Source organism: Echinococcus granulosus (genome assembly GCF_000524195.1).
Source record: "Echinococcus granulosus chromosome Unknown EG_S00114, whole genome shotgun sequence".
Classification (NCBI taxonomy): Eukaryota; Metazoa; Platyhelminthes; class Cestoda; order Cyclophyllidea; family Taeniidae; genus Echinococcus; species Echinococcus granulosus.
In genome coordinates, this window is record NW_020170494.1 from 186,760 (window position 1) to 248,651 (window position 61,892).

General features: G+C 40.4%; 4 protein-coding genes across 4 annotated transcripts; 2 read left to right on the top strand and 2 right to left on the bottom strand. All coding sequences in view use genetic code 11, as the record gives it.

Annotated features, from left to right (window-relative positions):
- Positions 1-434: 434 nt before the first annotated feature.
- On the top strand, positions 435-810 carry EGR_08669 (hypothetical protein; the record flags this gene model as incomplete). The annotated part of the gene is made up of 2 exons (XM_024497918.1): positions 435-530; positions 697-810. 2 exons carry the CDS (start codon positions 435-437, stop codon positions 808-810), a joined length of 210 nt encoding a protein of 69 aa, XP_024347688.1.
- A 14,592-nt stretch (positions 811-15,402) lies between these two features.
- Positions 15,403-27,832, bottom strand: EGR_08670 (Large subunit GTPase; the record flags this gene model as incomplete). The annotated part of the gene is made up of 16 exons (XM_024497919.1): positions 15,403-15,601; positions 17,290-17,441; positions 18,533-18,617; positions 21,308-21,370; positions 21,765-21,790; positions 23,091-23,177; positions 23,366-23,544; positions 25,418-25,541; positions 25,923-26,066; positions 26,140-26,374; positions 26,600-26,893; positions 26,965-27,195; positions 27,261-27,347; positions 27,392-27,512; positions 27,545-27,668; positions 27,707-27,832. The coding sequence occupies 16 exons, from the start codon at positions 27,830-27,832 to the stop codon at positions 15,403-15,405; spliced, it is 2,277 nt and encodes a 758-aa protein (XP_024347689.1).
- Positions 27,833-30,649: 2,817 nt separating this feature from the next.
- EGR_08671 (hypothetical protein) lies at positions 30,650-50,967 on the top strand (the record flags this gene model as incomplete). The annotated part of the gene is made up of 7 exons (XM_024497920.1): positions 30,650-30,669; positions 33,415-33,589; positions 35,612-35,804; positions 36,186-36,422; positions 36,495-36,617; positions 36,889-36,970; positions 50,673-50,967. The coding sequence occupies 7 exons, from the start codon at positions 30,650-30,652 to the stop codon at positions 50,965-50,967; spliced, it is 1,125 nt and encodes a 374-aa protein (XP_024347690.1).
- Positions 50,968-51,980: 1,013 nt separating this feature from the next.
- Positions 51,981-55,227, bottom strand: EGR_08672 (Smoothelin-like protein; the record flags this gene model as incomplete). The annotated part of the gene is made up of 3 exons (XM_024497921.1): positions 51,981-52,179; positions 53,868-54,019; positions 55,111-55,227. 3 exons carry the CDS (start codon positions 55,225-55,227, stop codon positions 51,981-51,983), a joined length of 468 nt encoding a protein of 155 aa, XP_024347691.1.
- Positions 55,228-61,892: the final 6,665 nt, after the last annotated feature.

The following is a 61,892-nucleotide window of genomic DNA, read 5'->3' on the forward strand; positions in this document are numbered from 1 at the left end:
GGGACTCTCAAATGCTGTTTTCCAGAATGAACTTAGCCGGTGAGATGAAAAATATATTCTACTTATTTGGGTTAGTAAATAAGTATCGATGCTATACCAATTCCTTGCGCTTTCTTCCCGTGCTCCTAATTCTGTCTTGAAGACGCAGAATGACGACACCCGCATGGAAATTTTGGTCTGTGAATTAGTACACGAATTGACTTATGTCTTGGAATCCTATCACGATCCCAAAAGGTAGACATAATTTAGATCAGCTGGAGGTGTGACCTGAAGGTCATTCCGTCAGTAATCATTTTATTTCCTTCAATAGGTGAATCTCCAATAGACTTTTACCGTGAAGTTTCCAGTCAAGCCGCTGCAGCACGTGTTCATTTTCAGTCTGCAGGTTTGAAGTGAGTTTAATTTGCGATATTTAAATTACACGCTTCTACGAAATGCGGAACTTGGAAAATGCTTTAATAAAAGTTGATTTATTGCAGAGTGGAAATGGTTTTATTTTCCCTATTTACGCTCAGGCCACTGAAATTGAAGTATACACAGCACGCGGTGATTAGCAATGGAATCGTTTTGTAATTTTCTTTTTATCAAAACGTTTTCTAGTGTTAGATTTTGATAGACTCATATTTATTGTCCACATTTATTAAAGCAGTGCTAAGTCAACCTTTTAGGCTTTACTGTGATTTGTGATATTATCAGATTGAAAGGGATGAAGATTTAAGGCATTATTTGAGCGTGTGGGTTATTGCGTTCTCTCTCCGTAAAACATCGACCTCTACATGTTTTATTCCTGCTCTTTCATATTTTCTCTAAGTTAAATAGTCGTTCACTGTTTACGGCACTTCGTATTTTATGGCCACCCGCATGATGGACCTTTCAAATTGCTTGTTTTTCCACATCTCCATAGGAGGACAAGCAAAATTTAGTTGGAAGAAAGTATATTTCTACTACGATCAATTTTCTGAAAAAAAGTATTTCCAATTGGAGAAACATCTGCCAAGTTTTAGATGATCTATCATCTCTATCCGGGCTATTTCTTCTAGATAAGAACCACGTTTCTCTTCTTTACTCCAAAATTTGTATGGAATGATGGATGCTTGTTAATGCTATCCCTTTAAGTTCTTGGAATATTCTTTCCCATTTAACAAAAGGGAATTTAGTTTCTTCAAGATTCGCAAAATTTATTTTCCCCTTTCTTTGGTCATAACGTCCTGATTCCATTCATTAAATTCTTCAAAACAGTTGGTATTGTGGCCCCAGAGGACGTGATAAGGCCTACCCGTGTAAAAGAACGGATTATTAGCAGATTTGGAGTGCAAAAGGGGCCCGGAAATGAAAGGTGGGGTCGAGAGTCTGCGCCACCAAGATGGTGGTGCAATCTGTGGCGATTGAAGACCCCGCTTGGCTAGATAGCCATCCCAATACATATCGTTTCACCATCATTTCATCTGTAATTTGATGTGATTGCCAGCGTACTGCCGTGAGTTTGTTGTTGCCGTACCGCCTTATTCTCACCTCTTCATTGATGAAGTCTCTTCAGGTAGATGAAGCAGGATATTTGAGTTTTTCTGATTTCGCTTAACACATACGCAATTGCAGGTGTCAATTGACAGTACCCTCTCAATGAAGTGACAAGCTGAATGCGACCTCTGTAGAAGTCTTGCCTTGTCCTCTCACTCGTCATGGGCCCATGCACTTCGCAAAAACTGACACAACCAAACACAACCTCTAACTTCGTGGAAAGCTTTGAGTAAACAGTCTGGTCACATGGAAGAAGTTATAGTTATGGTGAGCCAAGGCCTCCCAAAGTGCGTTGTCTTGCGCAGTTCTGCTTATGTCTTAAAGAATACAAACATCTACTATGGAGATTTTTAACTCCTTTCAAAGTATGTATCCGCTGTACTTCGTGCAGATGGCGTTTTAGCAGGAACACCTTGTGCACGTAAAAATGTCAGGCATTCCTCCTAGTTATGACATTTGCTTCTAATCAAGAGTTGAATTGTACTTTTACAGCAAAGTACGTCAGTGTGTGCGAGTGCCTTGACGATACCTTACTTCCACTGTCGTTTGGTACATACCACCCACATATTTCGTTCACTAATGCAGTGCCTTTAATCCATCAATAGTTAAAAAGAGAATGGAGTTCGTGTGGATCCACTTAGTTGAAAGGTAAATGCAATGTGCTGCATTTAAAGTCAATCTTGTAGCAGGCAATAAGGTCCTTCTCCGCCTTCTCGACTAGGATCAGCGTCTTAGGGGAACGCCAAGCACCAAATTTAGGATACTTTGGTGGTCTAACGTGACACTGCCCTTAATTTCTGCAGAGTTTATTTATAACATACGGTAAACGTATGCGACATTGAGTTCAAAGGAAATGAAATGGGGCGGATTGGAGAAACGGTATAATGCACGCTTCTATTTTTACAATGGACCTTGAAACATCCATCCGCACATGTGGGCTACAATACACTGCGACTGTACTGAGAAACCGGCCAATTCGGCTGCTGCTCAAACCTAGAAGAATGTGATTGTTCTCTGACTGAGAGCATCCTGCATTTATTTTCTTGTTAGGAAATCAACTACCATCTCCAAGACACAGTGGGCGCAGTAGCTTTTTGTGAGTTTTTAAATAATACCCCACATATTTGTGACGCTGGGCTCAGATAAGAAAATGAAGGCGTCGTATGTATGACACCGATAGCGAGTACCTTAAGTGTGGCTACAATGTATAACTGTAAGTTAACTGTGCGCTGAACTACTCGAGACCACCAAAAAGTGGAATGGGAGAATCAACATTCTGCTGCCGTGGTCTACGATTCTCCTTGAAATTACACCGATTCTCGCCTGTCGTCGAAACCTCCATGGAACCAGTGTCTCTTCAAGTAATACCTCGGGGTTTCGGCAAGTAAATGAACTGGACTTGTCATTTAAAATCCACAATTTTGGGTTGCAGCTAATTTGTTTCGCAGTAGTTTGTAATCATGATCGCCACTTTGCAATGTAGTCCCTTCCCTCTACTCATAGTTTGCGTCCACTTTCTGGTAATATTGGATTCCCCTGGAAGAAATGACGGCGATGTTAACCAACCGTTATTAATCTTTTGACCTAATGAGGGTTTGGTGAAGTGTCAAGTAAATTTCTAAAGTCCTACGAATAGTGGTGTATAAATTGGGAACTCTGTTCCTGCTCATTGTTTTGGGATCTCATTACAAGTGATCCAAAATACGACATTTTTGAAGTCGTGCAATTTGTGTGTTAATTTGTCACAGTGACGTGTGTAAACTAAAATGAACACCCTTTTCGAGCATTACTTTGATGATGGCCGCCAGTTTGTCCACTACGTTTAGGCTTGTATCTCATACGATGACTGCTTTTTTGAAGTGCGTGTCAAGCATTACCAAAGGTCTATTACTTTTCTATGGCTTACTTCGGTTTTATGTAAACACAGTCTTACATTCCTTCTTATTTGTGATTTTCGTCCATACCTTGATTCAATTCAAACTGCTTCTAACCCTGGAAATTGTCCTAGTCCCACGTACAGATTGATTTCGAAAAATGAGGTGGATAAGGACTCAGTCATTTTGACCAAGATATACTTTCTATGAAACCTTCTGCATGCCTGTTACATGCAATTTGGTTTTGCATTGAGCTAAATTGAATCGCACTGCACGCTAAAAGTATGCTGTGATTTTCTGTGGGCATTCTTGTTCCTGAGATAGACCAATGATGGTATCTGGACTTCAAGTCTTATCATTGCTTAATTAAATGGCCTTTTTTCGTGCTAATGGCAAGTCATCATCAGGGGCCTAAGCTATTAGTGTGTCTTAGATTCTTCATTAAATTTATCAGCACAGCTTACATGTTAGTCTAATTGCTTTTTTCAAAACCCTTCACTGATATCAGAGGCTTGTTTTGCCTCCATTTTGGATCTCTAAGGTTTTATATTGCTGAACTGCGTTCTGTTCCAAAAAGTCCTTTCTCTAAATTCAATCACTAGTCTTTTCTCCGCTAAATTTATCTCGATTTAAACGTACTACAACGGCTTTTAAACCCTAAATTGCTATCTCTTGCCTCATGCTTATTTCGCACAGTATCGTGCTTTACAATTTCATTCAGAGCAAAAATTGTTGTCCGTCTTGCTACATTTCTTTCCTGTCTGGTGTTTTGTCCCCGTGCACCGTTAGGCTGCATTGACGGATTTACTTTTTAAACGAATATACCCGTTTTCACTTTTCATTTGCCAAAAATGGGCTAATGAACTCATTCCTCTACATCCGGCACAGTTCCCACGTTTTTGCCACGTATAACAACCACTTTTACCCATAAACAACTGCATTTCTTTGGGGCGACTCTCTTTTTAAAAGCGTTTGATTACTCTTTCTTGGAATTTTTTGCGGTGGTCCTTTGCAATTTGATTAAGTTCTTCAAATTTTTATTTTTAAACCCTAAGTACCTCCCCTTATTCGCAACGTCCTTCTTGCTGACAAGACTTCCATTTTTTTACTTGGATCACAAATTAATTCCACTCCTGTTGCCGAACAATGACTAGGGTATTTCCTTGAATAATTTCTAGTGGAAGATATTTAATTGTTGCGTTTGTAATGATTTGCGCCCTTTGCATCATATTTCGGTACATGATATTTGTTGTAACCTGTAGGGACCTATAATTTGCGATTGCCCATTTGCGTCACAGGGCATAGGTATGCCTCCTACTATTTTGGAACCTTGTGTAATTAAATGTCGGTTGAATCTGATGTAACTCGAGTTTGTCTGCTCAATGAAGCATAAGTCTCTAGTAAAACTTGAAGAAGGAACGATATGTGGTAGTAGGACGTTTAGGCCTGAAATTACTGAATTACTAGTCAAAAATGCATCAAGCTGATGATGACTCACTAAAATATTCCTGATAATGAAGGCTTTTTTCTCCGCTGAGCTTTTGCTGCGGTTTGACGTGCGTGATTAAACAATTCGTTTGCACGCGTAGATGTCTTATGGGTCAGCAAACGGCAATAACTCTAAAAAGCTACCAACTTTTCATTATTTCGGTCACATACTTCATAGAAATGCGCCGTTTTTAGAATGTTTACTGCATGAATTGGGATGAAGCCTATCATTTTTACCGAAATGTTAAGCAAACGAACAAATCATTGGTTGCCTCCAACAGATCCACTGTCTAACGCCTTCAAAACATCAATTCATCTGTAGTAGGCTACGCCTACTTTGTATGCGATGAGCTATAAACAAGGTTGTTCATTGTGAGTTTTTTCTGAGAAATATGCAACTCGGAGGTGTGTATGAAAACTTCTTCTTGCGAAACAGCCGTGATTGGTCCGACTGTGTGAAGGGAGGCCTATCCTTACAAGATAACATAAAACTCTATATCGCGAAACTTACCTGTCAGAAGATTTGCACTTTAGGGTAGGACAGATGGAGAAGCTACCTGGTCATCTTTTTTATACCCTCGATATCTCCTACTGATGGCTATCGCCTTGGCATTTGGCTGTCGCATACGAAATGGGCATTTGGCTAGGCTTGCAAGCTTGTGCCTCCTCGGGAAAGAATTATACCTTGTAGTGATGATTACTTCAATGAATGAGATTCTAAAGTTTTTTAGCTACTTATTTCCTATTATAAGAGGCCGCATGAGTTTATTTGGTTAAGCTGTATCAACCATATTCTTACAACATGATTATCTGACATTCTTAGGAGTGCAAAATGATGTCAATCGCCTCTTCAGGAGCACAATCTGTCAACTTGCACGTCAATAAGCTTTTTGTAACTTGTCGTTTTTTCCAAAATGCTTATCCAACGAAGCCTTTGCTACATCGCCGACGTATGTAATTTTCATAACGGCGACTGGTTTTTCGCAAGCGTGGGCTCTTGAACGCTTTTAAATGCTGTTTTGTGGGTTTTTCCTTCATCCTCTAGTTTTACAAATCAGTCCCAGTTCGTACAGTTTCAGCAGTTTTCTCCTAACTGCACAATTTTGTTTTTCGCTCTGGATTGAAAATGCACCGATTAAGTGACTAACTGTTTGTACAATGAATTAGTATGGGAGAATCTCGGCGATCTCGCACTTTCAATTAAAATTCAAAATCTCATTCGCGACTAAGTGAATCTAACCGCCGAGTTGAAGCCGAATTAAGCTGATCACGTTAAACTCGGTCAAATGAGTTGTTTTCTTTGGTTTTCATGTTTCTATCAATCAACCAATTCCTCTGGTTTACTAGAGTATTGCCAGAAAATTCAATTGAATTGTTTTTTTTTTTGCTTACTTGAAGTAGTGCTTCTAATATCATCTGATATATCAATCCTTATGTTGGTTAACCTCCAAAATCCTGTGCTTCCTTGATTCGAAACTACATGAATTTTGCTTGTTTTATTGACCAGAAGGTTTGCTTTCTGACCCCAATCTCGGGTTTTTGGTAATAAAAAAGTTGGTCATCTTTAGCTTTACTCCATAAAACCTCGAACTTGGCGACATTGTTGTCAAATGAGTTGCGATATTATTCCTGCTTCTCGAAGTTGATTCTACTAAAAGGAGACTTATTTGATGGTGTTTGCACAAGCATGCCATGCGTTGTGCCTGGAGAATGAAGAGTGCGATATGGGTTCACACTTTTGTGACCTTTATGGCCAGTTAAGTACGATGACCTCTGCAGAACAACAAATTGCCACTGTATTTTAGTAAAAATATGATTCACAGTAACTCCGTTGTGAGGGCCTGTCTCAAAGAAAAGTCGCCAATTCCGACTCATTGAAGATTTGTTCTACTTAGAATTATTCTGCTTATAAACCAAAAAGCACAATTATCCTCAGAAAATGTCTGTGTCCCGTCTACTTTGGTGTTTTAAACTCAATCAATCCAGTGGCGACGCTATTTGGTAAAATTCACCATCATTAGGCAGATGTTCACGAACGTGGTAAATTGAAGACACGGTGTTGACTAATCCATTGTTTATGACCTTATTTAACATGCTTACACCATCCAATTTTCAGCTTTACACTATTGCCTAGCACACAATAGTGTTGCCAGATATCTAATTTCACCAGGTAGACTAGAAGAACCGGGTGTGCAGGGGTTACGTTATTCCCCTAGTCAGGCGTTTTGCGCAACCAATTTCTCTATTTATCCAAAACTGTGGCCCCTAATGTGACACCATTGGCAACACGTATTACCTTCACCTTTGTTCCTTCATCCCATTTCTCAATTCCGTTTAGTGTCTGCGCTCAAATAAGTGTTTCGGCTACAAATATGCGTTTGGTTTTGATTCTAGTCACCTCATAACGGCAACTCCTCTCATCACAAATTCACCGGGTGTACGCCTTCATTTAGTGGAATGAATTCGGGACTATGCTGCTTCTGCTGGGTGAATAATTTGGCAAAGTGGGCGAATTCATGTGGGAGTAAAATTTCCACGTGAAAATAGCTTTGTCTTCCAGGAATGCTCACTGAGATGGACTCTAGGTCTTTTTCAAGCGTCCAGCACTTTCATTTCGAAACGAACATCATTATCGCTATCACCCAGGTGGAGTGATTTATTATGTTTGTCAAAAAATTGTATCATCCCAATCTCATTATGTTTCACTTTCCTTTTCAAATAAACCGCGTTTGGTAAGGCGCGTGTGCGATGTTTTATTTCATCCGAGATCTTACTGTTGTTTCCCACTCTTACACGAATTTCACAATTAAAACTGTAGAGAATGTGAATATAAATGGGATTTCATCGATATATAATCCCGACAAATCGTTTTAAAATGCCACCTTAGGAAATCCCTGTGCATGCAGTGAAAGTCCTTAAACCTTCCCATTTTGTATCTGTTCAATCCGCACCTCGATCTCCAGGCATGATTGTCCAGAAGCGTCGCAATTTTCCGTTTGTTTAAACAAAAAGTTTTATTTTAAGCATAGCCTGTGGGATGAATTTGGACTATCGGAACTAATAGGTCAATAGGTTTACCAAAAACATCGAAAACACGTCCTTTGCACTGAAGAAGTGATCAGTACACTTTGAATTGACGAAATAAGAAACAGCGTGGAGTCAGCTCGCAGCTGTACCTATTTTGAAGGAGTGACACAACAGTTGTCATTGTCGGCTAAAAAAATAACAGTTTTGAAACACGCCATTTTCTAAAGAATTGTTGTCTAATGACTCCCTTTAGTACAACGCCCTTCATCTTTTTACATTATTCGCTTTAAGTGTGACTATTTGCGTCTTCGTGCTTCACTGTCTAGTGAAATTTAAACATTTTACTTCAACTTAATAGGTTTTATATCTTTTGAAGCTTTCTTCCGACAAGTGTATTTTATATGGTGATATGTGGTTGGAATACTGGCATTACCTTTTGAACAAGCAGGGTAGATGATGTCAGTGCTAGAGACCCCAGTCAGATTCGGTGGTGGAGTGTTTTTTGATGGCAGTTGTTACCTTTAAAACAAAGGTCATTTTTTGTAACCGCCAATCTATTTTAAGTAAGCGCCGTCGGATTGGGGAACGTGCTGCATTTTTGTCCTTGTTATGCCACAAAGAGGTTACCACTGCTAATCTAAGCCCATATCCAAAAATAGTAACTGTTTACCGTTTGCCAATTTGATTGAAGAGACTATCTAGTGCAATTTCTGAAAGACTTCGCATAAACCCATTCCTAAGTACGCGCAAATAAGGATTCACCTAACATTACAGTGCCATCCAGTCAACTCATGACCATATAATATTGCTGGCAAAATGTGAATGCATAAGTGGAGCATAGGTCTTCCGAAAAAAAACCGCTTAGCATTTCGGTCATGCAGAAGTCCCACACAATGCTAAGAGGAAAAATAATCCTGTGAACACAAGCATTACAATCTATTAGATGAAAAGGGTTTAATCTTACTGTTGCCTGAACGATTAAAAATACAGATGTTGAGATCATAAAGTACTTTTCATCGAATCACATATTACGAAACCCGAAATTCAAGTGGAGGGATTCTCTCAAAATATGCCTGGCTCTCACTAATTTTTAATACACTCTCGAGTTCTTTCCATCACAACAGTTTTTTATTGCCATCGGTTCAGATTTGTGCATTTAACACCAAAGTTGACCTAGATCCTGGTATCATCAATCTGTCCAGAACTTTTAAAAGTTGTTAATGATGCCTATAAGCTTTTAAATTTAGGGAAACGTATTAGTCAGGGATTCAATTGGGAGATGAGTCCGTTTTGTCGGCTTGTTGGCCTTTCTTGTTATGTGGACACAAATTATTAATTACGTGTGCTTATGGATTGGTTTTACCCCATTTGTTCATTCACTAGATGGAAAATTGGGGACACTGCAGCAAACACGCGAAGCGAATTCGTTTATCCAACTGAGGTGTGGAAAATCAGGATAGGATTAATGCTTTCTGAGTTGCTAAGTGTACCAGCTTATTTACGTGAATTCCTCACCGAATCATTTTAAAGATGTTAATTATTCACTGCTTTTCTTGATTTTACGTGTTTCTGTTTATAAAGCTAAGTCCTGTGGCGCGACAAGTTGGGATGGGATCGGCTGCTGTCACCTAGCCCATGGTGCCATCATTTTGACATACTCCAATGGGTCCGAACACGTGAAATTGACCGAAAAATTAATAGGAGTAATCTCAAAAAGTAGTAGCCGTTTTTGCGGGTAAAAACCCATAAAATTAACTTCTGTAAATTGGAACAATTCTCCAAAATTCTACAAGAACTTTGGATTTTGGTGCTACGATGACCCAGATTGCAAGTAGTGGCAACTGCATTTGTTGTTTGTTGTATTCTGTAGAACCCGACTACGGTAGGGGTAGGCTATAGCTATCAACGAAAACGGTAGTCCATTTGTCTGCCAAAAAACCGCGAAAAAGTTGTTTTACGTGTGTCTGAGACATGGGCAATCTTGACGGCACTACCAGGTATGCTCAACCACTGGTTGGAGATCAGTTAGATTGCTGGTCACATGCACAGCTGTTATTGAACGTTCAGCCACTTGTGGCCGATTTGCTTGCCCTTAACATCCCGGCCAGTTTTATTGAGAGAGGACACAGCCAACCCACGGGTGTGATCGAGGCCCTGCTGCTTCATGGGCACGATTAGTCCTCTTGAAAAGGATATCGTATATTTGGCGATTCATTGATCTGGAGAGGCCATCCGGTGTTACGTTTCTTCCTCTCCCTACCCAAATCAGGAAGTCGATGTTGGTGACTTAAGACGTTCTTGTAATACCATATTCCTTTGCGGTAAGTTGAAAGCCTTGAACGATATACCTAACTACAGGATCTCAAATTTTCCTTCGTGATTCCATGATTTGTTGTTCCATCCCATTTGATTGTCGTGCCGATATTGAACAGTCCCACTCTTTCCCCTGGGCTTAAAGGTCTACATCCAACTATCCATTTTGTAAGTGTTAATCTGTTGTTGCGGCTCTCATCACCAGTCCTCTAAGACAGGAGTGAGTTCCGATATTGTTAACTTTGCGATTAAATATTTCATCAACAGGAGACTTTCCTTCTATATTTGTCAAGCAGGTGTCGTCCGCTAGTTCATTAGAAATATATCAATGACCTCTTGGGTTTACCTCCCCTACTCCTGTTTTTTTTCGTTAAGACTTGCTCGGAAGCGTCGACAAATCTTTCAGCCCGATCGTTTGACTAAGGATGGTAGGGGGATGATCGACGCTCAAAAGTTACCTGGTCGTAGATTGCTTGCTGCTTCCTGAGTATGTCACTGTGGGGTTCGCACTCACATTCTACAACGAAGTAGACTAAGTGGGCTGTTAAAGACAATTCCAGCAAATTCAAGTCTTGGCGCTTTGGCATGTGACAGGTTTTGGTGACCAACACAATCCAGATCAACGGTATGGTCGAATTCATCGACGATTCTCGGTAATCCACCGAAAGTGCTACAGTTTGCCTGCTTCCTTTCACTCAGCGCTAGCCTAACTGAAGGCGAACTGACTTCTTGATAGTGCCCACCGACGCATACTTTCTGTATGTGGATTTTTCGCTCCTTTCAGTCATCTACGTTTTGCTGCTTTTACTAGAGTACCATTTTTTGTTACCGAAATGAGAGCATCTTACACAACAATGTCTTTTGAAGGGACAAAATCCTACGAAGTTTCAACCGACGCACTGCCAGTGTGTTGAGAGTGGTTTCTGCAGCCGGATTCCGTGGGGCCTTCGGAGATATACCATCAGTCGTTAGATTAAGACTGTCTCATGCCTCAAATTTTCCAAGTCCTAGCATTCTGCTTTTGCGGTTTATATTTGTGGTTTCTGAGCCCAGTTTAATCCTGTTCAAAATCCGAGTCATGATCCCAGTATCTCGAGGGTTCTAAAGCCATGCGCAAAAATCAGGCACTCGAATCGGCTCTCTGTTGTATTTCAGCGTTTGAAGCGTTATATTCCTTGTTAATCTTGCTAGCCTACGTCATCCAGTCATCTTGAGAATTTTGGTCAGGCTCTAGCAGTGGCACCATGTGCTAAACCTTGGGACTTAATCACCAAGCTCTTGTCCTTGAGATGTTCTATCTCCTGGTTTTTCGGCGAGAACACATTTGGTATATCCTTTGTGCTCCACTACATCAAGCTTGCACAAAAATTAAAACACTCCATGTCTTTTTTGGGCATGTTATCTCGGAGGATGTCATCGGGTTTTTTGAGTCAGATTTCAAACGTGACACCCGACATTGGATTAACTACGAATTTTGGAGTGCTATCAATCAGTGTGCTTGCCATTGGAGTACTGGTTTATCTCATTTAGAATGGCGACTTTCAGACGGATAGCTCATCGGTCTGGATTTTAGTGGGCTTTTTTTAGCCATCTCAAGTGGTTACCGCTGCCATCACTGAAGGTTCGCTTGAGTTTTCTCATCGAAATCGACGTCATTAATTTTATGTTACCATGATCGTATCACCTTAGAGCCCGTCAGATAAGAGAGCACCGTTTGCGTTGGCAATCCCGATCTCCTCTATCATGGTCGGGCTTCATGGGATAAGCTTTTTTCATACAGTCCCTTGCTACATCTACACACGTTTTGGTGTTCAACTTATACCTAGAAAAATTTAGCTTCGAATGACTTGTTGGTGAGGTATGAACCATCCTGAGTCAGTTTAGGAAACAATGTCTTGGTACTCAGCGTCTGCTGACTTCCCGGAAATTCAAATATTTCTGATTCGTACTGTCTACCGTTTCCATAACATCGTTTGTCTCCTGTTAAAATTCACCTTGTGCGTCCATTAGATGTTCCGCATGCTAAGTGTCCACAGAAGTGATTGATGAGTGGTCTGGGAACCATAACGGCCGGATCATAACTGGCTGATAGGTGCACGACCGCCTTTGAAGCGTTTTTGCCAATCGTAATGGGTTTGATATATTTTATGGGAATAGGCATCAGTGGGTTCGAATTTTACACCTTTGTTGGGGAGAAACTGCATCACCACGCCTTGTTTCATTCTCGCAGAACCACTGTCATCATGATTAACGATGTCTGACTTAGCGTTAATTGCTTCTACTTTGTAAGCAACCCTTACAAGCCACATGAATATTTCGTGGGCTCATGCAATTTACAGGTGCTTTTACTGCCCATAAAATTGTTTTATGCCGAAAACTCCTTTCTGACAATCTTTGCTATTCCGGTTTGCAGGATTATTTCAGTCTATTAATCAATCTCACTAAACAAGATTTCAACACCATAGAATAGGAGCACACTTTTTTACTACGGGCGACATTTTTGGCATGGAAGTACAAGGAATAGATCAACAATGTTAAGTAAATTTTCAGGAAGCACACAGTCCTCACGTAATGTCCCATATTTGTGTTTCAAATGGCATTAATGTTCTTCTGACTCCTATCTACTTTCAGATTACTGAGCCTAGTAGTTCGCTTTTCCCACTGCTACAACTTGAATGCACTCCCCACATTTTGCATGTACCTCGTTCGGCTTACGTGTGGCTGGAGTCATTTGCTTTCTCTGTTTCTAGACGCGCTTCGTACACCACTTCCGATGCACTTTTATCAAGGCAGAAAAATGATTTATCTTAGGAACCAGTCATTTGTTTAAAGTCAGTTTCTTCGTCATTCCCCTATTACAATTCAATGTCCTTCTCCTTACCTTGATCGTCAATGCGACCGAGGGTAATATTTCCTCGAAGTGAGGTCACTTTGCCTTTGCTTATTTATTTTAGGGGAATCGTTTCTTCTCTTACTCCAAGGTTTGCATCTTGTACGCCCATTTCCCCCAAATGCCCTCATTTTTACAGCTTATGGGTTTTACTTTTCCGTTCCGGGTCGTTTCACAACTTCCATTCATGTTGACCTTAAATGCAATATTACTTAAAAAATAGGTGCTGAATTTATTACATCGTAAGTTTGGTAATAAAAGCTCTTAAAAATGGGGTGCCTCACTACTTTGCACGTGTGTATAGTCAAAAGTCTTTTGCATTAAAGATCTCGTCAGTTACTTTGCTAAATCTGTCAAGTTTTCCCGTTATTTTCGTTTCAAAATTTCCGTTATTGTCTTTACTAATTCAATTGAACATTCTTTTTAGTTCAGTGCTCAAGACAATCCTATTAGTTGCCCTACCTAAATTTACAAGCATTATTTTTGGTTATGGCGAAGAAGGAGTTGCATTTGTATGATCTGATTCGTGGCAAGGTTTAGTTTTTCAATGTTGGGTAGAATTTTCTTTCCAATGAGTAATCGTAAATGAAATATAACTGTCAGAATTTACATATTTAGTGACCTTTTTACCGACTTGAACTTCTGGCACGTTGGTTATATCAGTGATTTATCTACCTGTCACATCTGTTAGCTCAGCTGAGAACTAAGATGTGGAGATGATCCTCGAGTAGGAGTGAAATGAAAAGTATTTTAAACATTTCAGATCGTCATCTGCGCTCACTTACCAAGCCATGCGACATTCTGAGAATGGCCAGATTAACTTAACTTATCTGGTATTGTCCTCATTACCCTGTCATTAAGTTAGCAGATTAATGTGCTTGCGTCGGTGACATTTATCTAGAATGTAATCCTCTAGTGCACATTGCGCATACTCAATGCAGTTGAATCGTAAAGGTAATATTTTACCCTATTCTTCAATTTTAGATCCACTGATGCGTTTATAGGGATGCTAACTATGGGTCAAAATATGACTATTGATAATCTCCAAGCCTGCTTTTCCGTTATTGACCGTCCTGCAACTGTCGAGTTGATGACCCATCCTGGGTATCCCCTCTCGGGCTCGGATTGGGCGACTCAAGGCTGCAGTGCTCGCATTGGCCCAGATGAATTTTCGCGCTCAACTGACAGGAGTCACGAAATGACTTTGCTGCGGAGTCAGGAATTTAGGAATCTTTTGAAGCATAACAACATCAGATTGAACACATTTTCAACTTTTTAATTTGTATGCAGCTTTCTATTCTGCACGATTTGCCCGAACAGAATTCTTAAGCTCTGTGAAAATTTTTGCTTTTATCGAAAAGTGTATTTGAAGTTCTGGACTTGTAAAGAATTAGATGCTTGAGGTATATATAACGATATGGAACCCGCTTTTTATTGTGCTGTCTGGTTGGTTCTGCACCTGCTGTGATCGTAAGAGGCAAGAAGCAATCAGTTTTCAAAAGCTAACCATCTCGTCAATTATGCGGTTTTTTCTAATTTATGCATTTTTTATTTCCTACTGAAATGGTTCACGGGATTATGCTCACCTTTTTAAAGCTTTTATATCGTAAAATTTCCTTTCTTTGCACTTAAAAGTCCATGCAGAAGCCAATGTCCTCGACCAGTTGTAAGTTGAAGCAGCACAATCCATGAGGTAAAGCATCTTTACTCCAGATACGCTTAATACTCCTTCACATGGCACTCCGTTTGCAAAAATTAATGCAAACTTATTTAGGAGTCATAAGCGATTTGGTAGTTATAGTATTTACAGTACTTCGTCTTCAGCACAAGTATTTTGATACCTTTATCTTGCTTTGAAAAAAATTTATTAATGATTAGGTTGTCTTTTGAGGACTAGCCATGTAGATGTGGTTTGTATGCGTGCAGGATATCCGAAATACTTCCTTATTCCCATTGACAGGTCTCACTTTCATTCACTCATCCCATTTAGTTCATTCAGACCTTCTTTGAAGTGAATAAGAGACCAACGTTCTTTTGGAGAAAAGCTGACTGTTCATGATCTCCGCCCCTTCACCACCTTACCTGTATCGCTGTAGAGACGTTGTTTTTTTCCTCCGCTTTCCCGAAAAAGGAAGCTTGTAGTGAAGGCAAATTCTGACATTCTTTCATGGAAGTGAAGGACCTTTAGTGAAGATGGGTTGGGATCAAAAGGGGGAGGGACAGGTAAAAGCAGCGAGCAGTGGGGCTGTTGACGGTAGGCAAGCAGCGAGAGGGGGGAGGCAACGGAGGCGATCAAGCGGAGCTGCCCTCAGGGTTGGGCGGGGGAGCGGAAGGATGGAGTCCCACTGGAGGCTTATTGGCGTTGGCGCCCTGTTCCAGTTGGAATCGACGGTAGTAAAGCTGGATTTGCGTGAAGATACACTTCCAATCAGGTACCTTAGTTCTCAGCAAATCCTCCATTTCTAAAAGTGGCGCCACGTTGCCCAGCTCCCTGAATGGTCAACAAAGTAGCGTCACAATTAAGTTCATTTTAATTTACCGTGGCAGTTCAAGCCCCGATGTCCATATTCACAGTTTACCTATTAGTGGTCGTTATGGCTGGTTATCAACTCTTTAGTATCCATGCTTAAAGAAATACCTCGAATTCTCTAATGCAGCATATCTTCTACTGTGAATGCACAATAAAGCGGTTTTATCAACGCTTGCAGTTTTTTGCAATGAGGCATTTTATCTTCCGAAGTAACTCTAAATTCCCCGTAATTGGTAGAGGAGGGTGAATGAACTTGGTGAAATCCTTCGTTGAAAAACCGCAAAAAACAACATATTTCAAAGTGCACATCTGGTGTAAATTTCGACCTGTGTATTCTGTTAAATGCTTAAAAAAATTCATGAGAAATGGATCCCTCTTTTTACTCTTTGTATTTGCCCCTTTTAATAATAAAGCAGTCACTGGTAAAGTAGGTGGGTCGTCACATTTGCCTTTGTAAATGCTTTGCAATTCCTGTTTCCAAGCTCAATGATGAAAGTGTCATTCATCTGATTTTTCGTATGTTAATAGGATTATTTTCTATCTTCAGAATAAACCATGATTACTGATAAGCGAAATGTTGCACTTTGTACCGCAATTAGAGAAACCGACTTGTATCCACCTTACGTCAGCACATCCACACCATGTACTAGAAATTCGTTAGAGTACCTACGAATGGTTGTAGTATTTACCTTGTTGAGGAGGCACGGACAATCTTTCTGTAGCAAACTATTTCAAGCAAAACTATCCTAAACTGCTTATTGAAAGAATATTTTCCTCAAAATCTTCAAAAAACAAAGCATCTTTTCTTCCCTAAGCGCTTTACAACAGTTAAAGGTAGTATTCTACGATGGATGTTAGTTTTGGAGCAGGTTGTGGAACAGTTTAGTGCCAACTCCATCGTTGGCATAAGCTTTTCGTCAACGCTAAACGACTTTTACAATAAGCTAGACAAATTCTGCCCATGGAAAGATGTTCTACGAGAATGATGAGGGCTAAAAAGCCCTTGATGAATGATAAGTAAACAATTCAGCTCTATCTCATAAATATCCGGTTGTTTCAGTAGTGATAGCATCATAAATATTTCAATAAATATAAATTTAAATGAAAAATTCATTTGTCTGAGTTTTAAAAACTGTAATATTTATCTATATTTTCCGCATTTAACAATTAATTTTAAGTGTCATCAACTTCAGTTATGGAGTTATGGGTGGGGTCTTTTGCAAACGCAAAGGTCAAGTTTGAAGCACTGACTCATCATCCATCCATAAAATTGAGGTCAAGTTCTTTCACAACGCTGATCTTCCATATCTACGCAAGTTTTTAACTAGGCTTTTTAGTGTACAAACCATAGCATTTTGTCAAAATAAATGAAAATTCTGTAAATCAAGGTAATGAAATCGAAATCTTAAGTGGCATTTTTCCAATGAATTTCGACCACCTTACCTCATCGACGCTCATTGTGGTGCTTTTTGGTGGTATGGATCTTCACTGTGTTATTATTTCAAGGAATTATTACATTTGACTCAAGTTTTAGGAATTCGCGTAAAATTGATCCCCAAAGATCATGTTTTGACGCTCGATTCTAAGAAGATAAGCAGGTGTGCATTTTGGTAACAATGATGAGTTAAATGCAAGAGATGTAGACCTACTCGGCAGTTTTAAATGCAAGTTCAAAGTTGGCCCTCCGGTTCTCCGGTTTCAGAGTGGAGAAGTCAAAAGCGTCAGGGTAGAAGTGATGAATGAGTGCGCAGAAAGCCATTCCGTCTGCCCAGCTACTGCCAAAGTTTTTCACCTCCACGTGCTGCATCAGAAAGTCAAATAAAACATGCCTTGTCACTTTGCCATTCAACAACAAGCAGTCTCAAAGATAGCTTACTTAAAAATACCGAATTTGAACAAAGCAACTTATTTAAATGTTTTTGATTTTATAATTAAGTATAGCTGAATATGCTAAAATTTCTACTAATATCTGTCCTAATTCTGATCCCATAAGGGACGAGTGAACCACCCTAATGTCCAATTTTAACCTAGCCTTATCGCAAATATAAACAAAATCGTATGCACTCAAATAAAGTACACTTCAGCGCGTTAAAACTTATTCTATTATGCATCCAGACCTGCGAACATGCCTGCAATATACGGGCGAGGTTTTCTGTACGACGCAAAATGTCGTGGCCTTAAGGAAGGCGTAATTAAAAAACCAGCAATGCGGAAAATTTTCTCTTCAAGGCCTCCCTTATTTCTATCACATTTCAGTCACCACTTTTGTATCATATAAAGTTCATCCAACATACTGCTCGTGTAACATAGATGTTTTTGGGTAGGAAAAATATTATTTTTGTAATTTAGGGCTTTGGAAAGAAGCACCATGTTCACAATCTGCAGCTGCCTTTTTGAGTGACGTAAATTTGAAAATACGCACTTAAACAGAAGGACGGTGGAGGAACGCCTCTACTTGACTTGTATTAGAAATCGTGCTTGATTGCGTGTTTACTAGTTAAGAAATTTTCACTCTCACGGCAGTGCATCCACTTGTATTCACATCGTTCATAAAAACTCGATCAAAGTGTCAGTAAATAAAATGTCAAATTCATGCCACATTTTCCTTCTTAATTTATGTCTAAAACTACCTTGGTTCCACATTCCTAAATTAAGTGAATGTAGTACAAAATAAAAACTTGGCCATAAGTCGTGGTGGCAGGTCCATTCAACTTCTGAAAATGTTCCGAGGATTTGAAATTTTGTGCATAGAAGTACAGAGGGGAGTAGTTTGGACTTCTGGTTTCGTTGAATTATCTAATCATATTAGCTTAAGTTCTACGGCCTGAGATCGTAATTAGCACACAAAGAAGTTGAAGGGGAGGATGTAGGGATGGGTTGTAGGACACTCACCGGGTATCCCTTGGTCATGACCTGGCACCAGTGCAGCATAATCTCCTTGGCCGAGGCCGCACCCGACCGTTTGGACGCCAAAAAGCTACAGCAAAAAAGAACCGTGTCAGAGTTCATTATCCTACTTTAATTTCAAACCATCTTCTAACTCATTTGCCCTCAATCCTCTGTGAGGTTCCTTCGAGGAGATTGCGTATTCAGATATCCTTTTCATTGAGCCCACCTCCCTTTTAAACAGATGAATACAGAAGTATCACTCTTCTACTGTCGTATAAGCATGTACCTCGGACTCCGGCATTTGAAGTATTTATCCGTTACTAAGACATTTTTAAAGTGTTTCCGAGCCCCATGCCTATGTGTAGAAGGTTTAGGTCTACTTTGATGAGAAGTCGCTTTTCTTAGAAAAGGATGGAGTTTTTTGATATCAACTTGTTTCACAGAGGCAGGTGGGATTATAGTCAAATTGATTAACAAAGTATTTTTTTAAACTGCTAGGATTTGGGAGATTTCCTCACATCCAGGCAGCCATAGAGCCTGTAAATTTAAGACTGTACTGCTTCAAATTAGTTTGGATTTGCAGAGATTATAATCTTGGTAGGGGATCATGATGCCACGATATTGTTGTGAATTTCATGCTCATCCATTTCTCTACTTAATGGAATGGATGTATACTTAGCAGTATACATTTAAACAAATATTCTTCGTTTAAGTCATTCTCCTCACTTTCAAGTTTTTACACTTCATCGTTGGCATCACAAATGCGTTTTAGCTATCACTTGTCGACTGTGGATGGCTAAAGCGAAGGATGAAACTCCGTATGACAGATCAGTCAGAACTGAATGCGTAGTAAATCTGGTCACGCCACATGTACATAAAACCTACCGAATGCGTTAGACAATGCTTCTTGAGCTACTCTAAGTTTGTCATTTTATTATGCTTGAAAGTGGTTTTAGGAAAATAAATAATCATATAATAGTGGCCACTACACCTACAATTCATAAATAAATAGGCCTTACTTCTGCAATAAAAATAAGAAGGCTACCCATCCAAGCAACAGGCATGGTCGCCATCAGTACTTCTTATACAAAACACCTTTTAAGTAATTTATTGCTAATGGTTCATTGGAATGGATGCTCCGCTTCACTTACGTATGACTCCTTGCTGCCGGTCGATAGGAAGGTGTGTACGAATTTGCCGAAGACGAAACACTGCGACGAAGCATTTTCCTCTTTTGGCCTATTCACACGTATCAACAAGACCTCTGCCTCCAAATTCACCTCATGACTTGTACTTCCACGACTAGACCAATCAAACTGTGTGTGTTACGCCATTCACCAAGCCGACTTCTCACTGGTCACTCATGTGAGCGATCAGGCATTCTCCATTTCTACTGGAATATCCTGGTTGGTTAGCAGCATTGCGCAGATCGGATGTATCCATTTTGGAATTTGTAGCGTGACATAGACTCATATGTTTAGCGTAATTGCTTCCTGTCATCTTCCAATCACTGGATCTCATTAATAAAGTTTTAAAGCATGATCGAGAGAAGGAACGAATCTAATCAAACCCTTGGCATGCAAGGCTCTAATTCAAGTGTAACTTGGCCCACAGCTGTCCCTCCTACATTGTACACTTGTGACATCGTTTGGCATTTTCCTCCTTCACGCCAGTAAATCACTGAGCGCTGCATTTAGCAGCTTAGTTCAATTGTCTGACTTTGTCTAGCCTTGCATCACAGAACATAACTGGCAATATGAAGGCTCAATAATCATTTTACTGCAGTGAAATCAGATTTTCTTGGAGTAAGACTTTGTACTCCATAATTGAACCAACTTCAGGAACTACAACCAAGGAGCTGGGAGTGGAACCTTGAGGTATGTATGCACAAAGGAACACCAGCTGCAATAACCCATTCAGCGGCAAAGACTTTCTCACGGCAAGAACGAATTAATGGTGATGTCAGAAAGGAAGAAAGGTGCGGATTGTTTCCATAACATTCCTCTTTGGAAACATAAGTCCATGGGTATGTATTGGAGGGAATGTAATATGTGAAGTGTTGTGGTTCGCCTACGTCCCCAACCAGATTCAATTCATGTGCTAGTAGAATGCTCTGTTAATGCATGAAGCTGGCGTCAATCTCATGTAAATAATTCCCCAGTCAATTAGTAAGTAAATTGTGCTTCACGGTAATCATTCGAGTGCCATGGTGATATGGGTGATAAAGTGAGCTCGGTGGCCATTTCAGTTTAAGCCTCGGAGACCACCGGCACTGGTCACCGAAACTTAAAAATTTGCAACTTCTAGCTTAAAGCTAAAGTGATCTGTCACTTTTCAGAAGAAACACAATGATATATCAACGACTCCTACCAATGCCATAAAAGGCTAATTCTCCTTCATTTTAACTCTTGCTCTCATTACATTTATATCTCTAAGATACGCTTGTAAATGGTAGATAACTTATAGGAGAAATTATTCTGATAGTGACTCCCTTAGAGACGCCAAGGGATAGCGTCTTGGTGATAGTATTACGATTTCTTTGGGTTTTCCTAATTGAACACGCTTGCCTAGAAAAGTGTAACAATTGCATGCTTCTCACATTCCGCAAATTTTTTTTTTATATTCATCGGCGGGAATAATTACCGGCTGGTTAGTTTGGATTTTAGGAATTTGTACTCTGTGTTACTTTCTTGATTGTTCATTCGTATTTTCGAGTCCACAGCTTCTAATGCAATGTGGGACATCATCGTAAAAACCGAGCGACTGAAATTCACTCACTTCGGTTTAGCGCCCGCAGGATTAGCGGCTTTGTCGGCCTGCTTGAAAGGGTTATTCGCCGTGCTTGGGAGGGCTAAAACAGACGTTTGGGAAGGGGTAGTTTAAAATTACATCTTTCCATTCCATGTTGCCTTATGACCCATTTTTACAAGAGCCTAGTTAATAAAATTCAACTAATTGCCTTGTGTGTACGTGGCAGGCGTTAATGAACACGAATTGCTTCTGCAAATGCAGATTTTTAGTAATAGGGTCTGCGCTCGCGCAAAAAAATAACAACTGTTCCTACTTTCATTTATTACAAATGGAGGATGGTCTACATTCCGCAGAGAACTTCGTTTTCATGAACCAATCCAACAGCTTGTTAATTTGCAATGCCTCGAAAACCTTCGCCTTTGCTACAGGTAACTAACATGTTAGTTAAGCCAGGGCTTGCAGTTTTTTATTATAAAATACTTACTTTTCTTCGACATCGTTCTCGGTGGTCTGAAGAAAAAAATGATAGAAGACAATGTAAAATCTTCAGTGTGCACGAGTGACAATTCATATTTGAACTTTACATGCCATGTTGAATCGATATTTTCAAAAACTCGAAAGGCAATAAATTAAAACAAATCGAGACTCGTCAGCAGCCATTAAGTGCTTATCTGATAGACTGACGTAAATTTTGGCTCTGTGGTTAGTTAATGCTGCTACTTAAGGGCTGCTATCCGCATACCTTCGGGCTTTCAATAGCCATGCAGTTAGGACGGTGCCATGTAGGCGTGTAGTGAGAACGGCAAATGCATCACATCTCCTAAGCTAGTTAGTCCAAAATTCAGCCTTTAAATAATTGCGATGGCCACTTAGCATGCTTACTGCACGTATGTGATAGCACAGCTACCTCACCCAAGCCCTTAAGTCGCACATACGTGACACACACACATAGGTAAAGTGAAATGTATTAGTATGGCGGTTAAAATAACGTGTCACATGAAGACAACATCAGTTAATGTGTTTTTTTCAATTTGCTCTCCGTATTGATCCTTTGAGATCGTCGATAGTGCCTTACATCGGAGAGAAAGTACGCCACAAAAGTAATCATAATCTGCTTTTAATAATTAAAAGTTTTTAGTGACGTGGCTCTGTTGTTGGAAGACTAAAGAAAAAGGCTTTCTTAAATAGAGATCCGTTAGGTTGTGCGTTTCCTTTTTTTAATGACTGAAACCACTGGCAGACTAGTTTATTAAAAGTTTGCTCGAAACTTTGAAGAAGCCCGCCTCTATTTATGAAATGCAGTTAGGGTACTTTAATAGGACCTTAATTAAAACCAAATTAGTTCGATCCTTTCCACTAAGTCTAGTTTATATTATGTAGAGTAAACTATGTTTATTTCTGGTTTTCACTTGTTATTCTATGCAATAGCCTTTTGCTCTACTTTTTGTTAATTTTTTTTACCGGTTGACAAGTGAGTGTTCTGAGGAAAGGCGTAAGCTTCCGCATCACATATGCCACCATATTGTGTGACCATTATCTAAACAGAAGCAACCAAGTTAAGGCCTCATATTTCCCTACATTTCAGAAATATCGGCTCATTTTGGTGAGGTAAAGTTCGCTCTATCCGGTATTAGGAAAAAGTCTTTTCTAGCAAAGCATGATAAAGGAATTCCTAATGCTCCACTGGGGCTCTCCACGAGTTCTTAAAATCATCGTGATGCAGGCATGCGCCGGAGTAGTGTAAGCAAGGCACTGTTTACCGGCATGCAAATGGAATGCTTGAGAAAAGTGGGGAAATATGGAACATTACCAGAGGGCTAGTCAACAGCAGCCTGATAGGGCGATGTCCGTGTTTATCGCGAACGAAGTTGCCTACGTAGGCACACTTGCTTGGGCTCTACAGTAACCAATTGGTGGGCCAGAGGCCCATCACCCACGAATCCCCAGCATCTGTGCTGCCAGCTTTGGTAGGTCAGACACCGGGTGAAAGGCGCAATGGTGGGAGAGGAGGGGAGTGGGGTGCGCTGGGTGCCGTACGTGTGCTACTATGTGGACGCGAAAATATTTGTGCTGACGTTCACCCACCGACATGCACGCACCTCGCGTGTGCGCTCGAAGTGTCGCGCAGAAACAGCTGATCATGTCACCTCCCCAACCAATCACGCACCGGAGGCCTTGACTGCGCTCGCGTGACTGAAAATCGATTGACCACTTGTGTGGTTCCACTCCTTTGGGATCATCATCGCATAAGATCTTGGCAAGATCTGATTCACAATGATACACCTTCCACGATATTGTCTCGACTCTACAAAGCACGCACAATGTGCGACTTGCAACATTCGTTTCTAGCTTTAACCCGAATCTTGCCGATTCCTTTTAAAATTTCAAGTCTCCAGTCGCTTCGCCTGTGGTTACTTACAATACTATTTAACATCGTGTGTGATTAAAAGGCAAGGCAGAAACCTTATTATAAACTTATGATTGGTCTTTGTGGTTCTAGGGGAAAATGAATAAACGGGTGTGTCATTTTGACGGCGAGGAAGGCTAAATTTCCATTACTATCAACCGTAGTCCATACTAAAATTCGAGCATATTTGTGTAAGTGTATTTAGCTGACTTCTGAACAATGCATGATAGTAGTCATTCACAAAAGGTGACTGTCCATAGTAGTTTGCAAAGATCTTTAACCTCTTCCTGTGTTTTCGTGACATAGCTACGTGTGAGTTCTCACCTTTGAGTGTGTCTGCTGCTTTCTTGTAGACTCGAGACAAATCAAAATGACGTGTTTTATTGTGTTGGAATGTGGGGGTCAGGGAAAGGGCATTGTGATCATAAACGCAATCATTTGCGTAAAGTAAAAGTCTAGTACTCATCGGCTTTGGAGCTGCGGATTTCTTAAAAGGAAACACATGATGTAATACCGCGTTCCTAAGCATGGATTCAGAGAAAATGTTGATATACATCAGCCAGACCGAAGGTAAACAGTTATGATAACCGTCATGCGTGTATGCTAAATTTGTATCGGAAGGTAAGCCCTTAGAAAGAAAATATTTTCACTAACTACTTGAATCGTTTTCATAAAGGGCAGTCCTTCAACCCTTCAGCGAGAACTCACATGCAATGACCATCAGCCTTAGTGAATATTAAAGTGGAATTCCAAGAAATTTGTTTTTATAAATATGTATTCTACGTGAGTGTACGTGATTATCCGCAGGGTGCCCTCCTCCATTATCACAGGTCCAATGTAGGCTGGTTTCAGATGAAGTGAGCTTTGGATCAACGAGGATAAAGCCAAGAGGGATTTAAGGATTCCTCAAAATCTGTAAGCCTAATGACACTAGGGATCATGCGGTATACATATTTAAACCCTTTTGCTAATCATGTGTGACCAAGATTCCCTTGACGTCGGAATTATTAATGAAGTGGCAATGAGGAGCAGAAATTTAAAGCTGAGGAAGCTGAATTATTATTGAACTAGGTGGATCTTAAATCGTGAAATATTTGTAGTTTGCTGTGAACACATGACCAAAGTTGTGGACCAAATAACATCAACCGCATAAGAAATGGGTTAAAGCATATTTAAATATTTTAAATAAAAATAAGCATATCTGCTTCAAGAGTCTCCTTTTGTGGTGCCTTAAGTCATCCTCAGAAGGTTTAAGAAGCTAATGGCATCACCTGAAGGCCGTACTACAGAGCAGGAGTACAACATGCCAAGGCCGAGTAGTTAGACACGCAATCAAACAAGGCATCAGATCACCACAGCTTTGGCTAAATTTAACCCACTTACAAATACGATACAAATGAAGGGACTGGAAGACATGGTTTGCAGGTTGTTGTTATTTTCACTTCCATTAACAGAAGCAGTGATCAGGAGTCCGAATTCCCAAAACGGAATAAGGAAAAAAGTCGAAGGGATTTCAAGAAGTGCAGCAATTTAATAGAGTTGTAGTCCATTTCTACTCGCTCTACAGTTTTCCCTTTTGGTAGGCGAATGCATAAATACTGCGGGTAGTGACACTTTAGCTAAGAGAGAAGAGATTACAAAGTGGTTTTTATTATGGAAAATGAAACAACGAGGCACTGTAACACTACAGGATGCATATTTGTAAGAGAAAATGCACGAGCATGACATACATGCGTAGGCGGCAAGCAACTCATGAGGCGTCGGTGGTCGGTTGGGATCCTCGAACTCCTTCGGCGGACGAATAGAGATACCGTAGAGGGCGGTGAGCACCTCTCGTGGAATTTGTTCGCATATCTGTGGAAGGACTCAAAAGTTCGGGACTGAAAAACTCCCACGGGTTCCATCCCACTTTTAGTGATGATTAAACTTGTTCGCGATAACTGAAGTCGGCCGATTTGATTCGACTCATAGTGTTATTGGTAAATGAGGAATAAGCAGGCTTCGTAACAGCTATAAAGCCTGGAATGCTGAGTGTTATTTACTTGACTTCATTACTTTGAAATACAGAACTAATGTTATTAACAGTAAGCCCAACTGCAAAATAGTCAATTCCATTTTTAAAACATGCTATTTCAAGTAAACTATAAAAACAGTTGAAAACACGATTAGTATAGTTTCCAATTTTAATTTATGTAAAACTAACCTCAAATAATTAAGAATAGGTACGAGACTTACGACACGAATCGGGGGAATGCAATCTCGCATTTCATCAATAGGAAGGATGCCAGCAACGACTAGGTCTTCTTGAGTGTAGACGAAGGAGGGCATTACCATACCTGGGCAGTCACAGAGTTGCAAATCTGGTTGAAGGAATATAGTCTGGGTGCGAAAAAAGGCTCGAGGCGAGAAATCAGAACAGGATGCAAAAGTATGTAAAGGCCTGAGAACTCACCTGAAAGTGCTTCGTTTTGCCAGGAGTTGCCGAAACCGGGGTCTTCTTTGCGCCACACAGGGCATTGAGTGTACTCGACTTACCCACGTTGGGATAGCCCAGGAATCCCACCGTGAGGTAGGGGAAATCCCCATGTCTCGTCCCCAGGTGAGTCAATTCATCTATCAGCTCATGCACTGACAGGACATCGCAACCATTGACCACCTCAATTTTCTCTTTCAAGACGTCAGCCGCACTGAACAATGAAGTAACGCCCCAAATAAAGCCTATGATCTGAACTAACACATCCACAACCAGCACCACATTTTGCACTTTGCAGTAATTGGTTGGGCAAAATCGTGTTACAAATAGATTGGTTGAATTTAAATGGTAAAATAGGTGCAGGATATTCTTGATCTAAAGAGTAGCACTGTTCTCTCACTAGTAAACAGAAAATACAAATACTAAAATCAAGGCTCACCTACTGTACGACTCACTTGAAGCCTCCCCTCCGCCCTCCTCCTCACTCTCACCGTGCATTGTCGAGGTTTCGGATGAAGTCAAACTCGATTCATCAAAATCTTTACACATTTCGTCAACACTAAGAGAATCTTGCAATATTTCGGCTTCTAGTTCTTCTTTGGTTTCTTCCGGAATGCTGGAAGGGCCGTGGCCTTCCCTGATACTTTGAACGGAAAGTTGACTTTGGCTATTGAGTGCAGAGAAAAACAGAACACGAACGCCGACAGAGTCAAAGTATTTCGCCCAAGCGTCCCTATTTAGAAATATATATACATTTATCACAAGGACATAGTAACACACACTACACAAAGGCGTCAGACACACCTTTGATTACGTGTTAAAAAGTCAGACTTATTTATGAGGACTACGGTTCCCTTATGGGAGTCGACCTCTCTGATATAGTCATTAAGACTGGTAGAGAAGAAAAGAAGAGGCTGCCGAGCGTCGACAACCTGAACCAGGACGTCGCTTCGTTCCACGACTTGCCACAGCTGCCGCCAAAATTCCAAGTTGCGCTCGTAAGGAGTTATCACAATCCCATCTAGCTGTTCCAGCCTAAGAGGAAAAACCCACTACAAGTTACGCCCCACCGATTGATTAAAATTAGCCACTAAACCTACCTTGCGAGATCCCGACGCCAAGATAAGTAAGCTCCCTGTTCGGCATTAGCTATTTCTTCTTTTGTCATGTTCCGATTAATTTTTGGTCTACATTCAAATGTATAGCCCATCGATAAAGCAAATGTTCAAACCTTTTGAGGACGGTTAGGGCGCTTTTATTTTGCTGCATTAAAACTTTGCGCCTTGCCCTCTCCTCCGGAGTTATTATGCCAACGATCTCGGCCTTAGATAAAACTCTAACATTCACTTTCTCTGCACAAATATATGAAACATATGTGCATTACGAGCTGCAAAGTCTCTGTTGGACAAATCTGCCGTATGCAAAAAATCATCCAAAGTAGTCTCTTGAGTAATGGATTTCACAGGAAGATGACACCAATCAGGGGAGTCTTCAGGGTTAGCATAGTTCTAGAAGAAAAATCAAAGAAGCATTGTTGGACATTTACAAAAGGTCGCCTATCCTTGCGTTTATTTTGACGAACTAGAGCCCGTCCGAGATATTTCTTTTTTGGCATGGTCGCCTCAAGCTTTACACGCTGGTTGGCGAGCCGATGATTTTCGAAAAGTCGCATGTCACCACAAATAACTCAAACACATTTTAAACTCGCGAATATTAATAAAGCCAAAAGTAAACCTGTCTGCAAAAGCAAAGTGCCCATATTATAGCGATGCAAGATTTTTGTTGGTTTTAAAACTGTTGGATGATTTACTAGGGTATATTACATCTAGGTTTTAAAAATTCCTTTAATGGGCTGACTGGATTACATTTGTTTTATAGTTTTGTTCTATGCTGGAATGAGCGGTGCTGTACAGTTGTCATCTTTTTTGCATCAAAGCTCACTTGACTTGAAATTAGTAGGTTGTCCCTTTTACTTGATTAACCTGGATTCATCAACCGTTTAGGTCATGAAATGCTCCACTATAAGCGCTTTGTGTGATTCATATTATGCTAAATCAGGAAAAAAATGTTCTTCGAATTTTTGCAATACTGCTCTTTTTATTGTTCCACCTCCTCCCACTTTAGTTGCTCAGACTAATCTAATAAAAGCTACTAAATTTGGAAGAAAGGCATCATACTTTTTACTTTAGCTTGCGCATTGATCAAGTATCATTACCATTAACCATGCCCTTGCACGTACTTGCTTGTATGGTAGGTGGAGATCTATCGGTCTCTAGAATGGAGGCAAATGCAATTTCCGCATAACACTTAGACCGTTTGCATTCTCCAACATCAGATGGAGCATTCCTAGACTTCCCTGAAGACGTAAGGAGGGATACTACTCTAGGAGTACACGTACTATTGACCTACAGATGTGCTTGGGGTCTGATGGCATGGCTTAGAGGCGAGACTGCCCAGTAAGAGTACAATGGCGGAGGGCCTAGGGAATTAAACGAACTATTAAAGTACTACACAACAATGTGTAACGTCTTACATGAAACAATCGCCTTAATCAAAAATTCCTAGGTCGGAAGCAGAAGAAAATATTAGTAACACAAATGCTCTGGTGACAACGACGACTATTCCTTCCTTTGCGACGAATACGCACAAGATATTTAGGTTCTGGTTGTATTTCCGCTGACAAGAAACAGATTACTTGATGTGTGCACTCCCCTTAAATTTGTGTTCTAACTTTGAGAAATACTGCTCCACATTAGCCCCACTCATCATTTTGCAGAAAGAGCGGGTAGCAGTCGGGACTTCAAACATCGCGATTAAAACCTGAAGCAGACAGGAATCATTCAAGGAGTCTACAAGCTCAGAGTCAAGGGATGAACAATAGTCAAGATCGGACGGGGAGTTCGCCTCAACACCGCGGTCGACAAAGTCTGCGGTGTGGACACTGGCCGGCATCGTGTATTGGTGAAGTTGGTAGTGAAGAAACGACAGGAGTTGACTGCAACTATGCGTTTCAACAATTACAGCTGAATCTTGAAGAAATTATTTTCTCTACCCACCAGGTTATTAAAGCCATGTGTCGTCGATATCTCTAATGTTTTATTCAAAATCGTAATAGTAGCTATCAACGTCCTAGACATCCTTTTTTCACTACCTAGTCACGTCATCAACAACGAAAGAACAAAACTTTGAAGTGGCTGATTTGGCACACGACTATATTATAACGACAAGGGTTTACAATGGGGTGAACAAGTACGGTAAAGCACTACAAGTGCTGGAGAGACCAGACTGATCTGGCAGCCACCCAGATCTACGCTACCTACTCTGCCAAAACAGGTAATCTGATGGATGAGGTGCACATAGACGGAGTCCCAAAGTCTCCAAAGTCATCATGAGTCTCGGCGGTTGCTCTAATGATAAAAGACGGAAGTCTTCTGCCATACGTTGGTTATAGGGAACTAAACAAGGTAACAAAGAACGAGGTTTTGTCCTTACCTCACACAATTTATTTGTTAGACTTTCCACACGGGTAAATGTTGTTCCCCGAATTGAATATGAGATCTTAGTATTGGCAAGTAACGATGGCGAAAACAATTCGTGAAAAGACAGCTTTTATAGTATCCAAGGTGTTTTACGAATGCCAGACGACAACTTTTGGACTCTATCATGCAGCGATCACTCTGTCGGACCTGGATAACCTGTAGCAGATAATCTGGCGAAAGGCACAGAGACGGAATTCTCGAAGATTCAGAACGTTGGAGTAGACTTAACCAGTGGAATTGTTAACACGGTTCACGTACCTGCGAATAGTCCTCGAAGTGCTGACTTTTAGTCAAGTTTCTACGGAATCAAATGGAACTTTCGAATTCTTAAAGACGGGCATGAAAGTTGGTCATCCACAGGGACGTGGACGAGTAGAACGAGCGAATAGAACTGCTCTAGGTTTTCACTAAGGGCCCATGACCGCAGAGTTGGCATTCTTGCCTAGACAGGCTGGCGTCTCCTGGATCATAAAGATACAGTCCATACATCCATCGCCATTTCATATATTAAAATGGCAGTGTTGGCTGACAATTTTTTGCCAACGTTAAAGCAACGAATCACAACGCTCCAGAGTACATGCTGCGACTGAAGCATAACACCGATTCTCAACCTCGTTCCCAAACCTCTAAGCTTATCGTGTGCCGGACAAAAGGCAAGCGCAGCCAACATGATGCCTATCAGAAGGGAAATCTATTGCAGCTCTACAGGCCTCCTTCTGCTCCTCAAGGCATGCCGCAAATTTAATCAGTGTTGGAACGAAGATGCGCTTTGAGTGATAAGATAATACACTCAACAAATTGTTTAATCTGCAATGCACGGATCAGAGCCCAATCACTCATGGCACATCATAATAAAATACTTCCTCATAAAGTCACACCATCTGTTGAATATGAGGATGGAACCTACATGCTAAAAGAGGAAAATGATTTATCAAAAATGGTGTGTGAAGATGAAGAGAGCAGAGCGACGGTGAGACCATGCACTATGCGGCTTTTTGAATAGGTCCTTGAGGTAGCAAGTGGGCCAATTTGACTAATCTTGTGATTGAGAGAACTCTTAGATCTTTGTGGAGGTGACACCCAATTCCCCATTAAACTTAGACCGCTTGTATAATCCTACGTTCCATCAATACATGCTGTGGTCTACAAACCATTTTTCCCCACTCAGGTAGGAGGGAGAAGCATCAGAGCTATTACAATTCTATTGAATGTTGCTTATTGTAAGCGGGATGTTTTCCATAACTTAGCAGCTCTGTTAATCAAAGTTGCTGCATAGTTACACATTTTTTGATCTGATGGAACATTAAGATCTTTAAAACAGGTGTTTAGGATACAAGATTTGAAATTAGGCTTCTATTATTTTTGGATTGGTTGGATAGCATCAGCTATGTGAAACACGCAAGTGGTATAAATAGGACTTAACTGTGGTTGTTTAGGTACACGAATTGGATTTGTGGTCGTTCGTGCAGATGCCTTGCAAGGAAGCTGAAATGTAAATTACCATAACGACGACCTGATTTTGGTTTATCTCATTTGATAGTGAGATACATTTGAATCATGGCGTGCCTTTGAGTCCTTGGTTATCGTTCCACGCTGGCTTTTTCACTTGCATCATCCGGTGTACCATACTTTCGCCTCACATGCTTCATTCTCTCAGGCATTCTAATTTGGTATTTTGCATTGTTGGCAGTATTTCGCAAGAAACTTGGCTTTCTCGCATCAGCTTTCAAGAGATGAATGTTATTTGAGGTCTCCAATTGTCTTTGGTAGCCACAAATGAAGCAGCCTTTGCGTTCTCTTTTGACATCCTCTCGACCAAACGAGCCCTCAGCCCTTGGCATGGAGTTTGTTGATGTGACCTTCTTCTGAAAGAACTTGCCGTGAGAACCGCTCTGTGCTTGCACGTCCGATTCCACCAGTTGTGCGTGTTTTTTTTGTCCATTTATACCCTGATTCCAACGGGGACTATCACTCGGCTTCACCGATGGAGAGCCCACTATTAACGAGTTTTCAGGGCTCCTTTTATAGCTATTTCTTCTTGCCTTCCATAAAGTTAGCAGTGATTTTCCCTTCCTAGGACTATTGCTCATTTTTGGTATCGAGGATCCTACGTTTACTTTGCATTCGGGTTCATTGCTATTTTGTAAAAGCGAGTCATTATCATTGAGTCTGGAGGGGAAGTCATTTTTCCAGTGCCTTTTAAATTTTTCCACTTTATGGCGTCTTAAAGACAACTTTACTTTGCTTCCTCTGCAGCCGGAGCTAGATTTTTTAGATTTCTGCTGCAAGCATTCCACAGTTGTTCCAGCATTTGCATACCAATACATGGAACTATCAAGGTCGGCCTCCACAAATTGAATATACTCGCTTCCCGCAAGTGCATCCAGCGAGAAGCCAATGTCAAGCTTCAATTCTTCACAGTCTCCTGCTGACCCGCTGGTCGCACGACGCCGAGGAGTTACTAATTTACTTAACGCATTCGCTAATCTTTTCCTCAATCTAAAAGTTCCCATAGAGCGATTCGACTGCACAAGTCTTGACACATTGTTTGGTAGAATCCAGGGGTTCTTTGCTCCTTCCCACCATCTGCGAGACGGTTCTGTTTCTGAAGGATCTCCCGCTGACAGTCTATCAAGTTCTACCATTGATTTCAGCTTTGTAGGAAATGTGATCTGTGGAGAGTGGGGCAAGGTGATGTAAATGGTGCGCACACTGGCCAGACATTGTGATCGAAACACGTAAGTGGCACAAAAGATGCATTTCCGTTCCGCAAACCCACAAAGGGACTGAAGAAATCCCTCCTCATGGATTTCAGTTACAACTGGTGCAAATAATGGAGAGTGATCATTGCATATTGGTGAGGGTAAACAACGCTCGTTTGTGGAAGTAGCCTTCGGTCCATCCTCTTGAGGGACATTATCGAGCACAGTTTCGCTGGCTTTTAGCGCCTGAATGGTGCCGATCAGGCCTGCATAAATTTTGAATAATTGGTCCGCACGTAAAATCACTTCATTGAGGCTCTCTAAAATTAAGTTTCTACTTTTTATTAACTGACTTTTATGGCTAATTTTGCGAACCTGAAAAATTTTTTAGGGCGAACGGTCACTTCTATGGGATTATTTGAGTGGTTCTAGTGAGTAATAACTTAATTTCAACTCATCCTAATAATAGGATTTGAACTTACCGTCAACATGAAGTAAATCCCCAGACGTCCCTAGTTCTTTGGTTGAGGATTCCATAGTTTCTGCTGTACTGATGCAATTTCGCGCGATTTCTGTGGATTTGATGCACTGCTCAAGAAGCAGGCCTAGATCCACCTCAATCCTGACAGTTTCAATTGGATCAGTATCACAAAGTGGATTCTTAATTTTGGCGATACCTGCAGCTCCACTTGAAAGAGTTATGTCTTCTTTCAAGTCATATTTCTCCACTTGGAGTAAGTGCTTAGTATTGTCGTGGTTGGCACACCGCGCTACCTTTCAAATTACAAACACTCACAATTAATAAATCTCATCTAGCGGGTTACAAAACTTGGTTCACGTGTAACTTTATTGTGGAAAATAAACTTGTAATCGGTAAATTTTAAGTGACGTAGTTTGAATTGAATAGTAATGCTGAAGACATCGTTATTTTAGAATTTTATATTTTTTAATGATCTGTCGGAAAGTTTCAATCCTCTCTTAAAAGCAGTACATCATCCTACCTCTTTTTCTAGTTTCTTGTCTGTTAACTTCATCGTCACGCCAAGCCTTGGCAATGCTTTTGTGAGAATCCCTGAGGCTCCGATAATCTGCGAAAACAGTGTACTCAAATCATTATTGTTCCTATTCATATTAAAGCGTAGATCAGGAGGAGGTGACGAAGTATTCGCCCACAATCTGCTTGCAAAGGTAAGTTATAAATGCTTAAATATATTTCAAAATACCACACCAGTGTGCTAAGCAGTCCGATGTTAAAAACTGTCAGAAAAATCAATAATCACATAATTTTGAAATTTATTTTGTCTTAAAAATGAAACCTGTCACCATAATGGTAGCGTCCATTAAATGCTTACGGCGGATGCGTCCATCCGCAGTGCTCGAACAAGGTCAACTTAGTAGAGAAGTACTTTTGCAGGAAAAACTTAACTGACTTGTTCAACAAAACTCAGCTTTCCTTGCATGACTTTAATCATTTCACTGCTTTAAATGTAACTGTGTTTTTCAAACATCCTGAGGTAGCAGAAAAACCTCTTGGTAAATATGTCTCTGAGGTAAACCGTAGAGTTAGCGGTGGACTGAAGTGCCGTTACAAGTAAGCGTAGAAATTCAAAAAGCCTTCTAGAGCCGGGTGCAAAAAACATACTTGTAGCAAGCCAGGATTCTGTTTAAGTGTATTTTTGAATGCAGTAGCTGGCGGTTTTACTTTTGCTCTGTGGCATGGCTGTTGGTCCACGCTAGTAGCGTGATTTAACGATACGACTTCAGGGAAAACCCAGGTCAGTGCATCTATACAACAAAATTAAAAAGGCGTAATCACATTGTATCATTGTGCAAGCACATGCAAGCAAATTGTGTGCAATGCATCGGTTGTTTAACTCTCGGTTTGGGTAAAGGGCCACTTTGTGTCTCGGCTATTGTACCTTCGTCATGTAGGTAGGCCTTTGAGTCACGCAAGTAGTCTCAACTCCTTCTGTATGCTAGACATATATTCTGCTCGGGGCGCTACTTTCGCCTCGTAAAAACATTAGACCGATTGGTGTTTAAGTGTTAGATTCTTGCAGCACTTGTTGGCGATATGACATGCTATGCGGGAGGGAACTCACAGTGAGAACTTATCTAAGACAGCAATTTATTTCTAGCACTTCAAAACTCTCCTGAAGACGAAAGAAGACATAATACCAGCTGGGAAAATGTGTTGTCAGCGTACTAAGGGTTTGGGACTACTGATGTATCCTGAGGCCAGACCACTCGCCGCAGGTATAATGGCGGAGTCCCTAAGCGACTTGTTACCAAAACAGCGAATTAAACACACAACTAACCCACTAGTATTCTCGCCCGATAATCAACACCATGAGCATGAAGATTCCAGATCTAAATCACCATAAAATAATCGGGATTGGCAAATGCGCATATCTGGGTTATAATTCATCATGCCATTATGTAAAAATGGCTTTAAATTTTGTTAAAGGAAATTAACCTCCATGCTTGCATGGTAATCATATGACAAAAGCGCAGTTAAGAGTCGAAAATGCACTAATTTTGTTCCTTATTTGTGTTGCATAAACCTATACTAATTAACAGATGACAAGGGTTTCTTAGCCTAACCTTAGAATTCCCATTTTTTGGGTATCGTTTGGTAGCAAATCAAACGCTTACTGAACCAATTATCGTTCGACCTTGCATGGAGTAGTTAGATTTGTGTGCTGTTACATCAACCGAAGCAGAGGAATCAGCTATCATCTCTCTGTGACAATAAAGTCTTCACGTAGCTTCTAGATCCTTATTATAAGAAAACAGCCAATAAGTTCTCTGCAGTAATTTCAATGCATTAATCCATCATCACAAAATTTCGTTCACATAAGGTGTGTTTTGGTACTTGAGTATTTTACACATGCTATGGAAACACTCGTTAGGTCCAACGCTAATCAAGTTGGCGCTTTTCTTTCCAGTTTCTCTTACTGCGTTTTTTGAGTGTGTTGCTTCCTGCTTCCCCTACAGGATTGATTTCTAGATGATTACCTGACTCCACGGACTAGTTATAGAGATTTACCTATGCTGTGAATATTCTGTTTATTTGCGCTATTTTACAATCGAATTTTCATTCTTTCACTTCTGTGGTACTGCTTGTGAATGATTGCATTTAAATGTTGAATAACTTGACGTTTGTCGTCATAAGCACAGAGACTCAGTTTCGTGTCTCGCTCTTTGCAGACATCCCAATTGGCCATTGTTGCTGACGACGGTTTTTATGCTGACCGGAGAGATGTGGCCCTGGTCGAATGCTGGAAGCATGGAGCTGTCACCGACGTCTCCGTATTGATGAATGGCGGTGTTGTGCGCTCTTCCACCACGCCCGCTACCTCTGTACTCCTCAACTACTGCATGCAGGAAGCCGCCCTTCCTGGTTCAGTTTTTTTTCTTTCTAAATTTTGAAGCACTTATTTCACTCAGAAGTGAAATGGAGTGTGGTTCAACTTAGGTTGCGAAAGCAGTGTTTGTTCACTTCTTGAAAAATAATATTTAAGAGTGGTCTTAGGATCTTTCTAGTTCTAATCTGTCTAAATAAGGTTTGGTAAGTGATACTTTCATTTGTGCTTAAAATTATGACGAATAATGAGCACCACTAACAGTATTTTCTTTCGATTCATTCCTTGATTAATTTATAGTTGAATCGATGCTTTAGTATGAATATCGTCTAGTGATTTACTTTGGTTGAGTTCCAATCGAATAAAAGGTTTCTTCATTTTGGGCATTTTTTTGAAGCTTATCAATTTTTCTCTCTCAGGCTTGCATATCAACCTTTCAGAGGGGGAGCCATTAAGTACCAAAGGATCTATAAGCTCTCTTCTAGAAGACGGGACGGGTCTATTTTATGGAAAGGCGAATTTGCGGAGGAACTTGCAGACGGTACACTTATGGCACGTTGAAATCGAAATTGAGCGGCAAATAATAAAGTTCGAAAAATTGTTTGGTGTATCGCCTCTACGAGTTGATGGACATCAGCACTGTCATGTTTTGCCAGGTCTGCTGGTTGTCAGTTGTCATCTCATTGTAATCGGAGCAAAAATTAGGGAATTATTGCATTACCTTTAAGGCATTGTCGAAGTGCTCTGTCGTCTCCTACCTCGGCACAGTGTGTCCTGGATCCGATTGCCTGAAGAAGTCGTGTTGAAGCAAAGGGACTCTCAAATGCTGTTTTCCAGAATGAACTTAGCCGGTGAGATGAAAAATATATTCTACTTATTTGGGTTAGTAAATAAGTATCGATGCTATACCAATTCCTTGCGCTTTCTTCCCGTGCTCCTAATTCTGTCTTGAAGACGCAGAATGACGACACCCGCATGGAAATTTTGGTCTGTGAATTAGTACACGAATTGACTTATGTCTTGGAATCCTATCACGATCCCAAAAGGTAGACATAATTTAGATCAGCTGGAGGTGTGACCTGAAGGTCATTCCGTCAGTAATCATTTTATTTCCTTCAATAGGTGAATCTCCAATAGACTTTTACCGTGAAGTTTCCAGTCAAGCCGCTGCAGCACGTGTTCATTTTCAGTCTGCAGGTTTGAAGTGAGTTTAATTTGCGATATTTAAATTACACGCTTCTACGAAATGCGGAACTTGGAAAATGCTTTAATAAAAGTTGATTTATTGCAGAGTGGAAATGGTTTTATTTTCCCTATTTACGCTCAGGCCACTGAAATTGAAGTATACACAGCACGCGGTGATTAGCAATGGAATCGTTTTGTAATTTTCTTTTTATCAAAACGTTTTCTAGTGTTAGATTTTGATAGACTCATATTTATTGTCCACATTTATTAAAGCAGTGCTAAGTCAACCTTTTAGGCTTTACTGTGATTTGTGATATTATCAGATTGAAAGGGATGAAGATTTAAGGCATTATTTGAGCGTGTGGGTTATTGCGTTCTCTCTCCGTAAAACATCGACCTCTACATGTTTTATTCCTGCTCTTTCATATTTTCTCTAAGTTAAATAGTCGTTCACTGTTTACGGCACTTCGTATTTTATGGCCACCCGCATGATGGACCTTTCAAATTGCTTGTTTTTCCACATCTCCATAGGAGGACAAGCAAAATTTAGTTGGAAGAAAGTATATTTCTACTACGATCAATTTTCTGAAAAAAAGTATTTCCAATTGGAGAAACATCTGCCAAGTTTTAGATGATCTATCATCTCTATCCGGGCTATTTCTTCTAGATAAGAACCACGTTTCTCTTCTTTACTCCAAAATTTGTATGGAATGATGGATGCTTGTTAATGCTATCCCTTTAAGTTCTTGGAATATTCTTTCCCATTTAACAAAAGGGAATTTAGTTTCTTCAAGATTCGCAAAATTTATTTTCCCCTTTCTTTGGTCATAACGTCCTGATTCCATTCATTAAATTCTTCAAAACAGTTGGTATTGTGGCCCCAGAGGACGTGATAAGGCCTACCCGTGTAAAAGAACGGATTATTAGCAGATTTGGAGTGCAAAAGGGGCCCGGAAATGAAAGGTGGGGTCGAGAGTCTGCGCCACCAAGATGGTGGTGCAATCTGTGGCGATTGAAGACCCCGCTTGGCTAGATAGCCATCCCAATACATATCGTTTCACCATCATTTCATCTGTAATTTGATGTGATTGCCAGCGTACTGCCGTGAGTTTGTTGTTGCCGTACCGCCTTATTCTCACCTCTTCATTGATGAAGTCTCTTCAGGTAGATGAAGCAGGATATTTGAGTTTTTCTGATTTCGCTTAACACATACGCAATTGCAGGTGTCAATTGACAGTACCCTCTCAATGAAGTGACAAGCTGAATGCGACCTCTGTAGAAGTCTTGCCTTGTCCTCTCACTCGTCATGGGCCCATGCACTTCGCAAAAACTGACACAACCAAACACAACCTCTAACTTCGTGGAAAGCTTTGAGTAAACAGTCTGGTCACATGGAAGAAGTTATAGTTATGGTGAGCCAAGGCCTCCCAAAGTGCGTTGTCTTGCGCAGTTCTGCTTATGTCTTAAAGAATACAAACATCTACTATGGAGATTTTTAACTCCTTTCAAAGTATGTATCCGCTGTACTTCGTGCAGATGGCGTTTTAGCAGGAACACCTTGTGCACGTAAAAATGTCAGGCATTCCTCCTAGTTATGACATTTGCTTCTAATCAAGAGTTGAATTGTACTTTTACAGCAAAGTACGTCAGTGTGTGCGAGTGCCTTGACGATACCTTACTTCCACTGTCGTTTGGTACATACCACCCACATATTTCGTTCACTAATGCAGTGCCTTTAATCCATCAATAGTTAAAAAGAGAATGGAGTTCGTGTGGATCCACTTAGTTGAAAGGTAAATGCAATGTGCTGCATTTAAAGTCAATCTTGTAGCAGGCAATAAGGTCCTTCTCCGCCTTCTCGACTAGGATCAGCGTCTTAGGGGAACGCCAAGCACCAAATTTAGGATACTTTGGTGGTCTAACGTGACACTGCCCTTAATTTCTGCAGAGTTTATTTATAACATACGGTAAACGTATGCGACATTGAGTTCAAAGGAAATGAAATGGGGCGGATTGGAGAAACGGTATAATGCACGCTTCTATTTTTACAATGGACCTTGAAACATCCATCCGCACATGTGGGCTACAATACACTGCGACTGTACTGAGAAACCGGCCAATTCGGCTGCTGCTCAAACCTAGAAGAATGTGATTGTTCTCTGACTGAGAGCATCCTGCATTTATTTTCTTGTTAGGAAATCAACTACCATCTCCAAGACACAGTGGGCGCAGTAGCTTTTTGTGAGTTTTTAAATAATACCCCACATATTTGTGACGCTGGGCTCAGATAAGAAAATGAAGGCGTCGTATGTATGACACCGATAGCGAGTACCTTAAGTGTGGCTACAATGTATAACTGTAAGTTAACTGTGCGCTGAACTACTCGAGACCACCAAAAAGTGGAATGGGAGAATCAACATTCTGCTGCCGTGGTCTACGATTCTCCTTGAAATTACACCGATTCTCGCCTGTCGTCGAAACCTCCATGGAACCAGTGTCTCTTCAAGTAATACCTCGGGGTTTCGGCAAGTAAATGAACTGGACTTGTCATTTAAAATCCACAATTTTGGGTTGCAGCTAATTTGTTTCGCAGTAGTTTGTAATCATGATCGCCACTTTGCAATGTAGTCCCTTCCCTCTACTCATAGTTTGCGTCCACTTTCTGGTAATATTGGATTCCCCTGGAAGAAATGACGGCGATGTTAACCAACCGTTATTAATCTTTTGACCTAATGAGGGTTTGGTGAAGTGTCAAGTAAATTTCTAAAGTCCTACGAATAGTGGTGTATAAATTGGGAACTCTGTTCCTGCTCATTGTTTTGGGATCTCATTACAAGTGATCCAAAATACGACATTTTTGAAGTCGTGCAATTTGTGTGTTAATTTGTCACAGTGACGTGTGTAAACTAAAATGAACACCCTTTTCGAGCATTACTTTGATGATGGCCGCCAGTTTGTCCACTACGTTTAGGCTTGTATCTCATACGATGACTGCTTTTTTGAAGTGCGTGTCAAGCATTACCAAAGGTCTATTACTTTTCTATGGCTTACTTCGGTTTTATGTAAACACAGTCTTACATTCCTTCTTATTTGTGATTTTCGTCCATACCTTGATTCAATTCAAACTGCTTCTAACCCTGGAAATTGTCCTAGTCCCACGTACAGATTGATTTCGAAAAATGAGGTGGATAAGGACTCAGTCATTTTGACCAAGATATACTTTCTATGAAACCTTCTGCATGCCTGTTACATGCAATTTGGTTTTGCATTGAGCTAAATTGAATCGCACTGCACGCTAAAAGTATGCTGTGATTTTCTGTGGGCATTCTTGTTCCTGAGATAGACCAATGATGGTATCTGGACTTCAAGTCTTATCATTGCTTAATTAAATGGCCTTTTTTCGTGCTAATGGCAAGTCATCATCAGGGGCCTAAGCTATTAGTGTGTCTTAGATTCTTCATTAAATTTATCAGCACAGCTTACATGTTAGTCTAATTGCTTTTTTCAAAACCCTTCACTGATATCAGAGGCTTGTTTTGCCTCCATTTTGGATCTCTAAGGTTTTATATTGCTGAACTGCGTTCTGTTCCAAAAAGTCCTTTCTCTAAATTCAATCACTAGTCTTTTCTCCGCTAAATTTATCTCGATTTAAACGTACTACAACGGCTTTTAAACCCTAAATTGCTATCTCTTGCCTCATGCTTATTTCGCACAGTATCGTGCTTTACAATTTCATTCAGAGCAAAAATTGTTGTCCGTCTTGCTACATTTCTTTCCTGTCTGGTGTTTTGTCCCCGTGCACCGTTAGGCTGCATTGACGGATTTACTTTTTAAACGAATATACCCGTTTTCACTTTTCATTTGCCAAAAATGGGCTAATGAACTCATTCCTCTACATCCGGCACAGTTCCCACGTTTTTGCCACGTATAACAACCACTTTTACCCATAAACAACTGCATTTCTTTGGGGCGACTCTCTTTTTAAAAGCGTTTGATTACTCTTTCTTGGAATTTTTTGCGGTGGTCCTTTGCAATTTGATTAAGTTCTTCAAATTTTTATTTTTAAACCCTAAGTACCTCCCCTTATTCGCAACGTCCTTCTTGCTGACAAGACTTCCATTTTTTTACTTGGATCACAAATTAATTCCACTCCTGTTGCCGAACAATGACTAGGGTATTTCCTTGAATAATTTCTAGTGGAAGATATTTAATTGTTGCGTTTGTAATGATTTGCGCCCTTTGCATCATATTTCGGTACATGATATTTGTTGTAACCTGTAGGGACCTATAATTTGCGATTGCCCATTTGCGTCACAGGGCATAGGTATGCCTCCTACTATTTTGGAACCTTGTGTAATTAAATGTCGGTTGAATCTGATGTAACTCGAGTTTGTCTGCTCAATGAAGCATAAGTCTCTAGTAAAACTTGAAGAAGGAACGATATGTGGTAGTAGGACGTTTAGGCCTGAAATTACTGAATTACTAGTCAAAAATGCATCAAGCTGATGATGACTCACTAAAATATTCCTGATAATGAAGGCTTTTTTCTCCGCTGAGCTTTTGCTGCGGTTTGACGTGCGTGATTAAACAATTCGTTTGCACGCGTAGATGTCTTATGGGTCAGCAAACGGCAATAACTCTAAAAAGCTACCAACTTTTCATTATTTCGGTCACATACTTCATAGAAATGCGCCGTTTTTAGAATGTTTACTGCATGAATTGGGATGAAGCCTATCATTTTTACCGAAATGTTAAGCAAACGAACAAATCATTGGTTGCCTCCAACAGATCCACTGTCTAACGCCTTCAAAACATCAATTCATCTGTAGTAGGCTACGCCTACTTTGTATGCGATGAGCTATAAACAAGGTTGTTCATTGTGAGTTTTTTCTGAGAAATATGCAACTCGGAGGTGTGTATGAAAACTTCTTCTTGCGAAACAGCCGTGATTGGTCCGACTGTGTGAAGGGAGGCCTATCCTTACAAGATAACATAAAACTCTATATCGCGAAACTTACCTGTCAGAAGATTTGCACTTTAGGGTAGGACAGATGGAGAAGCTACCTGGTCATCTTTTTTATACCCTCGATATCTCCTACTGATGGCTATCGCCTTGGCATTTGGCTGTCGCATACGAAATGGGCATTTGGCTAGGCTTGCAAGCTTGTGCCTCCTCGGGAAAGAATTATACCTTGTAGTGATGATTACTTCAATGAATGAGATTCTAAAGTTTTTTAGCTACTTATTTCCTATTATAAGAGGCCGCATGAGTTTATTTGGTTAAGCTGTATCAACCATATTCTTACAACATGATTATCTGACATTCTTAGGAGTGCAAAATGATGTCAATCGCCTCTTCAGGAGCACAATCTGTCAACTTGCACGTCAATAAGCTTTTTGTAACTTGTCGTTTTTTCCAAAATGCTTATCCAACGAAGCCTTTGCTACATCGCCGACGTATGTAATTTTCATAACGGCGACTGGTTTTTCGCAAGCGTGGGCTCTTGAACGCTTTTAAATGCTGTTTTGTGGGTTTTTCCTTCATCCTCTAGTTTTACAAATCAGTCCCAGTTCGTACAGTTTCAGCAGTTTTCTCCTAACTGCACAATTTTGTTTTTCGCTCTGGATTGAAAATGCACCGATTAAGTGACTAACTGTTTGTACAATGAATTAGTATGGGAGAATCTCGGCGATCTCGCACTTTCAATTAAAATTCAAAATCTCATTCGCGACTAAGTGAATCTAACCGCCGAGTTGAAGCCGAATTAAGCTGATCACGTTAAACTCGGTCAAATGAGTTGTTTTCTTTGGTTTTCATGTTTCTATCAATCAACCAATTCCTCTGGTTTACTAGAGTATTGCCAGAAAATTCAATTGAATTGTTTTTTTTTTTGCTTACTTGAAGTAGTGCTTCTAATATCATCTGATATATCAATCCTTATGTTGGTTAACCTCCAAAATCCTGTGCTTCCTTGATTCGAAACTACATGAATTTTGCTTGTTTTATTGACCAGAAGGTTTGCTTTCTGACCCCAATCTCGGGTTTTTGGTAATAAAAAAGTTGGTCATCTTTAGCTTTACTCCATAAAACCTCGAACTTGGCGACATTGTTGTCAAATGAGTTGCGATATTATTCCTGCTTCTCGAAGTTGATTCTACTAAAAGGAGACTTATTTGATGGTGTTTGCACAAGCATGCCATGCGTTGTGCCTGGAGAATGAAGAGTGCGATATGGGTTCACACTTTTGTGACCTTTATGGCCAGTTAAGTACGATGACCTCTGCAGAACAACAAATTGCCACTGTATTTTAGTAAAAATATGATTCACAGTAACTCCGTTGTGAGGGCCTGTCTCAAAGAAAAGTCGCCAATTCCGACTCATTGAAGATTTGTTCTACTTAGAATTATTCTGCTTATAAACCAAAAAGCACAATTATCCTCAGAAAATGTCTGTGTCCCGTCTACTTTGGTGTTTTAAACTCAATCAATCCAGTGGCGACGCTATTTGGTAAAATTCACCATCATTAGGCAGATGTTCACGAACGTGGTAAATTGAAGACACGGTGTTGACTAATCCATTGTTTATGACCTTATTTAACATGCTTACACCATCCAATTTTCAGCTTTACACTATTGCCTAGCACACAATAGTGTTGCCAGATATCTAATTTCACCAGGTAGACTAGAAGAACCGGGTGTGCAGGGGTTACGTTATTCCCCTAGTCAGGCGTTTTGCGCAACCAATTTCTCTATTTATCCAAAACTGTGGCCCCTAATGTGACACCATTGGCAACACGTATTACCTTCACCTTTGTTCCTTCATCCCATTTCTCAATTCCGTTTAGTGTCTGCGCTCAAATAAGTGTTTCGGCTACAAATATGCGTTTGGTTTTGATTCTAGTCACCTCATAACGGCAACTCCTCTCATCACAAATTCACCGGGTGTACGCCTTCATTTAGTGGAATGAATTCGGGACTATGCTGCTTCTGCTGGGTGAATAATTTGGCAAAGTGGGCGAATTCATGTGGGAGTAAAATTTCCACGTGAAAATAGCTTTGTCTTCCAGGAATGCTCACTGAGATGGACTCTAGGTCTTTTTCAAGCGTCCAGCACTTTCATTTCGAAACGAACATCATTATCGCTATCACCCAGGTGGAGTGATTTATTATGTTTGTCAAAAAATTGTATCATCCCAATCTCATTATGTTTCACTTTCCTTTTCAAATAAACCGCGTTTGGTAAGGCGCGTGTGCGATGTTTTATTTCATCCGAGATCTTACTGTTGTTTCCCACTCTTACACGAATTTCACAATTAAAACTGTAGAGAATGTGAATATAAATGGGATTTCATCGATATATAATCCCGACAAATCGTTTTAAAATGCCACCTTAGGAAATCCCTGTGCATGCAGTGAAAGTCCTTAAACCTTCCCATTTTGTATCTGTTCAATCCGCACCTCGATCTCCAGGCATGATTGTCCAGAAGCGTCGCAATTTTCCGTTTGTTTAAACAAAAAGTTTTATTTTAAGCATAGCCTGTGGGATGAATTTGGACTATCGGAACTAATAGGTCAATAGGTTTACCAAAAACATCGAAAACACGTCCTTTGCACTGAAGAAGTGATCAGTACACTTTGAATTGACGAAATAAGAAACAGCGTGGAGTCAGCTCGCAGCTGTACCTATTTTGAAGGAGTGACACAACAGTTGTCATTGTCGGCTAAAAAAATAACAGTTTTGAAACACGCCATTTTCTAAAGAATTGTTGTCTAATGACTCCCTTTAGTACAACGCCCTTCATCTTTTTACATTATTCGCTTTAAGTGTGACTATTTGCGTCTTCGTGCTTCACTGTCTAGTGAAATTTAAACATTTTACTTCAACTTAATAGGTTTTATATCTTTTGAAGCTTTCTTCCGACAAGTGTATTTTATATGGTGATATGTGGTTGGAATACTGGCATTACCTTTTGAACAAGCAGGGTAGATGATGTCAGTGCTAGAGACCCCAGTCAGATTCGGTGGTGGAGTGTTTTTTGATGGCAGTTGTTACCTTTAAAACAAAGGTCATTTTTTGTAACCGCCAATCTATTTTAAGTAAGCGCCGTCGGATTGGGGAACGTGCTGCATTTTTGTCCTTGTTATGCCACAAAGAGGTTACCACTGCTAATCTAAGCCCATATCCAAAAATAGTAACTGTTTACCGTTTGCCAATTTGATTGAAGAGACTATCTAGTGCAATTTCTGAAAGACTTCGCATAAACCCATTCCTAAGTACGCGCAAATAAGGATTCACCTAACATTACAGTGCCATCCAGTCAACTCATGACCATATAATATTGCTGGCAAAATGTGAATGCATAAGTGGAGCATAGGTCTTCCGAAAAAAAACCGCTTAGCATTTCGGTCATGCAGAAGTCCCACACAATGCTAAGAGGAAAAATAATCCTGTGAACACAAGCATTACAATCTATTAGATGAAAAGGGTTTAATCTTACTGTTGCCTGAACGATTAAAAATACAGATGTTGAGATCATAAAGTACTTTTCATCGAATCACATATTACGAAACCCGAAATTCAAGTGGAGGGATTCTCTCAAAATATGCCTGGCTCTCACTAATTTTTAATACACTCTCGAGTTCTTTCCATCACAACAGTTTTTTATTGCCATCGGTTCAGATTTGTGCATTTAACACCAAAGTTGACCTAGATCCTGGTATCATCAATCTGTCCAGAACTTTTAAAAGTTGTTAATGATGCCTATAAGCTTTTAAATTTAGGGAAACGTATTAGTCAGGGATTCAATTGGGAGATGAGTCCGTTTTGTCGGCTTGTTGGCCTTTCTTGTTATGTGGACACAAATTATTAATTACGTGTGCTTATGGATTGGTTTTACCCCATTTGTTCATTCACTAGATGGAAAATTGGGGACACTGCAGCAAACACGCGAAGCGAATTCGTTTATCCAACTGAGGTGTGGAAAATCAGGATAGGATTAATGCTTTCTGAGTTGCTAAGTGTACCAGCTTATTTACGTGAATTCCTCACCGAATCATTTTAAAGATGTTAATTATTCACTGCTTTTCTTGATTTTACGTGTTTCTGTTTATAAAGCTAAGTCCTGTGGCGCGACAAGTTGGGATGGGATCGGCTGCTGTCACCTAGCCCATGGTGCCATCATTTTGACATACTCCAATGGGTCCGAACACGTGAAATTGACCGAAAAATTAATAGGAGTAATCTCAAAAAGTAGTAGCCGTTTTTGCGGGTAAAAACCCATAAAATTAACTTCTGTAAATTGGAACAATTCTCCAAAATTCTACAAGAACTTTGGATTTTGGTGCTACGATGACCCAGATTGCAAGTAGTGGCAACTGCATTTGTTGTTTGTTGTATTCTGTAGAACCCGACTACGGTAGGGGTAGGCTATAGCTATCAACGAAAACGGTAGTCCATTTGTCTGCCAAAAAACCGCGAAAAAGTTGTTTTACGTGTGTCTGAGACATGGGCAATCTTGACGGCACTACCAGGTATGCTCAACCACTGGTTGGAGATCAGTTAGATTGCTGGTCACATGCACAGCTGTTATTGAACGTTCAGCCACTTGTGGCCGATTTGCTTGCCCTTAACATCCCGGCCAGTTTTATTGAGAGAGGACACAGCCAACCCACGGGTGTGATCGAGGCCCTGCTGCTTCATGGGCACGATTAGTCCTCTTGAAAAGGATATCGTATATTTGGCGATTCATTGATCTGGAGAGGCCATCCGGTGTTACGTTTCTTCCTCTCCCTACCCAAATCAGGAAGTCGATGTTGGTGACTTAAGACGTTCTTGTAATACCATATTCCTTTGCGGTAAGTTGAAAGCCTTGAACGATATACCTAACTACAGGATCTCAAATTTTCCTTCGTGATTCCATGATTTGTTGTTCCATCCCATTTGATTGTCGTGCCGATATTGAACAGTCCCACTCTTTCCCCTGGGCTTAAAGGTCTACATCCAACTATCCATTTTGTAAGTGTTAATCTGTTGTTGCGGCTCTCATCACCAGTCCTCTAAGACAGGAGTGAGTTCCGATATTGTTAACTTTGCGATTAAATATTTCATCAACAGGAGACTTTCCTTCTATATTTGTCAAGCAGGTGTCGTCCGCTAGTTCATTAGAAATATATCAATGACCTCTTGGGTTTACCTCCCCTACTCCTGTTTTTTTTCGTTAAGACTTGCTCGGAAGCGTCGACAAATCTTTCAGCCCGATCGTTTGACTAAGGATGGTAGGGGGATGATCGACGCTCAAAAGTTACCTGGTCGTAGATTGCTTGCTGCTTCCTGAGTATGTCACTGTGGGGTTCGCACTCACATTCTACAACGAAGTAGACTAAGTGGGCTGTTAAAGACAATTCCAGCAAATTCAAGTCTTGGCGCTTTGGCATGTGACAGGTTTTGGTGACCAACACAATCCAGATCAACGGTATGGTCGAATTCATCGACGATTCTCGGTAATCCACCGAAAGTGCTACAGTTTGCCTGCTTCCTTTCACTCAGCGCTAGCCTAACTGAAGGCGAACTGACTTCTTGATAGTGCCCACCGACGCATACTTTCTGTATGTGGATTTTTCGCTCCTTTCAGTCATCTACGTTTTGCTGCTTTTACTAGAGTACCATTTTTTGTTACCGAAATGAGAGCATCTTACACAACAATGTCTTTTGAAGGGACAAAATCCTACGAAGTTTCAACCGACGCACTGCCAGTGTGTTGAGAGTGGTTTCTGCAGCCGGATTCCGTGGGGCCTTCGGAGATATACCATCAGTCGTTAGATTAAGACTGTCTCATGCCTCAAATTTTCCAAGTCCTAGCATTCTGCTTTTGCGGTTTATATTTGTGGTTTCTGAGCCCAGTTTAATCCTGTTCAAAATCCGAGTCATGATCCCAGTATCTCGAGGGTTCTAAAGCCATGCGCAAAAATCAGGCACTCGAATCGGCTCTCTGTTGTATTTCAGCGTTTGAAGCGTTATATTCCTTGTTAATCTTGCTAGCCTACGTCATCCAGTCATCTTGAGAATTTTGGTCAGGCTCTAGCAGTGGCACCATGTGCTAAACCTTGGGACTTAATCACCAAGCTCTTGTCCTTGAGATGTTCTATCTCCTGGTTTTTCGGCGAGAACACATTTGGTATATCCTTTGTGCTCCACTACATCAAGCTTGCACAAAAATTAAAACACTCCATGTCTTTTTTGGGCATGTTATCTCGGAGGATGTCATCGGGTTTTTTGAGTCAGATTTCAAACGTGACACCCGACATTGGATTAACTACGAATTTTGGAGTGCTATCAATCAGTGTGCTTGCCATTGGAGTACTGGTTTATCTCATTTAGAATGGCGACTTTCAGACGGATAGCTCATCGGTCTGGATTTTAGTGGGCTTTTTTTAGCCATCTCAAGTGGTTACCGCTGCCATCACTGAAGGTTCGCTTGAGTTTTCTCATCGAAATCGACGTCATTAATTTTATGTTACCATGATCGTATCACCTTAGAGCCCGTCAGATAAGAGAGCACCGTTTGCGTTGGCAATCCCGATCTCCTCTATCATGGTCGGGCTTCATGGGATAAGCTTTTTTCATACAGTCCCTTGCTACATCTACACACGTTTTGGTGTTCAACTTATACCTAGAAAAATTTAGCTTCGAATGACTTGTTGGTGAGGTATGAACCATCCTGAGTCAGTTTAGGAAACAATGTCTTGGTACTCAGCGTCTGCTGACTTCCCGGAAATTCAAATATTTCTGATTCGTACTGTCTACCGTTTCCATAACATCGTTTGTCTCCTGTTAAAATTCACCTTGTGCGTCCATTAGATGTTCCGCATGCTAAGTGTCCACAGAAGTGATTGATGAGTGGTCTGGGAACCATAACGGCCGGATCATAACTGGCTGATAGGTGCACGACCGCCTTTGAAGCGTTTTTGCCAATCGTAATGGGTTTGATATATTTTATGGGAATAGGCATCAGTGGGTTCGAATTTTACACCTTTGTTGGGGAGAAACTGCATCACCACGCCTTGTTTCATTCTCGCAGAACCACTGTCATCATGATTAACGATGTCTGACTTAGCGTTAATTGCTTCTACTTTGTAAGCAACCCTTACAAGCCACATGAATATTTCGTGGGCTCATGCAATTTACAGGTGCTTTTACTGCCCATAAAATTGTTTTATGCCGAAAACTCCTTTCTGACAATCTTTGCTATTCCGGTTTGCAGGATTATTTCAGTCTATTAATCAATCTCACTAAACAAGATTTCAACACCATAGAATAGGAGCACACTTTTTTACTACGGGCGACATTTTTGGCATGGAAGTACAAGGAATAGATCAACAATGTTAAGTAAATTTTCAGGAAGCACACAGTCCTCACGTAATGTCCCATATTTGTGTTTCAAATGGCATTAATGTTCTTCTGACTCCTATCTACTTTCAGATTACTGAGCCTAGTAGTTCGCTTTTCCCACTGCTACAACTTGAATGCACTCCCCACATTTTGCATGTACCTCGTTCGGCTTACGTGTGGCTGGAGTCATTTGCTTTCTCTGTTTCTAGACGCGCTTCGTACACCACTTCCGATGCACTTTTATCAAGGCAGAAAAATGATTTATCTTAGGAACCAGTCATTTGTTTAAAGTCAGTTTCTTCGTCATTCCCCTATTACAATTCAATGTCCTTCTCCTTACCTTGATCGTCAATGCGACCGAGGGTAATATTTCCTCGAAGTGAGGTCACTTTGCCTTTGCTTATTTATTTTAGGGGAATCGTTTCTTCTCTTACTCCAAGGTTTGCATCTTGTACGCCCATTTCCCCCAAATGCCCTCATTTTTACAGCTTATGGGTTTTACTTTTCCGTTCCGGGTCGTTTCACAACTTCCATTCATGTTGACCTTAAATGCAATATTACTTAAAAAATAGGTGCTGAATTTATTACATCGTAAGTTTGGTAATAAAAGCTCTTAAAAATGGGGTGCCTCACTACTTTGCACGTGTGTATAGTCAAAAGTCTTTTGCATTAAAGATCTCGTCAGTTACTTTGCTAAATCTGTCAAGTTTTCCCGTTATTTTCGTTTCAAAATTTCCGTTATTGTCTTTACTAATTCAATTGAACATTCTTTTTAGTTCAGTGCTCAAGACAATCCTATTAGTTGCCCTACCTAAATTTACAAGCATTATTTTTGGTTATGGCGAAGAAGGAGTTGCATTTGTATGATCTGATTCGTGGCAAGGTTTAGTTTTTCAATGTTGGGTAGAATTTTCTTTCCAATGAGTAATCGTAAATGAAATATAACTGTCAGAATTTACATATTTAGTGACCTTTTTACCGACTTGAACTTCTGGCACGTTGGTTATATCAGTGATTTATCTACCTGTCACATCTGTTAGCTCAGCTGAGAACTAAGATGTGGAGATGATCCTCGAGTAGGAGTGAAATGAAAAGTATTTTAAACATTTCAGATCGTCATCTGCGCTCACTTACCAAGCCATGCGACATTCTGAGAATGGCCAGATTAACTTAACTTATCTGGTATTGTCCTCATTACCCTGTCATTAAGTTAGCAGATTAATGTGCTTGCGTCGGTGACATTTATCTAGAATGTAATCCTCTAGTGCACATTGCGCATACTCAATGCAGTTGAATCGTAAAGGTAATATTTTACCCTATTCTTCAATTTTAGATCCACTGATGCGTTTATAGGGATGCTAACTATGGGTCAAAATATGACTATTGATAATCTCCAAGCCTGCTTTTCCGTTATTGACCGTCCTGCAACTGTCGAGTTGATGACCCATCCTGGGTATCCCCTCTCGGGCTCGGATTGGGCGACTCAAGGCTGCAGTGCTCGCATTGGCCCAGATGAATTTTCGCGCTCAACTGACAGGAGTCACGAAATGACTTTGCTGCGGAGTCAGGAATTTAGGAATCTTTTGAAGCATAACAACATCAGATTGAACACATTTTCAACTTTTTAATTTGTATGCAGCTTTCTATTCTGCACGATTTGCCCGAACAGAATTCTTAAGCTCTGTGAAAATTTTTGCTTTTATCGAAAAGTGTATTTGAAGTTCTGGACTTGTAAAGAATTAGATGCTTGAGGTATATATAACGATATGGAACCCGCTTTTTATTGTGCTGTCTGGTTGGTTCTGCACCTGCTGTGATCGTAAGAGGCAAGAAGCAATCAGTTTTCAAAAGCTAACCATCTCGTCAATTATGCGGTTTTTTCTAATTTATGCATTTTTTATTTCCTACTGAAATGGTTCACGGGATTATGCTCACCTTTTTAAAGCTTTTATATCGTAAAATTTCCTTTCTTTGCACTTAAAAGTCCATGCAGAAGCCAATGTCCTCGACCAGTTGTAAGTTGAAGCAGCACAATCCATGAGGTAAAGCATCTTTACTCCAGATACGCTTAATACTCCTTCACATGGCACTCCGTTTGCAAAAATTAATGCAAACTTATTTAGGAGTCATAAGCGATTTGGTAGTTATAGTATTTACAGTACTTCGTCTTCAGCACAAGTATTTTGATACCTTTATCTTGCTTTGAAAAAAATTTATTAATGATTAGGTTGTCTTTTGAGGACTAGCCATGTAGATGTGGTTTGTATGCGTGCAGGATATCCGAAATACTTCCTTATTCCCATTGACAGGTCTCACTTTCATTCACTCATCCCATTTAGTTCATTCAGACCTTCTTTGAAGTGAATAAGAGACCAACGTTCTTTTGGAGAAAAGCTGACTGTTCATGATCTCCGCCCCTTCACCACCTTACCTGTATCGCTGTAGAGACGTTGTTTTTTTCCTCCGCTTTCCCGAAAAAGGAAGCTTGTAGTGAAGGCAAATTCTGACATTCTTTCATGGAAGTGAAGGACCTTTAGTGAAGATGGGTTGGGATCAAAAGGGGGAGGGACAGGTAAAAGCAGCGAGCAGTGGGGCTGTTGACGGTAGGCAAGCAGCGAGAGGGGGGAGGCAACGGAGGCGATCAAGCGGAGCTGCCCTCAGGGTTGGGCGGGGGAGCGGAAGGATGGAGTCCCACTGGAGGCTTATTGGCGTTGGCGCCCTGTTCCAGTTGGAATCGACGGTAGTAAAGCTGGATTTGCGTGAAGATACACTTCCAATCAGGTACCTTAGTTCTCAGCAAATCCTCCATTTCTAAAAGTGGCGCCACGTTGCCCAGCTCCCTGAATGGTCAACAAAGTAGCGTCACAATTAAGTTCATTTTAATTTACCGTGGCAGTTCAAGCCCCGATGTCCATATTCACAGTTTACCTATTAGTGGTCGTTATGGCTGGTTATCAACTCTTTAGTATCCATGCTTAAAGAAATACCTCGAATTCTCTAATGCAGCATATCTTCTACTGTGAATGCACAATAAAGCGGTTTTATCAACGCTTGCAGTTTTTTGCAATGAGGCATTTTATCTTCCGAAGTAACTCTAAATTCCCCGTAATTGGTAGAGGAGGGTGAATGAACTTGGTGAAATCCTTCGTTGAAAAACCGCAAAAAACAACATATTTCAAAGTGCACATCTGGTGTAAATTTCGACCTGTGTATTCTGTTAAATGCTTAAAAAAATTCATGAGAAATGGATCCCTCTTTTTACTCTTTGTATTTGCCCCTTTTAATAATAAAGCAGTCACTGGTAAAGTAGGTGGGTCGTCACATTTGCCTTTGTAAATGCTTTGCAATTCCTGTTTCCAAGCTCAATGATGAAAGTGTCATTCATCTGATTTTTCGTATGTTAATAGGATTATTTTCTATCTTCAGAATAAACCATGATTACTGATAAGCGAAATGTTGCACTTTGTACCGCAATTAGAGAAACCGACTTGTATCCACCTTACGTCAGCACATCCACACCATGTACTAGAAATTCGTTAGAGTACCTACGAATGGTTGTAGTATTTACCTTGTTGAGGAGGCACGGACAATCTTTCTGTAGCAAACTATTTCAAGCAAAACTATCCTAAACTGCTTATTGAAAGAATATTTTCCTCAAAATCTTCAAAAAACAAAGCATCTTTTCTTCCCTAAGCGCTTTACAACAGTTAAAGGTAGTATTCTACGATGGATGTTAGTTTTGGAGCAGGTTGTGGAACAGTTTAGTGCCAACTCCATCGTTGGCATAAGCTTTTCGTCAACGCTAAACGACTTTTACAATAAGCTAGACAAATTCTGCCCATGGAAAGATGTTCTACGAGAATGATGAGGGCTAAAAAGCCCTTGATGAATGATAAGTAAACAATTCAGCTCTATCTCATAAATATCCGGTTGTTTCAGTAGTGATAGCATCATAAATATTTCAATAAATATAAATTTAAATGAAAAATTCATTTGTCTGAGTTTTAAAAACTGTAATATTTATCTATATTTTCCGCATTTAACAATTAATTTTAAGTGTCATCAACTTCAGTTATGGAGTTATGGGTGGGGTCTTTTGCAAACGCAAAGGTCAAGTTTGAAGCACTGACTCATCATCCATCCATAAAATTGAGGTCAAGTTCTTTCACAACGCTGATCTTCCATATCTACGCAAGTTTTTAACTAGGCTTTTTAGTGTACAAACCATAGCATTTTGTCAAAATAAATGAAAATTCTGTAAATCAAGGTAATGAAATCGAAATCTTAAGTGGCATTTTTCCAATGAATTTCGACCACCTTACCTCATCGACGCTCATTGTGGTGCTTTTTGGTGGTATGGATCTTCACTGTGTTATTATTTCAAGGAATTATTACATTTGACTCAAGTTTTAGGAATTCGCGTAAAATTGATCCCCAAAGATCATGTTTTGACGCTCGATTCTAAGAAGATAAGCAGGTGTGCATTTTGGTAACAATGATGAGTTAAATGCAAGAGATGTAGACCTACTCGGCAGTTTTAAATGCAAGTTCAAAGTTGGCCCTCCGGTTCTCCGGTTTCAGAGTGGAGAAGTCAAAAGCGTCAGGGTAGAAGTGATGAATGAGTGCGCAGAAAGCCATTCCGTCTGCCCAGCTACTGCCAAAGTTTTTCACCTCCACGTGCTGCATCAGAAAGTCAAATAAAACATGCCTTGTCACTTTGCCATTCAACAACAAGCAGTCTCAAAGATAGCTTACTTAAAAATACCGAATTTGAACAAAGCAACTTATTTAAATGTTTTTGATTTTATAATTAAGTATAGCTGAATATGCTAAAATTTCTACTAATATCTGTCCTAATTCTGATCCCATAAGGGACGAGTGAACCACCCTAATGTCCAATTTTAACCTAGCCTTATCGCAAATATAAACAAAATCGTATGCACTCAAATAAAGTACACTTCAGCGCGTTAAAACTTATTCTATTATGCATCCAGACCTGCGAACATGCCTGCAATATACGGGCGAGGTTTTCTGTACGACGCAAAATGTCGTGGCCTTAAGGAAGGCGTAATTAAAAAACCAGCAATGCGGAAAATTTTCTCTTCAAGGCCTCCCTTATTTCTATCACATTTCAGTCACCACTTTTGTATCATATAAAGTTCATCCAACATACTGCTCGTGTAACATAGATGTTTTTGGGTAGGAAAAATATTATTTTTGTAATTTAGGGCTTTGGAAAGAAGCACCATGTTCACAATCTGCAGCTGCCTTTTTGAGTGACGTAAATTTGAAAATACGCACTTAAACAGAAGGACGGTGGAGGAACGCCTCTACTTGACTTGTATTAGAAATCGTGCTTGATTGCGTGTTTACTAGTTAAGAAATTTTCACTCTCACGGCAGTGCATCCACTTGTATTCACATCGTTCATAAAAACTCGATCAAAGTGTCAGTAAATAAAATGTCAAATTCATGCCACATTTTCCTTCTTAATTTATGTCTAAAACTACCTTGGTTCCACATTCCTAAATTAAGTGAATGTAGTACAAAATAAAAACTTGGCCATAAGTCGTGGTGGCAGGTCCATTCAACTTCTGAAAATGTTCCGAGGATTTGAAATTTTGTGCATAGAAGTACAGAGGGGAGTAGTTTGGACTTCTGGTTTCGTTGAATTATCTAATCATATTAGCTTAAGTTCTACGGCCTGAGATCGTAATTAGCACACAAAGAAGTTGAAGGGGAGGATGTAGGGATGGGTTGTAGGACACTCACCGGGTATCCCTTGGTCATGACCTGGCACCAGTGCAGCATAATCTCCTTGGCCGAGGCCGCACCCGACCGTTTGGACGCCAAAAAGCTACAGCAAAAAAGAACCGTGTCAGAGTTCATTATCCTACTTTAATTTCAAACCATCTTCTAACTCATTTGCCCTCAATCCTCTGTGAGGTTCCTTCGAGGAGATTGCGTATTCAGATATCCTTTTCATTGAGCCCACCTCCCTTTTAAACAGATGAATACAGAAGTATCACTCTTCTACTGTCGTATAAGCATGTACCTCGGACTCCGGCATTTGAAGTATTTATCCGTTACTAAGACATTTTTAAAGTGTTTCCGAGCCCCATGCCTATGTGTAGAAGGTTTAGGTCTACTTTGATGAGAAGTCGCTTTTCTTAGAAAAGGATGGAGTTTTTTGATATCAACTTGTTTCACAGAGGCAGGTGGGATTATAGTCAAATTGATTAACAAAGTATTTTTTTAAACTGCTAGGATTTGGGAGATTTCCTCACATCCAGGCAGCCATAGAGCCTGTAAATTTAAGACTGTACTGCTTCAAATTAGTTTGGATTTGCAGAGATTATAATCTTGGTAGGGGATCATGATGCCACGATATTGTTGTGAATTTCATGCTCATCCATTTCTCTACTTAATGGAATGGATGTATACTTAGCAGTATACATTTAAACAAATATTCTTCGTTTAAGTCATTCTCCTCACTTTCAAGTTTTTACACTTCATCGTTGGCATCACAAATGCGTTTTAGCTATCACTTGTCGACTGTGGATGGCTAAAGCGAAGGATGAAACTCCGTATGACAGATCAGTCAGAACTGAATGCGTAGTAAATCTGGTCACGCCACATGTACATAAAACCTACCGAATGCGTTAGACAATGCTTCTTGAGCTACTCTAAGTTTGTCATTTTATTATGCTTGAAAGTGGTTTTAGGAAAATAAATAATCATATAATAGTGGCCACTACACCTACAATTCATAAATAAATAGGCCTTACTTCTGCAATAAAAATAAGAAGGCTACCCATCCAAGCAACAGGCATGGTCGCCATCAGTACTTCTTATACAAAACACCTTTTAAGTAATTTATTGCTAATGGTTCATTGGAATGGATGCTCCGCTTCACTTACGTATGACTCCTTGCTGCCGGTCGATAGGAAGGTGTGTACGAATTTGCCGAAGACGAAACACTGCGACGAAGCATTTTCCTCTTTTGGCCTATTCACACGTATCAACAAGACCTCTGCCTCCAAATTCACCTCATGACTTGTACTTCCACGACTAGACCAATCAAACTGTGTGTGTTACGCCATTCACCAAGCCGACTTCTCACTGGTCACTCATGTGAGCGATCAGGCATTCTCCATTTCTACTGGAATATCCTGGTTGGTTAGCAGCATTGCGCAGATCGGATGTATCCATTTTGGAATTTGTAGCGTGACATAGACTCATATGTTTAGCGTAATTGCTTCCTGTCATCTTCCAATCACTGGATCTCATTAATAAAGTTTTAAAGCATGATCGAGAGAAGGAACGAATCTAATCAAACCCTTGGCATGCAAGGCTCTAATTCAAGTGTAACTTGGCCCACAGCTGTCCCTCCTACATTGTACACTTGTGACATCGTTTGGCATTTTCCTCCTTCACGCCAGTAAATCACTGAGCGCTGCATTTAGCAGCTTAGTTCAATTGTCTGACTTTGTCTAGCCTTGCATCACAGAACATAACTGGCAATATGAAGGCTCAATAATCATTTTACTGCAGTGAAATCAGATTTTCTTGGAGTAAGACTTTGTACTCCATAATTGAACCAACTTCAGGAACTACAACCAAGGAGCTGGGAGTGGAACCTTGAGGTATGTATGCACAAAGGAACACCAGCTGCAATAACCCATTCAGCGGCAAAGACTTTCTCACGGCAAGAACGAATTAATGGTGATGTCAGAAAGGAAGAAAGGTGCGGATTGTTTCCATAACATTCCTCTTTGGAAACATAAGTCCATGGGTATGTATTGGAGGGAATGTAATATGTGAAGTGTTGTGGTTCGCCTACGTCCCCAACCAGATTCAATTCATGTGCTAGTAGAATGCTCTGTTAATGCATGAAGCTGGCGTCAATCTCATGTAAATAATTCCCCAGTCAATTAGTAAGTAAATTGTGCTTCACGGTAATCATTCGAGTGCCATGGTGATATGGGTGATAAAGTGAGCTCGGTGGCCATTTCAGTTTAAGCCTCGGAGACCACCGGCACTGGTCACCGAAACTTAAAAATTTGCAACTTCTAGCTTAAAGCTAAAGTGATCTGTCACTTTTCAGAAGAAACACAATGATATATCAACGACTCCTACCAATGCCATAAAAGGCTAATTCTCCTTCATTTTAACTCTTGCTCTCATTACATTTATATCTCTAAGATACGCTTGTAAATGGTAGATAACTTATAGGAGAAATTATTCTGATAGTGACTCCCTTAGAGACGCCAAGGGATAGCGTCTTGGTGATAGTATTACGATTTCTTTGGGTTTTCCTAATTGAACACGCTTGCCTAGAAAAGTGTAACAATTGCATGCTTCTCACATTCCGCAAATTTTTTTTTTATATTCATCGGCGGGAATAATTACCGGCTGGTTAGTTTGGATTTTAGGAATTTGTACTCTGTGTTACTTTCTTGATTGTTCATTCGTATTTTCGAGTCCACAGCTTCTAATGCAATGTGGGACATCATCGTAAAAACCGAGCGACTGAAATTCACTCACTTCGGTTTAGCGCCCGCAGGATTAGCGGCTTTGTCGGCCTGCTTGAAAGGGTTATTCGCCGTGCTTGGGAGGGCTAAAACAGACGTTTGGGAAGGGGTAGTTTAAAATTACATCTTTCCATTCCATGTTGCCTTATGACCCATTTTTACAAGAGCCTAGTTAATAAAATTCAACTAATTGCCTTGTGTGTACGTGGCAGGCGTTAATGAACACGAATTGCTTCTGCAAATGCAGATTTTTAGTAATAGGGTCTGCGCTCGCGCAAAAAAATAACAACTGTTCCTACTTTCATTTATTACAAATGGAGGATGGTCTACATTCCGCAGAGAACTTCGTTTTCATGAACCAATCCAACAGCTTGTTAATTTGCAATGCCTCGAAAACCTTCGCCTTTGCTACAGGTAACTAACATGTTAGTTAAGCCAGGGCTTGCAGTTTTTTATTATAAAATACTTACTTTTCTTCGACATCGTTCTCGGTGGTCTGAAGAAAAAAATGATAGAAGACAATGTAAAATCTTCAGTGTGCACGAGTGACAATTCATATTTGAACTTTACATGCCATGTTGAATCGATATTTTCAAAAACTCGAAAGGCAATAAATTAAAACAAATCGAGACTCGTCAGCAGCCATTAAGTGCTTATCTGATAGACTGACGTAAATTTTGGCTCTGTGGTTAGTTAATGCTGCTACTTAAGGGCTGCTATCCGCATACCTTCGGGCTTTCAATAGCCATGCAGTTAGGACGGTGCCATGTAGGCGTGTAGTGAGAACGGCAAATGCATCACATCTCCTAAGCTAGTTAGTCCAAAATTCAGCCTTTAAATAATTGCGATGGCCACTTAGCATGCTTACTGCACGTATGTGATAGCACAGCTACCTCACCCAAGCCCTTAAGTCGCACATACGTGACACACACACATAGGTAAAGTGAAATGTATTAGTATGGCGGTTAAAATAACGTGTCACATGAAGACAACATCAGTTAATGTGTTTTTTTCAATTTGCTCTCCGTATTGATCCTTTGAGATCGTCGATAGTGCCTTACATCGGAGAGAAAGTACGCCACAAAAGTAATCATAATCTGCTTTTAATAATTAAAAGTTTTTAGTGACGTGGCTCTGTTGTTGGAAGACTAAAGAAAAAGGCTTTCTTAAATAGAGATCCGTTAGGTTGTGCGTTTCCTTTTTTTAATGACTGAAACCACTGGCAGACTAGTTTATTAAAAGTTTGCTCGAAACTTTGAAGAAGCCCGCCTCTATTTATGAAATGCAGTTAGGGTACTTTAATAGGACCTTAATTAAAACCAAATTAGTTCGATCCTTTCCACTAAGTCTAGTTTATATTATGTAGAGTAAACTATGTTTATTTCTGGTTTTCACTTGTTATTCTATGCAATAGCCTTTTGCTCTACTTTTTGTTAATTTTTTTTACCGGTTGACAAGTGAGTGTTCTGAGGAAAGGCGTAAGCTTCCGCATCACATATGCCACCATATTGTGTGACCATTATCTAAACAGAAGCAACCAAGTTAAGGCCTCATATTTCCCTACATTTCAGAAATATCGGCTCATTTTGGTGAGGTAAAGTTCGCTCTATCCGGTATTAGGAAAAAGTCTTTTCTAGCAAAGCATGATAAAGGAATTCCTAATGCTCCACTGGGGCTCTCCACGAGTTCTTAAAATCATCGTGATGCAGGCATGCGCCGGAGTAGTGTAAGCAAGGCACTGTTTACCGGCATGCAAATGGAATGCTTGAGAAAAGTGGGGAAATATGGAACATTACCAGAGGGCTAGTCAACAGCAGCCTGATAGGGCGATGTCCGTGTTTATCGCGAACGAAGTTGCCTACGTAGGCACACTTGCTTGGGCTCTACAGTAACCAATTGGTGGGCCAGAGGCCCATCACCCACGAATCCCCAGCATCTGTGCTGCCAGCTTTGGTAGGTCAGACACCGGGTGAAAGGCGCAATGGTGGGAGAGGAGGGGAGTGGGGTGCGCTGGGTGCCGTACGTGTGCTACTATGTGGACGCGAAAATATTTGTGCTGACGTTCACCCACCGACATGCACGCACCTCGCGTGTGCGCTCGAAGTGTCGCGCAGAAACAGCTGATCATGTCACCTCCCCAACCAATCACGCACCGGAGGCCTTGACTGCGCTCGCGTGACTGAAAATCGATTGACCACTTGTGTGGTTCCACTCCTTTGGGATCATCATCGCATAAGATCTTGGCAAGATCTGATTCACAATGATACACCTTCCACGATATTGTCTCGACTCTACAAAGCACGCACAATGTGCGACTTGCAACATTCGTTTCTAGCTTTAACCCGAATCTTGCCGATTCCTTTTAAAATTTCAAGTCTCCAGTCGCTTCGCCTGTGGTTACTTACAATACTATTTAACATCGTGTGTGATTAAAAGGCAAGGCAGAAACCTTATTATAAACTTATGATTGGTCTTTGTGGTTCTAGGGGAAAATGAATAAACGGGTGTGTCATTTTGACGGCGAGGAAGGCTAAATTTCCATTACTATCAACCGTAGTCCATACTAAAATTCGAGCATATTTGTGTAAGTGTATTTAGCTGACTTCTGAACAATGCATGATAGTAGTCATTCACAAAAGGTGACTGTCCATAGTAGTTTGCAAAGATCTTTAACCTCTTCCTGTGTTTTCGTGACATAGCTACGTGTGAGTTCTCACCTTTGAGTGTGTCTGCTGCTTTCTTGTAGACTCGAGACAAATCAAAATGACGTGTTTTATTGTGTTGGAATGTGGGGGTCAGGGAAAGGGCATTGTGATCATAAACGCAATCATTTGCGTAAAGTAAAAGTCTAGTACTCATCGGCTTTGGAGCTGCGGATTTCTTAAAAGGAAACACATGATGTAATACCGCGTTCCTAAGCATGGATTCAGAGAAAATGTTGATATACATCAGCCAGACCGAAGGTAAACAGTTATGATAACCGTCATGCGTGTATGCTAAATTTGTATCGGAAGGTAAGCCCTTAGAAAGAAAATATTTTCACTAACTACTTGAATCGTTTTCATAAAGGGCAGTCCTTCAACCCTTCAGCGAGAACTCACATGCAATGACCATCAGCCTTAGTGAATATTAAAGTGGAATTCCAAGAAATTTGTTTTTATAAATATGTATTCTACGTGAGTGTACGTGATTATCCGCAGGGTGCCCTCCTCCATTATCACAGGTCCAATGTAGGCTGGTTTCAGATGAAGTGAGCTTTGGATCAACGAGGATAAAGCCAAGAGGGATTTAAGGATTCCTCAAAATCTGTAAGCCTAATGACACTAGGGATCATGCGGTATACATATTTAAACCCTTTTGCTAATCATGTGTGACCAAGATTCCCTTGACGTCGGAATTATTAATGAAGTGGCAATGAGGAGCAGAAATTTAAAGCTGAGGAAGCTGAATTATTATTGAACTAGGTGGATCTTAAATCGTGAAATATTTGTAGTTTGCTGTGAACACATGACCAAAGTTGTGGACCAAATAACATCAACCGCATAAGAAATGGGTTAAAGCATATTTAAATATTTTAAATAAAAATAAGCATATCTGCTTCAAGAGTCTCCTTTTGTGGTGCCTTAAGTCATCCTCAGAAGGTTTAAGAAGCTAATGGCATCACCTGAAGGCCGTACTACAGAGCAGGAGTACAACATGCCAAGGCCGAGTAGTTAGACACGCAATCAAACAAGGCATCAGATCACCACAGCTTTGGCTAAATTTAACCCACTTACAAATACGATACAAATGAAGGGACTGGAAGACATGGTTTGCAGGTTGTTGTTATTTTCACTTCCATTAACAGAAGCAGTGATCAGGAGTCCGAATTCCCAAAACGGAATAAGGAAAAAAGTCGAAGGGATTTCAAGAAGTGCAGCAATTTAATAGAGTTGTAGTCCATTTCTACTCGCTCTACAGTTTTCCCTTTTGGTAGGCGAATGCATAAATACTGCGGGTAGTGACACTTTAGCTAAGAGA